The 71,156-nt window shown below is 53.9% G+C and overlaps 1 protein-coding gene across 1 annotated transcript; it reads left to right on the forward strand.

The window, feature by feature from the left end:
- Window positions 1–16,495: 16,495 nt before the first annotated feature.
- LOC139229113 (kelch-like ECH-associated protein 1A) lies at window positions 16,496–43,634 on the forward strand. Its single transcript, XM_070860774.1, has 6 exons — window positions 16,496–16,578; window positions 31,921–33,138; window positions 35,957–36,633; window positions 36,861–37,066; window positions 39,429–39,605; window positions 43,022–43,634. Exons 2-6 carry the CDS (start codon window positions 32,572–32,574, stop codon window positions 43,186–43,188), a joined length of 1,794 nt encoding a protein of 597 aa, XP_070716875.1. The 5' UTR covers window positions 16,496–16,578; window positions 31,921–32,571; the 3' UTR covers window positions 43,189–43,634.
- The last annotated feature ends 27,522 nt before the right edge of the window (window positions 43,635–71,156 follow it).

Raw genomic sequence — 71,156 nt, forward strand, 5'->3', positions numbered from 1 at the left:
CCGGGTAGGCTTCCGACGCTACACGAAGTTGGCAAGGACTCAAAACATTATCATAAGGGTGCAGTGCTGCTAAGTGCTGGTTGCTGATCCAGGAGGGGACCTGTCCCTGTCTCAGATCCTCGAGGTTACTCCGTCCCTCTCCCAGCAACCAGGCCCCATAGAGCACGCACACCTCATTTTGGGCGGCTTGATCGGAGGCGTTTCTATCCTCCCGAATCAAGGTGTTTACAGCCCTGGCCTGCGCCTCCAATTAAGAGATAATCTCCTTTAAGTGAACTGTCATTTCCACCTCTTCGTGGAGCGCGGATCCCACGACGGTATTCTCGTCCCCCAGGACTTTGCGTAGCTGATTCTTTAACCCATTTATCTGGAGGGCCAGCTGCATGTTATCCAAACTGTTTATGGCGGACGCCCCGGTGTTAAACCCCGTGCAAATGTCATTTAAAGTGCCACGCCTCTGCCTGCCCAGTTCGGCCCTATCCCACTGTTTATACAAGTCTGTCACTTTGACATCCCCGAAGTCCAGTTCATAGAACTTCCGGAACATCTCCCGCAGCAGAGCCTGGTCTAACAGCTCGGTTTCCCGGGGACACCACGTGGGTAGGCGGACTTCTGTCAGATTTAGCACCACTGATGTCACCGTGCAGTGTACCCCCTGATAAAATAGTTTCTCGGTAGGGACCAACACTAAACCATTCCCCGGCCCCCTGGTTGTTGTCGGGCACTCGTGTGGGACGGTGGGCTTGGCCGAGGGTGGGAGTTTTCTTTCCCGAACTACAAGTTCGGTGGCGTTTACTGGTACCCGGGGATTGGGGGTCACACACGCCTCCCCGCTGCGATCCCATACCACCCCATCCCCGACATCCTGCCCCCGCCTATAGAAAGCAATGGAGACCCCCTCTGAACACACGCGAGTGGATCCCCACATACACAAATAAATTCCTTGGTCGTACGCCCACCATTTCTCCCAGCACACCGTGACCCTGCCAGATGACCCCATGATAGTTCGGTAGGTATTATTATCCAGACATTCCCAGTCCGAGTGTCGGTCTCCCATGTCCCTCTTGAGCTTTCTGAGCCACCACCACCGTCCCAGAGGTATGTCCCCTTGGCAAGTTAGGCATACCTTCCTGCCTTCTGTCACTCTCACTCTGGAAGTGGCCACAGTGATCTCCGGGCAGGGGATGGAGGCCTCTCCGTAGGTAAAGTCCTTATGGTTGGAGTACTTGGTGGAGTTCGATCCCAACCACCCAGGCCATCCCCCCTCGTGGGAGTAGGTGACCCGGCCATCCACCACCGGAGTCCCTTCTCCTGTGGTCATTGTCGGCGCTCTGCCCCCGGAGCATCCGAAAACCAGGGAGTCCTCGGTGTCCCCTCGGTGCCCGGTGCAGATCCTTAGCGATACCAGCATCACTAACATCCAGTAGGGAGGTGTTGACATCTGAAAGGCAAGAAGAACATGGCCTTGCCTTGAGAGACCTCTCCAGGCTCGGCCCACTTAACATGTTCCGAACATAAAATGCTGTACCCAACCGTCACTGCCTTACCTAAACACATATACTCACAACACAAAGTAACAAAACAGGAAGGGAAAATATACACAGCGCCACCCGTCCCCGGGTGGCCAGGCTACATCCTGTCACTGTACAGGCGTCGTCGACCACTCGGCTGACCGTACCCTGGGGACCAGGATGCCCTCCGCTGAGGGGCTCGTATAGTCCCCCTTAATGAGTCTTGTGCTGCCCTCCAAGGCCGTCCGGAGCCCCGGATAATCGGTGGGAGACGCTTGCTAGCACAACAGAGCACCCTCCCTGTTGTCTTTCACCTTCTCGGTCTGGGGCGAGAGGCTAAGTAAACAGGGGACCACGGTGCCCTGGGCTGTGGCACACTGTTACTCCTCCTTACTGTCGGTGCAGAGTCCCACGTTATGGGCTGCAATGCCATCTCCTCCACCTCTTGGGCTAGCCCCAGCTGATCCACCATGGGAGGTTCAGCTTCCCCTTGGACCTTGCTAGTGGTAGAGCCATTCTCCCCACTTCTGTTAGTGGGCTGGGACCCTCTACCCAGTGGTGGGATAGCCTTACTGGAGCAGTGAACCAGCCCCGGCTGTAGAGCTTCGGGGCCCGCTGCCTCCTCCGGAGCCTCCAAATCCACCGGGGCCTGTTCTTCCCCCAGTGCCCGATTCCCTTCCCTTGCTCGTCCCCTCTGTTTTTTTACCTCTTTTGGGTCAAACAATTGACACTGATTAATGTGATACCACTTCACCCGGCGAGGCAGTCGAACCACATAGACCATAGGGCTAGCCTTGTCGACTATGCTGTATGGTCCCATAGACAGTGGTTCAAATACCCCGACCCGGGCGAAGCTTCTCACCATCACCTGGTCGCCCACCTCCCAATCATGGTGACTGCGGGGTTCCAGCAGAAGCCGATTGGCACGGTGCTGTTTACCCATGTTGTTGGCCGCCTGCCAGTGAATCTGTTGAAGCTGTTCAAACAGATCCCTGACAAACCGGTCCCGGTTCACCTCTCGGAGCTGCCCTTCGGTGAGAACCGGCGCCAACACATGCACTGGGGTCCTCATGATCCGGCCCGTCATCAGCTCATGGGGCGAGTACCCTGTGCTCTTTGACTGACTGGCCCGGATTCCCATGAGGACCAACGGTAAGACCTCCACCCACTTGTTCGGTGAGTCTCCCGTCTCCTTGCGCAGCCTTTCCTTTAGGATCCGGTTCAGGCGTTCTACGGGGCCTGAGGACTGAGGGTTGTAGGCCACATGCCATTTGGCTCTTATCCCCAGCACCTTTAGGGTGGCCTGCATCACCTGGCCGGTGAAGTGGCTTCCCCGGTCGGACTCCACGATTTGAGGTAGACCCCACCGAGAGAACACCTCCCTCACCAGGATTTTTGCAGTCCCCACCGCGGTAGCTGTTCGGCAAGGGAAGGCTTCCACCCACTTGGAAAACATATCCACCAGGATGAGACAGTATTTATAACCTCCCTGGGCGGCCGGTAGGGGTCCGATGTAGTTGATCAGGATCGACTGCCATGGTCCCTCTACCCACCTGACATGTCCCATAGACACCTTCCTTTTCTGGGGGTCTGGGTTGTTCCAGACAGCCCGCACAGAAGTCGCGGACGTCTTCCCGGAGGTCTGGCCACCACCCTGCCTTTTCTACCCGTTGCCAGGTAGATTCCGGCCCAGGGTGTCCCGCACCTGGACCCTCATGGGCCAGCTGAAGGAATTCCCTCCGGTGTTGTGGCGGCACTACCCATTTGTCCCCTTTAAACAACATGCCTTCCCGCACAGCAATATCTACAGCACTGTATGGGCCCTCAGCCTTTTCCCCCTTTCTGATAGCAGCCAAGGCAGCCTTCAGGATCGGATCCTGCATCTGGACTACTTTAAGGTCCGGGGCCACAGCTGCCCCTACGCTCCCTTGTGTCCCTGGCTTACTTCTTGCTGCTGCTCTCCTGCCTGCCTCGTATGGGTCCCATGGGCGACCTGTGCGAGCACCTTCCCTTGCCAGCAGGTCTGCCTGCTGGTTACCTTCCCCCCGTGGCTCAGTTTTGGAGTGGGCCTTTACCTTATAGATATATACATTCCCGGTTTCTCCCACTGCAGCCACGATCGTTTCTAGCAGGGGTTTGGTCACAAGGGGCTTCCCAGCCACAGAGGTGTACCCCCGGCGTGACCAAATCGCCAGATACTCTGTACACGAATTGCAAGTGAACATGCTGTCCGAGCAAATCGTGTATGGGGTAGGGAATTCCTCGGGGTGTGTGACCACATACATCACCGCCGAGAGTTCCGCCTGCTGGGCGCTCAGGGTGAATGGGAGTTTAAGAGCCAAGGCAATCCCTGCCTTGGGATCCCAAACTCCGCAGCCCGTGAGTCTTGTACCCGCGGACACTGAACTGGAGCCATCAACGTAGATCTCGCGGCCTGTGGGGTGTATCCCTGCCCGAAATCCAAAGTTAATGTCCCATATCCCCTCCACAGAGCATCTATGCGGCTGCCCTGGATAGATTAAATTTGCTGCGAGCCTGGGCTCGCAGAGGCCCTTGACCTTTAAAGTCATTTGGGAGAGGAGGAGGGTCCAGCGAGTGATTCTAGCACTGCTCACTGTCCCGTCCTTAATCCTCCCGTCCAACAGCATCTGCGTCGGGGTATGATGGGTGAGGAGTGTAATGGGGGATATTCCGATAAAGATCTGAGCTCTCTTTACTGCCCAGTGGGTGGCAAGCAAGTGCCTCTCACAATTGGAGTATCCCTTTTCTACCTCCGTGAGGACCCTGGAGGAGTACACCACTGGTCTCAGCTGACCGTTTTGCTCCTGGAGCAACACTGCACTTAAGCTGTCACCACTGGCTGCCACCTCCAGGAAGAATTCCTCCCCCCCATCAATTGCCCCTAGGGCTGGTGCTACCTGCAAGTCTCTCTTAAGACGGACAAATGCTGCCTCACAGCCCTTGTCCCATTCCCACTCGACCCCCTTATGTAGGAGTCTGAGCAGAGGGGCGGCAGTGGCTGCATAGTCCTCGATGAAGTCCCTACAGTAGCCAGTGATTCCCAGGAAAGACCTCACCCCCGACACATCCCTAGGGACAGGGAGTTCCTGCACTGCCTTTCTTCTAGCCTCATCAATGGCCCTTTCTCCTGCCCTTATCGTCAGGCCCAGGAATTGTATCTCTCCTAGACCTATCTGGGCTTTCTTGGGGTTAACTTTAAAACCCCCTTCCTTCAGTAAGACCAGCAGTTCGGCCAGCAGTGGACCGTGTTCCTCACTGCTGTCTGTGAACAACAACAGGTCGTCCACATACTGGACCAGCTGGTGTGGTTGGCTGAAGCCTTTTAAGCAGTTCGCCATGCATCGGTGAAAGATGCTGGGACTATTATGAAAGCCCTGTGGGAGGCAGCTCCATGTATACTGCTGTTCCCGGAAGGTAAAGGCAAACTTGTACTGGTCTTCCCTCCGTACAGGGATAGACCAGAACCCGTTGGATATGTCCAACACTGAACGTGGTTATGGATGCAGGGATTTCCCCGATCAGATCCACAACCGCCGCTACTGTGGGGGCACAAGCTAGGATGTTTTTATTGAGCACCCTATAATCCACCGTAGCCCTCCAAGAATTGTCCGGTTTCCTAACCGGCCAAAGCGGGGAGTTGACATGGGTGGCTATGGGTCTCAAAACACCATGCTCGACAAGCGAGCTTAAAGCGGTCTCCAAGTCTGCTTCTGCCTCTCGGGGAAAGCCATACTGCTTTTGCGGGCGGGACATGGGATCCCCATCTATTCTAACCTCCACTCCTGTGACTCTCCCACAATCGTGTTTATGGGTGGCAAATGCTGCAAGATTTGCTTGCACATAGGCCCGGTACCCAGCCGGGGTGTTACCGGCCAGAACCTCCAGGTCGTAAACCACTTTTGGCTTCATTGTACACAGAGTCCCTTTTCCCTGTTTCTTATCAATAACCATGACTTCTCTCTCTGCTCCCGTGCCCACTGTGCCCCATAAACAGTGATTCCTCAAGTCTACTAGGATCTGGCGAGCGATGATGAAATCAGCCCCCAAGATCCCTTTTCCCACCTGCTCCCAGTTCATCAGGACGCACTTCCATCGTGTTTGGAGTGCTCCTAAACGAACTGCGAGCGGGACTGAGAAAAACCCAGCCTTCTCATTACCTGTGAACCCAACTAGTTGATACGGCACCCCGTTTGATAGAGGTGAGGCTGCGGGGTCCTCCGAATGGACTATCGTGCTGGAAGCACCAGTGTCCAAAAGGTAGGTACCCAATACACCCTCAACCTCCATCTTGACCCAGGGTCGCCCCCAGGGGTCGTATTCTAGTGGACACAAGTATGCAGGCTGGGTCTGGGCTAGTCACGGCCTCTGTACTGGCAAGGTTGCTGGTGCTTCCCTGCCTGTTGCCGTGGCTACCTTCCCAGTCCCCTCCAGCACTGTCCTCACTGCAGCTACTATCTGGTCAAGGGATGGTGAGGAGCTCGCTCCACTTCCCCCACTCTGGGCAGCTCCTGAAGGACTTCTCCCCCCATATCTCTTTACTGGGCTCCTGCAATCCCTTTTAAAATGCCCCACTTTCCCGCACCCGTAGCACACTCCCTCCTCATCAGACAAGCAGCCACCCTCCTGGTGCCATTCCCTTTTGGGAATCGGGTTGGGTTTTACTTCATTTACCCGACCTTTGGAGGTTTTCCCCTCCTCCCCTCCTCCATTCCGTTGGACCAGTGCCAGTTGCCTGACCACTGCTTCCTCGGTGAGGTTGGGGTCCCGGGAATCGAACCACAATTCTGCCCTGGCCTTGAGCCGGGGCAAGCAGTTTGCCACCAACATCCTCAGCCAGCGGCCAGTCTGTACCGCGGAAATATTCGCCCGGTCGAGGAGCTCCCCACAGGCTGCGTGGTATACCACCCACAGCCTGTCCGCAAACGCCTGCGGGGTTTCCCCTGCGAGCTGCCTTGTCCTTTCGATCCGTTCGAAAGGACTGCCGTCATCGAAGCCCATAGCCTCAAGGACGGCCCTCTGGACCTCAGTAAATGTACGCTGTCCCCTCCGGCATTCTGCCGGTAGGGCCTGGTACAATTTGGTGTCCAGAGAGAAGAGCAGCAGCTTGGCTGTCTCTTCCTCGTCGCACCCATTAATTTCCCCGGCCTGCATCACCTCCATGAAGTGGATAGACGGGTCCCCACTGCGAGTGAGTTTGGCCAAATGGGCCACCATGGCCCTGAGTGATTGAACTCCATGGGGAATAATAAAGTCGCTCTCCAGCGCTCCCTGACCTTGGCCACCTCCCTGTGGAGGACCGTACTTGCGCTGCCTGACCGGGCACATCCGCCCTGGTTCAGGATCTTTCTGCGCTGGTCCCTCTACCTCCGGCTGTCCCACCATACCCGGTGCAGCAGACAGTGCCTGGTCGCCTGATCCAGCCCTTAACTGACCCTCGGCTGGAGCCTCACATCCCTGCTGCCGAGCGGGACACATTGGTCCTGCCCCCAGCCCTGGGAATGCTACTACCTGCGTGCCCCGCCCCTCCTGGTACCCCACCGGACAAACCACCGGTGCCTCAGGAGGTGGTCGGGCGTCTCTTGCCTTTGGGTTCTCCTCTACCTCCCAATACTCTCCTTTGTCCCCTGTGGACTCTCCGGGTCCTATCAGGGCGACCATCCCCTTTGCCTGGGATAGAGCGTGGGTGAGAGTTTTAATCCTCTCCTGGCAGGGACCGTGATCTGCAAACTCACTGCGACTGGCCACTTTATAGGCTGCCTGTACATCTTTTAATTTATTCTCTAGTTCCCAAATTTTCTGGGTGTGCCGAGAGTTCTGTTCCCGGAGGGACTCCTCACTAACCTTGGCCTCAGTGACCTGACACTGAAGATAGTCCCGGCTATTTCGGAAGGTCTCCTCCAACTGCCGGTTCCTTTGCTGCTCCTCAGCTAATTCGGCCAGCAGGTTGTCCCCAACCACAGCCCGGATAGCAGAGAGCTCCTCTGATTTCTGAAGACTCTGTTCCAAGTCCTTCACCCGCTGGTCGAGCTTTCGGACTTGGCGGGTGAGGCAGATAAGCCAGATGGCCTTTTCCACCCTGTGGTTGTGGTCCTTCCCTGCTGTCCACTGGGCAGCAGCATCCACTGGGCGCTCTGCCCGAGTGAGAGCTTGTACCCAAGGTTTGGTGAGGTTCACCTTGCCAAAAATGTATGAGGAAATTCTCTCCTCCATTTTAGTTTCCTCTCTTATCACCTCATCTGTTATATTAACATCTCCTGTTTGCTTATGTCCTGCCGTGGTCACCATGTTCTGTAAGGGGTTCTCGGGGAGTGTTGTTGTGCCTTGGGTGTCTCTCTCTGGGCTTCTGCCCTCACAGCTTATGCCTGGCCTGTGAGGTACCCTGAGTGCTGCAAGAGCACCCCTGGAGAGACTGTGTCCACAGCTTATGAAGGGGGTTTTGAGACTCGTGTGTCCCCACAGCTTATGCCTAGCCTGTGAAGCACCTGTGAGTGTCAAACACTCCTAACCCCTTCTTCCCTAGCCTGTGACACACAGTTGAGCGTTTTCGAGGCGCTCCTAGCTTCCCTTACACTGTTCTGACATAAGACTCACGATCAGGAGATGTAATACAATATAACTGAGACAAGGTGATTCCAAGAGGAACTTCAGCTTCCAATTTATTTGACAAGGTGTATCTCAACAAACAGCAATACACCAACAAAAGCAATCCCCCTAAATCCCACTAAACGGACACAACGAATATCTTTACACAAGTTTAGCAGTACAATGCCCAACCTCCCACCTTTCCTGGCCTAACTGAGTTGGGAGTTCCGGGGACCAGAGGTTATACTCACTACTGTGCCTTCTGTAGTCTGGTGGTTTGTTTCTTCTATCTTCAGTGTCTTCGGGCACTGGTTTTCCTTCAGTGTCGAGAGGCTTGCTGGTTGTTGGATCACAAGAGCAGGGAACCAACCACACTACATCAGAAACCCCTTTTTATAGCCAGATTATCCAGTCCGCCTCTCCTGCTGAAATCGATTCTTCCCATTGGTGGGCTTTGTGATTTTGAAAAATGCAGCTGTTTTAGATTATTGCGGGTTTTTTCCACTGATGTTAACCTACTCAAGGTTTGAGTGGGTGGGTTGATTGCGTTGGCCTCCTGTAGCCATTGTGTAGGCCCTTGGTTTGTTTTGGGTTCCCTAGTTTTCAAAAGGTCTGCATAATTTCCTTCCATAGTGTAAACATGGGGAAGACAATAGCCCGATAATGGCTATGGGTCAGTCCCACAGTTTTCGAGCAAGTGCTCTCCCATTGGCTTGAAAGCCCCATGCTTCGGGCTGACTCTGTCCCACCATTGGCCCTCCGGTGTCCTCCCCCGTCCAATCACTGCTCTGCCAAGGTCAAACCGTATCGGTTTCAATTCACAGCACAGACTGATCCCACAGTCCTTTTCCTTCTGGGTAAAATGAGGGGGTTTTCGTCCTCCCCTACACATCCCAAAGTAATTCAAGCTCATGGCCTACAGAGCAGTAGTGATACCCGCCCTCCTATGTGGCTCATAGACGTGGACTATATACAGCAGACACCTCAAAACACTGGAGAAGTACCACCAGCACTGCCTCCACAAGATCCTGCAAATCCCCTGGGAGGACAGACGCACCACCATCAGTGTTCTCGCTCAGGCCAACATCCCCAGCATCGATGCACACCCTCGATCGGCTCCGCTGGGCAGGGCCACATCATCCACATGCTCGACACAAGACTCCCAAAGCAAGCGCTCTACTCGGAGCTCCGACACGACAAGCGAGCCCCAGGTGGGCAGAGGAAACCCTTCATAGGACACCCTCAAAGCCTCCTTGAAAAAGTGTAAAATCCCCACCGGCATCTGGGAATCCCTGGCCCAAGACCTCTCAAAGTGGAGGAAAAGAACATAAGAAATAGGAGCAGGAGTAGGCCATATGGCCCCTCGAGCCTGCTCCGCCATTTAATACGATCATGGCTGATCCGATAATGGACTCAGCTCCACTTCCCCGCCTGATCCCCATAACCCCTTATCATTTAAGACACTATTTCTGTTTCTGTCTATTTCTGTCTTAACTTTATTCAATGTCCCAGCATCCACAGCTCTTCAAGGCAGCGAATTCCACAGATTAACAACCCTCAGAGAAGAAATTTCTCCTCATCTCTGTTTTAAATGGGTGGCCCCTTATTCTAAGATCATGCCCTCTAGTTCTAGTCTCCCCCATCAGTGGAAACATCCTCTCTGCATCCACCTTGTCAAGCCCCCTCATAATCTTATACATTTTGACAAGATCACCTCTCATTCTTCTGAATTCCAATGAGTAGAGGCCCAACCTACTCAACCGTTCCTCATAGGTCAACCCCCTCATCCCCGGAATCAACCGAGTGAACCTTCTCTGAACTTCCTCCAAAGCAAATATTATCGTTTCTTAAATATGGAAACCAAAACTACACACAGCATTCCAGGTGTGGCCTCATCAATACCTTATAGCTGTAGCAAGACTTCCCTGCTTTTATACTCCATCCCCTTTGCAATAAAGGCCAAGATACCATTGGCCTTCCTGATCACTTGCTGTACCTGCATTCTATCTGTTCTATCTAAAGCATGCACTCCCATGTTCCACCACCAGGGAGCTCATCACCTGACATCCCAAGGGATCCCAGCATCCCTTGGGAGCACTGTATATAAGCCAGCCCCTAAGGCCTGTTCCTCACTCTGGAGTATCTTATTAAAGACTGAGGTCACTGTTACTTTAACCTCCCTGTGTGCAGTCTCATCTGTGTTAGGACCACAATAACTGGCGACGAGTATACGAATCCAACGCAAAGATGCAGCAAACTGCGGGCATCCTGGAGAAGTTCTCGGAGGGTGAGGACTGGGAAGCCTATGTCGAACGGCTAGACCAGTACTATGTAGCCAATAAGCTGGACGGAGAAGGAAGCACTGCAAAAAGGAGAGCGGTCCTCCTCACAGTCTGCGGGGCACCGACCTACAGCCTCATGAAGAATCTTCTGGCTCTGGTGAAACCCACAGATAAATCGTATGAGGAACTGTGTACACTGGTTCGGGAGCATCTTAACCCGAGGGAGAGCGTGCTGATGGCGAGGTATCGGTTCTACACGTGCCAGCGATCCGAAGGTCAGGAAGTGGCGAGCTACGTCGCTGAGCTAAGGAGACTTGCAGGACAATGTGAGTTTGATGGCTACCTGGAGCAAATGCTCAGTGACTTTTTTGTACTGGGCATTGACCACAAGACCATCCTATGAAAACTTTTGACTGTAGAGACACCGACCCTCAGTAAAGCCATTGCAATAGCACAGGCGTTTATGTCCACCAGTGATAACACCAAACAAATCTCAGCACACAAGTGCTAGCAATGTTCATAAATTAACTGGAACTGTGTTTGTGAGCAGAAATGTACAGGGCAGAACCCACGAGTCTGCAACTGCCAGCAGGCCTCAGGTGACCCAGATGACTCAGAGTCCCCAACAAAGGATGAATGCAAGGCAATTCACACCTTGTTGGCGTTGTGGAGGCTTCCATTCAGCCTATTCATGCCGCTTCAAAGGGTGTGTTTGCAATAGCTGTGGAACAATGGGGCACTTACAACGAGCTGCAAGCTCTGCAAACCTGCTAACCACCACGTGGCAGAAGAAGATCGGTCCATGGTGGATCAAAGCAATTTCAAGCCTCAGAGAGAGGAGGCAGATGCTGAAGTACACGGGGTGCACACATTTTCGATGAAATGTCCACCTATAATGCTAAACATAAAATTGAATGGCTTACCCGTAACCATGGAACTGGACACTGGTGCTAGCCAATCCATCATGAGTAAAAAGATGTTTGAGAGACTGTGGTGCAACAAGGCATTCAAACCAGCCCTGAGCCCCATCCACACGAAACTGAGAACATACACCAAAGAGCTTATCACTGTCCTGGGCAGCACCATGGTCAAGGTTACCTACGAGGGCACGGTGCACGAACTGCCACTCTGGATTGCCCCACACTGCTTGGAAGGAGCTGGCTGGGCAAAATCCGCTGGAACTGGGATGACATCCGAGCGCTATCACATGTCGATGAGGCCTCATGTACCCAGGTTCTGAAAAAATTTCCTTCCCTTTTTGAGCCAGGCATTGGAAACTTTTCCGGGGCGAAGGTGCGGATCCACTCAGTCCCAGAGGCACAACCCATTCACCACAGGGCGTGAGCAGTACTTCACATGATGAGGGAGAGAGTGGGAATTAACCTGGACAGGCTACAACGCGAGAGCATCATCTCCCCTGTGGAATTCAACGAGTGGGCCAGCCCGATTGTTCCAGTACTCAAAAGTGATGGCACGGTCAGGATTTGCAGCGATTATAAAGTAACTATTAATTGTTTCTCGCTACAGGACCAATACCCGCTACCTAAGGCAGACGACCTATTTGCGACGCTGGCAGGAGTCAAGACGTTCACCAAGCTCGACCTGACATCGGCCTACATGACGCAGGAGCTGGGGGAGTCTTCAAAGGGCCTCACCTGCATCAACACGCAGAAGGGACTGTTCATCTACAACAGATGCCCGTTTGGAATTCGGTCGGCTGCAGCGATCTTCCAGAGAAACATGGAGAGCCTACTCAAGTCGGTACCACACACGGTGGTCTTTCAGGACGACATATTGGTCACGGGTTGGGACACCGCCGAGCACCTACAAAACCTGGAGGAGGTCCTCCAGCGACTGGATCGTGTAGGGCTGCGGCTGAAGAGGTCAAAATGCGTCTTCGGGGCAACAGAAGTGGAGTTTTTGGGGAGAAAGATCGCGGCGGACGGCATTCAGCCCACAGGCGCCAAGACAGAGACTATCAGAATGTCACGGAGCTGTGGTCGTTCCTGGGACTCCTTAACTATTTTGGTAACTTCCTACCAGGGTTACGCACCCTTTTAGAGCCCCTACATGTGTTATTGCGCAAAACTGAGAACTGGGTATGGGGAAAAAAACAAGTAATTGCTTTTGAGAAAGCCAGAAACATTTTATGCTCCAACAAGCTGCTTGTATTGTATAACCCGTGTAAAAAACTTGTGCTAGCATGTGATGCGTCATCGTACGGAGTCGGGTGTGTATTACAACAAGCTAACGTTGTGGGGAAGTTGCAACCTGTCGCCTATGTCTCCAGGAGCTTGTCTAAGGCCGAGAGGGCCTACAGCATGATTGAGAAAGAGGTATTAGCGTGTGTGTTCAGGGTAAAGAAAATGTATCAGCACCTGTTTGGCCTCCAATTTGAGCTGGAAACCGACCACAAGCCCCTCACATCCCTGTTCGCTGAAAACAAGGGGATAAATACCAATGCCTCAGCCCGCATACAAAGGTGGGCACTCGCGCTATCAGCGTATAACTATACCATCCGCCACAGGCCAGGCACCGAGAACTGTGCGGATGCTTTCAGACGGCTACCATTGCCCACCACGGGGGTGGAAATGGCGCAGCCTGCAAACTTGTTGATGGTCATGGAAGCGTTTGAAAATGATAAATCACCTGTCACGGCCCGCCAGATTAGGACTTGGACCAGCCAAGATCCTTTGCTGTCCCTAGTAAAAAAACTGTGTACTGCATGGGAGCTGGGCCAGCATCCCCGTTGAAATGCAAGAGCTAATCAAGCCGCTCCAGCGGCGAAAGGACGAGCTGTCCATTCAGGCAGACTGCCTGTTGTGTGGTAACCGCGTAGTGCTACCCAAAAAGAGCAGGGAGACGTTCATCTCGGATCTCCACAACACACACCCGGATATAGTAATGATGAAAGCGATAACCAGATCCCACGTGTGGTGGCCCGGTATCGACTCTGACTTAGAGTCCTGTGTACGGCAATGCAGCGTGTGTGCTCAGTTGAGCAACGTGCCCAGAGAGGCACCACTAAGTTTGTGGTCCTGGCCCTCCAGACCATGGTCGAGGATCCATGTCGACTATGTGGGCCCGTTTCTCGGTAAAATGTTCCTGGTGGTGGTGGATGCTTTTTCAAAATGGATTGAATGTCAAATAATGTCAGGAAGCACCACCACCGCCACCATTGAAAGCCTGAGGGCCATGTTTGCCACCCACGGCCTGCCTGACATACTGGTCAGTGACAACGGGCCATGTTTCACCAGTGCCGAATTTGAAGAATTCATGACCCGCAATGGGATCAAACATGTCACCTCGGCCCCGTTTAAACCAGCCTCCAATGGGCAGGCAGAGCGGGCAGTACAAACCATCAAACAGAGCCTTAAACGAGTCACAAAAGGCTCACTCCAAACCCGCCTGTCCCGAGTACTGCTCAGCTACCGCACGAGACCCCACTCGCTCACAGGGGTGCCCCCGGCTGAGCTACTCATGAAAAGGACACTTAAAACCAGACTCTCGCTGGTTCACCCCAACCTGCATGATCAGGTAGAGAGCAGGCGGCAGCAACAAAATGTAAACGATGGTCGCGCCACTGTGTCACGGAAAATTGATCTGAATAACCCTGTGTGTGTTAAACAATGGACATGGTCCCAAGTGGATCGCGGGCACGGTGATAGCTAAAGAAGGGAGTAGGGTGTTTTTATTCAAACTAGACAATGGACAAATTTGTAGAAAGCACCTGGACCAAACGAGGCTGCGGTTCACAGACTGCCCTGAACAACCCACAGCAGACACCACCTTTTTCGAGCCCACAACACACACCCAAAGGATCAACGACACCACGCTGGACCAGGAAATCGAACTCATCACGCCCAACAGCCCAGCAAGGCCAGGCTCACCCAGCAGCCCTGCAGGGCCAACAACACGCCAGCCCAGCGAGGGCACAGCCAACACACCAGAACAGACATTTGTACCGAGGCGGTGCACCAGGGAAAGAAAGGCTCCCGACTGCCTCACCTTGTAAATAGTTTTCACTTTGACTTTGTGGGGGGAGTGATGTTGTGTATCTGTAAAGCATGCACTCCCATGTTCCGCCACCAGGGAGCTCCTCCCCTGAAGTTCCAAGGGATCTCAGCATCCCTTGGGAGCACTGTATATAAGCCAGCCCCTAAGTCCAGTTCCTCACTCTGGAGTATCCTATTAAAGACTGAGGTCACTGTTACTTTAACCTCCATGTGTGCAGTCTCATCTATGTTCGGAACACAATACTATCCTTTTGTATTTCATGCACAAGTACCCCCAGGTCCCGCTGTACTGCGGCACTTTGCAATCTTTCTCTATTTAAATAATAACTTGCTCTTTGATTTTTTGCTGCCAAAGTGCATGACCTCACACTTTCCAACATTATACTCCACCTGCCAAATTTTTGCCCACTCACTTAGCCTGTCGATGTTCTTTTGCAGGTTTTTTGTGTCCTGCTCACACATTGCTTTTCATCCCATCTTTGTATCGTCAGTAACCGTGGCTACATTACACTCAGTCCCTTCTTCCAAGTCGTTGGTATAGATTGTAAATAGTTGGGGTCCCAGCACTGATCCCTGCTGCACCCCACTAGTTACTGATTGCCAACCAGAGAATGAACCATTTATCCCAACTCTCTGATTTCTGTTAGTTAGCCAATCCTCTATCCATGCTAATATATTACCCCCAACCCCGTGAATTTTTATCTTGTGCAGTAAACTTTTATGTGGCACCTTGTCAAATGCTTTCTGGAAATCTAAATACACCACATCCACTGGTTCCCCTTTATCCACCCTGTTCGTTACATCCTCAAAGAACTCCAGCAAATTTGTCAAATGTGACTTCCCCTTCATAAATCCATGCTGACTCTGTCGGGAAGGCGCTGAACACCTCGAGTCTCTTTGCCGAGAGCAAGCTGAAGCCAAGCGTTGTCAGCAGGAGAGTGCAGCAACCCAGATCCCCCACCACCTGCTCCACCTGCGACAGAGACTGTCGGTCCCGCATGGGACTCTTCAGTCACCTGAGAACTCATTTTTAGTGTGGAAGCAAGTCATCCTCGACTCCGGGGGATTCCTAAGAAAGGAAAAAAGAACATCCCAAAGTGCTTTACAGCCAATAAAACACTTTTGGAGTGTAGCTGTGGGAAACGCGGCAGCCAATTTGCGCACAGCAAGCTCCCACAAACAGCAATGTGATAATGGCCAGATAATCTGTTTTCGTGATGTTGTTTGAGGGATAAATATTGGCCAAGATAACTCCCCTGCTCTTCATCGAAATAGTGCCATAGAATCTTTTATGCCCATTTGAGAGGGCAGATGGAGCCTTGGTTTAACTTCTCATCCAAAAGACGGCACCTCCGACAGTGCTGCGCTCCCTCAGTACTGCCCCTCCGACAGTGCAGCGCTCCCTCAGTCATGCCCCTCCGACAGTGCGGCGTTCCCTCAGTACTGCCCCTCCGACAGTGCGGCGTTCCCTCAGTACTGCCCCTCCGACAGTGCGGCGTTCCCTCAGTACTGCCCCTCCGACAGTGCGGCGCTCCCTCAGTACTGCCCCTCCGACAGTGCAGCGCTCCCTCAGTCATGCCCCTCCGACAGTGCGGCGCTCCCTCACTACTGCCCATCCGCCAGTGCGGCACTCCCTCAGTACTGCCCCTCCGACAGTGCGGCGCTCCCTCAGTACTGCCCCTCCGACAGTGCAGCACTCCCTCACTACTGCAGCCTAGATTATGCGCTCAAGTCTCTGGAGTGGGACTGAGCCCAGGACATTCAGCCTCAGAGTGACAGCCACTGAGCCAGGCCTGACACCGGGAAGCTGCGCTGTGGACTGACTACCGCCCAGTGTTTGAAGATGCCGAGCTGAGCTTGGCTGTGCCAGTAAGACCGGTTCCTGCTCGGTTCCTGCTCGGTTCCCGCATCCTCTCGGAATGTCAGAAACCGAGACAGAGGCAACAAAGTGCACAGTCATGCTGATAGCTCTGAAAGTGCCGGAACATTGAGGTCGGACTCCCAGACTTGTCCTGCCAGCTCAGGGACGCCCGATTGGACGGGACACCAGCGGCCACGCCCCCCACCTGTCGCGCACAGGCAGAGCTTGGGCAGATCGGCTGTGTGTGGCAGCACAGTCACAGTCAGCGCGGCTGGAAGGAGCAGCAGCGGCGGGCGGGGAGCTCGGTGAGTGAGTGATCGATCAATCCGTTCCCCCAGCCTCCTTGTCCCCGCACATGTGTGGTTTGAGAGAGTGAAGACTCTCCGCGTTGGCTGAGTTCTCTCTTTCTGTAGCCAGTCCACAGGCTCCAAATAGATTCTTGAGCCGTGTGTGGGGGGCTGGGGGCATTTCCTCTCCGGCCAGGGCCAAGTCAGTGAGTCCCAGCTTCGGGGCCTGCTGTGTGGCTAGCCGGAGATTGCCAACCGGGGAGCTGGTGCAGGACTGAAGTTTGGTTGTAAAATTCAGCCCGGGTTCCCTGTTCCTGGATCTGACTGCTGTGACGGTGCCTGTGTGTTGTCTGTGTGGGTGGATGTTGGGCGGGGAGCAGGATCCCGACTCGCTGTGACGCCCGCCACGGTCGAATAGCCGCCGACACACTGGACTCACCCGGGGAGAACATGCTCTCCGGGAGAGGGAGTGGAAGGTGCCGTTGGGACTTAATCCAGAGAGTCAGCGAGACACGAGAGGAATTGTGGCATTTCCCTCCTAGGTTTGCAGGTATGAAAGAAAGGACTTGAATTTCTATGACGCCTTTCATGTTCTCAGGACGTCGCAAAGCGCTTTACAGCCAATGAAGTATTTTTTGGAGTGTAGTCACTGTTGTACTGTGGGAAACGCGGCAGCCAATATGCGCACAGCAAGCTCCCAACAAACAGCAATGTGATAATGACCAGATAATCTGTTATGGTGATATTAGTTGAGGGATAAATATTGGCCAGGACACCGGGGAGAACTCCCCTGCTTTTCCTTTGAAATAGTGCCCTGGGATCTTTTACATCCACCTGGGGCTTCATTTTAACATCTCATCCAAAGGACGGCACCTCTGACAGGGCAGCGTGCTCTCAGCACTGGGAGGGTCGGCCTGGATTAGGGACTGGAGTACAAATGAAAGTAAACTAGCACGAAATATAAAAACAGAGAGTAAGAGTTTCTACAGGTACATAAAAAGGAAAAGAGTGGCTAAAGTAAATGTTGGTCCCCTAGAGGATGAGACTGGGGAATTAATAATGAACAGGGAAATGGCAAATATGTTGAACAAATATTTTGTATTGGTCTTCACGATAGATAATCAAGGTGCTATAGAGACGGAGGATACAATCACTATCACTAAAGAAGTAGTATTCGGTAAAATAATAAGACTAAAGGCGGACAAGTCCCCTGGACCTGACGGCTTATATCCTAGGGTCTTAAAATAAGTGGCTGCAGAGATAGTGGATGCATTGGTTGTAATCTACCAAAATTCCCTGGATTCTGGGGTGGTCCCAGCGGATTGGGAAAACCGCAAATGTAACACCCATATTTAAAAAAGGAGGCAGACAAAAAGCAGGAAACTATAGACCATTAGCCTAACATCTGTCATTGGGAAAATGCTGGAATCCATTATTAAGGAAGCAGTAGTGGGACATTTGGAAAAGCATAATTCAATCAAGCAGAGTCCGCATGGTTTTATGAAAGAGAAATCATGTTTGACAAATTTGCTAGAGTTCTTTGAGGATGTAACGATTAGGGTGGATAAGGAAGGGGGAACCAGTGGATGTGGTGTATTTGGATTTCCAGAAGGCATTTCATAAGGTGTCACATAAAAGGTTACTGCACAAGATAAAAGTTCATGTGGTTGGGGGTAATATATTAGCATGGATAGAGGATTGGCTGCACTATGGGAGGGGCTGTACTGAGGGAGCGTTATACTGTTGGAGGGGCTGTCTTTCGGGATGATATGTTAAACCGAGGCCCCGTCTGCTCCCACAGGTGGACGTAAAAGATTCCATGGCATTATTTCAAAGAAGAGCAGGGGAGTTCACCTCGGTGTCCTGGCCAATATTTATCTTTCAACCATCATCACTAAAACAGATGATCTCGTCATTATCACATTGCTGTTTGTGGGATCTTGTTGTGTACAAATTGGCTGCCGTGTTTCCTACATTACAGCAATGACTACACTTTGATGAGTATTTCATTGGCTATGAAGCACTTTGGGACTAGTAAATGTTGGTGTTCAGAGGGATTTGGGGGTCCTTGTACACAAATCACCAAAAGTTAGCATGCAGGTACAGCAAGCAATTAGGAAAATAAATGATATGTTGGCCTTTATTGCAAGGGTTTGGAGTACAAGAGTAAGGAAGTCTTGCTACAATTGTACAGGGCCCTGGTGAGACTATACCTGGAGCACAGTTTTGGTCTCCGTACCTAAGGAAGGATATACTTGCCTTAGAGGTTCACTAGACTGATTCCTGGGATGTGAGGGATGTCCTATGAGGAGAGATTGAGTAGATTGGGCCTATATTCTCTGGAGTTTAGAAGAATGAGAAATGATCTAATTGAAAAGTATAAGATTCTGAGAGGGCTTGACAGGGTAGATGCAGGGAGGATGTTTCCCCTGGGCTGGAGAGTCGAGAACCAAGGGTCACAGTCTCAGGATAAGGAGTCGGCCATTTAGAACTGAGATGAGGAGACATTTCTTCACTCAGACGGTTGTGAATCTTTGAAAATCTCTACCCCAGAGATCTGTCGTTGACTATATTCAAGACAGAGATCGATAGATTTTTGGGCACTGAGGGAATCAAGGGATATGAGGATCGGGCAGGAAAGTGGAGTTAATGTAGAAGTTCAGCCGTGATAGTGAATGGCGGAGCAGGCTCGAGGGGCTGTACGGACTCCACCTGCTCCTATTTCTTATGGGATGTCCTGAGGATGTACACTGGAGTGTCAGCCTAGATTCTGACTCCAATGACCCCTGCCCTCAAAGAACTCTTGTGTTGGTCAAGCAGATTTTCCCAGGTTGACTCGTGTTTCTTCAACTGCTGAGTAATTGATAGCAAGTCCTGCTTGGACAAAGGAATTGTTTATTGCCGTTGGATTTGCACACCGGATTCCCCCAACACTCCCACGCATTTGAAAAAGCGCTTATCTTGCAGACTGACTTCTCAAAGGCATGACTGTATATCAGAGTTTTTATGGGGGTGGGTGCAAGAATCGGATGCTTCCGATGAGCTCGGATGTGTCCAGTTGTGGACTAGTTGCAACAGATGTGGTGGGAAGATGCCACTCAGTTAGACAGGCCGCGGAGATGCACGGTAACTACCCGGGGAAGCATTCGGACAGTGTTTTTCTAAAGATCCAAAATGAAAACCAATCCAAGAAACTTAACTGATGGCGTTGTTTCTACAACTCTCTCGTTAACTGGGACCAAACTTTTACCGGCTGACTGTTAACTATTTGTTGCTTTAAGAAAGAAAGAAATTGCATTTCTATAGCACCTTTCATGTCCTCCGGATGCCCCAAAGTGTGTAATGTAGAAAACATGGCAGCCAATTTGTGCATAGTAAGCTCCCACAAAACAGAAATGAGATAAAAATCAGGTAATCTTTTTTAGTGATGTTGATTCAGGGATAAATATTGGCCCATGACACCAGGGAAAACTCCCCTGCTGCTCTTAGACATAGTGGCATGGAATCTTTTACGTCCACCCGAAAGGGTAGGCAAGGTTTCGGTCTAACGTTTCATCTGAAAGACGGTCCCTCCGACAGTGCAGCACTCCCTCAGCACTGCCCCTCCGACAGTGCAGCACTCCCTCAGCACTGCCCCTCCGACAGTGCAGCACTCCCTCAGCACTGCCCCTCCGACAGTGCAGCACTCCCTCAGCACTGCCCCTCCGACAGTGCAGCACTCCCTCAGCACTGCCCCTCCGACAGTGCAGCACTCCCTCAGCACTGCCCCTCCGACAGTGCAGCACTCCCTCAGCACTGCCCCTCCGACAGTGCAGCACTCCCTCAGCACTGCCCCTCCGACAGTGCAGCACTCCCTCAGCACTGCCCCTCCGACAGTGCAGCACTCCCTCAGCACTGCCCCTCCGACAGTGCAGCACTCCCTCAGCACTGCCCCTCCGACAGTGCGGCACTCCCTCAGTACTGCCCGTCCAACAGTGTGGCGCTCCCTCAGTACTGACAGTCCGGCACTCCCTCAGTCCTGCCCCTCCAACAGTGCAGCGCTCCCTTAGTGTCAGTGGGAGTGTCAGCTTAGGTATGCACTCAAGGGTTTATTTCTCGAGGTATAGAATTGAAAAATAGGGAAGTTATGCTGAATGTGTATCAAACCTTGATTAGACCACACTTGCTTACAGTTCTGGTTACCATGTTATAAAAAGGATATAGAGACACTGGAAAGGGTTCAGAGAAGCTTTGCAAGGATGATACCAGAAATGTGAGGGTTTTCATATCAGGAAAGGATGAACAGGCTGGGTCTCTTTTCTCTTTTTTTTTAGAAAAAAAACAAGGCTGAGAGGTGACCTAATAGAGGTTTTAAAATGATGAAAGGTTTTGATCGAGTGGCTACAGAGAGAGTGTTTCCACTTGTGGGGAAGAGCATAACTAGAGGCCATCAATATAAGATAGTCACCAGGAAATCCAATGGGGAATTCAGGAGAAACTTCTTTATCCAAAGAGCGGTGAGAATGTGGAACTCGCTGCCACAGGGAGAGGTTGAAGCGAATAGTATCGATGCATTTAGGGGGAGGCTAGACAAGCATATAAGGGAGAAGGGAATAGAGGGTTATGCTGATAGATTTGGATGAGGAAAGATGAGAGGAGGCTTGAGTGGAGTATAAACGCCGGCATGGACTGGTTGGGCCCTGTTTCTGTGCCGTATATCCGATGTAATGTAAAGTATCTGGAGTGGGTAACCCGTGCCCCAGTGAGAGTCAGTGTGTGTGGGACCCGTGCCCCAGTGAGAGTCAGTGTGTGTGGGACCTGTACCCCAGTGAGGGTCAGTGTGTGTGTGGGACCTGTACCCCAGTGAGAGTCAGTGTCTGTGGGACCCGTACCCCAGTGAAAGTCGGTGTGTGTGGGACCTGTACCCCAGTGAGAGTCAGTGTGTGTGGAACCCGTACCCCAGTGAGGGTCAGTGTGTGTGGGACCCGTACCCCAGTGAGAGTCAGTGTCTGTGGGACCCATACCCCAGTGAGAGTCAGTGTGTGTGGGACCCGTGCCCCAGTGAGAATCAGTGTGTGTGGGACCCGTGCCCCAGTGAGAGTCAGTGTGTGTGGAACCCGTACTCCATGGAATAATGTTAGTTGCAACCCTGTTCTACTGGACTGAACAGCCCCACTGAGTCTGTCAGGTTTTGCCCAGACTCAGAGGCATTGTTGAAAGGGTTAATTCCTGTCCGAGATCCATTGTCGCTGACAGGCAATGACTAATCAAAAAAAAACACTTACTCGCTTTTATTAGACTGATCATGTGACCTTCGTGGTGTGAAACAATAAACTGGGGAGGGAGACGCCTGTGGTGGAAAAACAAAACGAGACTCCTTTCTAAAAATAGGAATTATTCATCGTGCGATACCCTGAGTTGAGATGTGTATGCACGCATACAAACTTTGTTACTTCAATGTTTCGGCCCTCGTTGTGTAAATATAAAACGGGCTCCCTGTCGGTTAATTCCAGCCACCAGACAGAAAACAAAGAAAGACTTGCATTTCTATAGCGCCTTTCACGACCACCAGATGTCCCCATGCGCTTTACAGCCAATGAAGTACTTTTTGAAAAGTAGTCCGTATTGTAATGTAGGAAACGTGGCAGCCACACAGCGATGTGATAATCACCAGATCATTTGTTTTTAGTGATGTTGATTGAGGGATAAATATTGGCCCCAGGACACCGGGGAGAACTCCACTGCTCCTCTTAGAAATAATGCCATGGGATCTTTTACGTCCACTTGAGAGCGAGCAGACGGAGCCTCGGTTTAATGTCTCATCTGAAAGACGGCACCTCCGGCAATGCAGCACTGCTTCAGTACTTCAATGGGAGTATCAGCCTGGATTATGGGCTCAAGTCTCTGGAGTGGGGCTTGAACCCACAACCCTCCGACTCCGAGGCGAGAGTGTGCTACCCGCTGAGCCATGAGTCTGTTAAAGTCATTGATAACCAGACAGGGTGTTGCTACACAGGGAGTGCACTAAAAACTCTCTCAACTCTCTCTCAACTGCACTTATGAAATCCCGACTGCCCAGTCTTTGGCTCTCCATTCACTATGACAATTCTGCGCTACTGATCATAGAATCATAGAAGTTTACAGCACAGAAGGAGGCCATTTTGGCCCATCGTGTCCGCGCCGGCCAACAAGAGGCCTAATCCCACTTTCCAGCTCTAGGTTCGTAACCCTGCAGGTTACAGCACTTCAAGTACACATCCAAATACTTTTTAAATGTGGTGAGGGTTTCTGCCTCTACCACCCTTTCAGGCAGTGAGTTCCAGACCCCCACCACCCTCTGCGTGAAGAAATTTCCCCTCAAATCCCCTCTAAACCTTCTACCAATTACTTTAAATTTATGCCCCCTGGTTGTTGACCCCTCTGCTAATGGAAATAGGCCCTTTCTATCCACTCTATCTCGGCCCTCATAATTTTATACACCTCAATGAGGTCTCCCCTCGGCCTCCTCTGTTCCAAGGAAAACAAACCCAGCCTATCCGATCTGTCCTCGTAGCTAAGATTCTCCACTCCCGGCAACATCCTCGTAAATCTTCCCTGTACCCTCTCCAGTGCAATCACGTCCTTCCTGTAATGGGGTGACCAGAACGGCACACAGTACTCCAGCTGTGGCCTAACCAGTGTTTTATACAGTTCAAGCATAACCCACCTGCTCTTATATTCTCTGCCTCGACTAATAAAGGCAAGCATTCTGTATGCCTTCTATTATGTTTTCAGTACGACATCTCAAAAACACAGGCTGTAAGATGGCTGATAACTTCAGGAAGCCAGTCATGTGACTTGTTCCTTTATTGTTGTAAACAGCAGTGGCTGCAATGCCACAGTAGTCCACTTGGTGAATATTACACTTCTCCCTCCTTAATGAGCAAGTAATTATAACAAACAATCATCATACATAACTTGCATGGTTATACATAATAAAAGATATGGACTTATTTTGCCATATTTACAAATCAAGCTTAACCACTTGTTTTCTGTTTCGAAACAGAACCTTCCAAACATGGTATTAAACTTAGACTCATTCGAGGCTGATCCTGAGGAAAGTTTTCTTCCATGGGATGCCCTTGATTTACCTTTGAACTCTCTACAACTTCAGACTGTTTGTCTGCCTGACTCGGACTCAGACTTAAATTCTGACTTTCTCTTGGACTTGTTTCCAGTACATTGGATGTAGGATTTGCTACTGGTACTGTACTTGTAATAAGACTATTTGATGAGTCAGAAATAATTGAATCATTCCCACCTTCAACTCCTTCCACGTCTATAGGTAAAATATGATCAATGTGAACAAACCTAACCTGTCCATGACCAAACATCTTGACCAAATATGTGCGAGGACCACATATCTTCACAACTCTTCCTGGTAACCACTTTAACCATTTATGGTGATGGTTCTTTACTCTCACCTTCTGATTTAATTTCACACTTCTCTCTTTTACTCTACCTCTATCATGATTCTCTTTCTGTCTTAATTGTTTCTCTTTTACGGACTGTGCCAAGTTTGGCTTTAACAATGAGAATCTGGCTCGTGGCTGTCGTTTGAGAAACAACTCTGCTTGTGTTCTACCAGTAGTTGTATGAGGAGTATTACGATACGTAATTAGAAAATTAGCAATTTGTGATCCAATGACAATGTCGTTTCTTTGGATTTGGATCCAACATCTGTTTGAGGGCACATTTTATAATTTGTACTGTACGCTCTGTTGCACCATTTGAAGCAGGGTGGTATGGTGGAACTTTGGTATGTTTCACACCATTTTTGCTGGTAAACTGCAAATTCTTCTGAACAAAATTGTGGTCCATTATCAAACAATTTCTTCTGGGAGGCCAATGAAGAAAATAATCTTCACAAAATGTCTAATGTTTTACTTATTTTCCGCAGGAAACACTTCGACCCACTTCGAATGGCTATCAATCACAATGAACAATTGTTATCCTTCTAACTCAGCAAAATCGATATGTAGCCTTTGCCACACCCTGGGAGGCCATTTCCATGGCTGTAATGGTACTGGTGGTGGTTACTTGCTTACCGATTGACATGTCGTACACTGACTCACGATGTACTCTATATCTTTATCTAGACCTGACCACCATAAGTAACTGCAAAACTCTTGGTCAAGCATATTCCCAGGTGCTGGTCATGAAGATCTCCCAATAATTTGGACCTGAATTTATTTGGTATAACCATTCCTGCATCCCACATGATACAATCTTTATCGACTGATAATTCATTCCTACGAATGAAGAATGGATGAATATCTTTGTCTGTTACCTGGTTTGGCCATCCATTTGCAATATAATCATACACCTTTGACATCACTGGGTCACGTTTGGTTGCTCTATCAATCTCTTCAGCTGTGACTGGCAGTTCATCAACGTATGAAAAATAAAAACCTTCTTCCCTATCGGGTGTAACTTGTGATGGGGAAGGTAATCTAGACATAGCATCAGCATTACTGTGATCAGCTGATCATCTGTATTCAATATCATATGTATATGCTGACAAAATCAAAGCCCATCTCTGCATTCGGGCTGCAGTTAATGTTGGAACTGGGGACTTTGGATGGAGGATTGCTGTTAGGGGCTTATGGTCCGTAATGATGGTAAACTTACGACCATACAAGTTTTTGTGGAACTTCTTGACCCCAAAAATTAATGCTAAAGCTTCCCTTTTGATTTGTGCATAATTACTCTCACTGGCACTGAGTGCATGAAGCTAAAGCAATTGGTCTCTCCTCCCCACTATGTAGTACATGAGATCACTGCCCCAACTCCATATGGAGAGGCATCGCATGCTAGCTTGATCTCCTTAGATATGTCATAGTGACCTAACATGGTACTCTCTACCAACTGGCTTTTACACTCCTTGAATGCTGTGTCGCATTCTTTTGACCACTTCCAATGGACCTGTTTTTTCAATAGTTCATTCAGTGGATGTAGCACTGTAACCAAATTTGGTAGGAACTTCCCATAATAGTTCAAAAGACCCCAAAATGATCCAAGTTCAGTGACATTCTTGGGAGTGGGTGCATTTCTGATTGCATCCAACGTTCCCTTGGTTGGATGTAAATCACCTTTGTCTACTCTGTACCCTAAGTACTCCACTGAGTTTTGAAATAACTCACACTTGCGAGCAGACACTCGTACTCTGTGCTTCTCTAGCTGTTTGAGGACTTCATTCAATATGTTATTATGAATTTGCCTATTTGGTGCTGAAATTAGTATGTCATCTAAATAACATACTACCCCTTCAATACCTTGCAAAATCTGGTTCATCACCCCTTGGAATATAGCCGGGGCGGAAGACACTCCAAATAGTAGCCTATTAAATTGATACAGGCCTAGATGAGTATTTATAGCCAAGCATGACTTGGGCTCCTCATCTAGTTCAAGTTGTAAGTAGGCATTCGTAAGATCCAACTTTGAGAAGATCTTACCACATGTCAGTGTTGTGAACAAATCTTCTACATTTGGCAATGTATTGGGGACATTACCCTCTAGAACCTGGTTTACGGTTACTTTATAATCATCACACAACCTTACCTTACCATCAGACTTGGGTACATCAACAATGGGTGTAGCCCAATTGCGTAGATCTATCTTGGAGATAATGTTCTCAGTTTCTAGTCTTTTGAGTTCTAGTCTTTTGAGTCCTTGCTCAACTTTCTCCTTGAGTGCACATCGTATGGGATGTGGCATGCAGTAAACCGGTCTAGCGTCCTTCTGTACCCTGACACACGCCTTGAAGCCTTGGATCGGAATGCCTGTTTCGCAGAACACCTTCGGATACTTCTTGATGACATCATCCTTTGATGCAAATATTGTTTCAACATGAAAAATCTCACTCCAATCCAGCTGCAGTGATCCCAACCAATTTCTACCTAGTAAGGCAGGCTTGTCTCCTGCCACTACTAAGAGGCTCTGAAATTGATCCTTGTACTTCCCCGGTACGGTGATACGACCGATCACAGGAATGTTCTCACAGCTCTACCTTGGATTTCTACAACGGGAAATCACGCAATTTGTCGAGGTACAGCTATTCCGGGACTACGCTCGCAGATGCACCTATGTCGATTTCCATGGGTATCTTGGCTCCTGCAACATCTATGTGGATTATGATACTTTTCGAATCGCTGTTAGTTACCCTCGTGCTCCTGATGTTGTGTAGCTCTAAAACCTCCTCATCCTGTTGTTTTTCTTCCATGCTATGTAGTCTCTGGGAATTTCTACTTATCGCTTTGAAAGTTGGTTTACTCTTCAGTCGGCATGCCTTCGCAAGATGCTCAGTTTGCCTGCAGAAGGAACACTCTGCCGTCACATATCGACAACTTTGAACAATGTGTTGTCCCAGGCACCGATAGCAGGACTTCAATGCTCTGTTACCTTGGTCAGTTGCTGAGACCTTGGGGTCAACTGCCTTTTACTTTTAACCTGCAGTCGATGCACCTCGGTTGTCTGACGACTGAAAATAGTATGAAATTCTCGTGAATATTGTTCATTGACATAGCTGTCTGACATGCTAAATCAAAAGTCAAGTTAGGAGTTGTCAATAACTTTCTTATCGCATTATTTTTCATCCCACAAACAAAGCGGTCACACAGTGCTCGGTCCTGAAAGTTTCCGACATTACAGGAATAGATAGCTTTTTTTAATGCTACAATGTACTCACTGATACTTATGTCGGTTAACTGATCTCGTATTCCGAAATGATAACTTCCAGCAATTTCCAAGGGCTCAGGACTGTAGTGCTGATTCTGTTTATGTGATGTGTCCTTTGGCTTGACAAGCACAAGCAAATTTTTCAGGGTGTCATACACCTCGGGCCCTGCTTCAGTTAAGAAAATAGCCCGTTTTCTTTCCAACACCACTCGATTACGGTTTTCATAATCGGGGACTTCGATGATAATATTTGCAGTGAAAAACATTTCTAGCCACTCCACATATGCTCCAAAATTTCCATGGTCACGTTGAAACTCCCTCAAGCGCCTTATTATTCCCATAGGCGTGGCCATCTGGACTCTGGCAGTTCTGCCAAGTGTGCTTGTAATTTACCTTGGATTTTTAGCTGTTAATCAAAACAGAGAAGGTCTCAAAGTCTCACTGTCAGTTGGCTGAATCATCCACCAACAAACATTTCAGCTAGGTTATCCGATTATCCTATCCTTCGTCGCCAATGATATTTTTTCGGTACGACTTCACAAACACACAGGCTTTAAGATGGCTGATAACGTCAGGAAGCCTATCAAGTGACCTGCTCCCTTTTTATTGTTGTAAACAGCAATGACTGCAATGCCACAGTAGTCCACTGGGTGGAGCTATATATATTACATGGATAACAGGACTGAATGTCCCAACACTGACTGTGTGCATAACAGGACTGAGTGTCCCAGACTGTGTGTATACCAGGACTAAGTGTCCCAGCACCGACTGTGTGTATACCAGGACTGAGTGTCCCAGACTGTGTGTATACCAGGACTGAGTGTCCCAGACTGTGTGTATAGCAGGACTGAGTGTCCCAGCACTGTGTGTATAACAGGACTGAGTGAATACGTGGCTTGAGCAGTGGTGCAGCAGGGAGGGATTCAAATTCCTGGGGCATTGGAACCGGTTCTGGGGGAGGTGGGACCAGTACAAACTGGACGGTCTGCACCTGGGCAGGACCGGAACCAATGTCCTAGGGGGAGTGTTTGCTAGTGCTGTTGGGGAGGATTTAAACTAATATGGCAGGGGAATGGGAACCAATGCAGGGAGACAGAGGGAAACAAAAAGGAGGCAAAAGCAAAAGACAGAAAGGAGATGAGGAAAAGTGGAGGGCAGAGAAACCCAAGGCAAAGAACAAAAAGGGCCACTGTACAGCAAAATTCTAAAAGGACAAAGGGTGTTAAAAAAACAAGCCTGAAGGCTTTGTGTCTTAATGCAAGGTGGATGAATTAACTGCACAAATAGATGTTAACAAATATGATGTGATTGGGATTACGGAGACGTGGCTCCAGGATGATCAGGGCTGGGAACTCAACATCCAGGGGTATTCAACATTCAGGAAAGATAGAATAAAAGGAAAAGGAGGTGGGGTAGCATTGCTGGTTAAGGAGCAAATTAAGGAAATAGTTCGGAAGGACATTAGCTTGGATGATGTGGAATCTATATGGGTAGAGCTGCAGAATTCCAAAGGGCAAAAAACATTAGTGGGAGTTGTGTACAGACCTCCAAACAGTAGTAGTGATGTTGGGGAGGGCATCAAACATGAAATTAGGGGTGCGTGCAATAAAGGTGCAGCAGTTATAATGGGTGACTTTAATATGCACATAGATTGGGTTAACCAAACTGGAAGCAATACGGTGGAGGAGGATTTCCTGGAGTGCATAAGGGATGGTTTTTTAGACCAATATGTCGAGGAACCAACTAGGGGGGAGGCCATCTTAGACTGGGTGTTGTGTAATGAGAGAGGATTAATTAGCAATCTCGTTGTGCGAGGCCCCTTGAGGAAGAGTGACCATAATATGGTGGCATTCTGCATTAGGATGGAGAATGAAACAGTTAATTCAGAGACCATGGTCCAGAACTTAAAGAAGGGTAACTTTGAAGGTATGAGGCGTGAATTGGCTAGGATAGATTGGCAAATGATACTGAAGGGGTTGACTATGGATGGGCAATGGCAGACATTTAGAGACCGCATGGATGAACTACAACAATTGTACATTCCTGTCTGGCGTAAAAATAAAAAAGGGAAGGTGGCTCAACCGTGGCTATCAAGGGAAATCAGGGATAGTATTAAAGCCAAGGAAGTGGCATACAAATTGGCCAGAAATAGCAGCGAACCCGGGGACTGGGAGAAATTTAGAACTCAGCAGAGGAGGACAAAGGGTTTGATTAGGGCAGGGAAAATGGAGTACGAGAAGAAGCTTGCAGGGAACATTAAGACGGATTGCAAAAGTTTCTATAGATATGTAAAGAGAAAAAGGTTAGTAAAGACAAACGTAGGTCCCCTGCAGTCAGAATCGGGAAGTCATAACGGGGAACAAAGAAATGGCGGACCAATTGAACAAGTACTTTGGTTTGGTATTCACTGAGGAGGACACAAACAACCTTCCGGATATAAAAGGGGTCGGAGGGTCTAGTAAGGAGGAGGAACTGAGGGAAATCCTTATTAGTCGGGAAATTGTGTTGGGGAAATTGATGGGATTGAAGGCCGATAAATCCCCAGGGCCTGATGGACTGCATCCCAGAGTACTTGAGGTGGCCTTGGAAATAGTGGATGCATTGACAGTCATTTTCCAACATTCCATTGACTCTGGATCAGTTCCTATGGAGTGGAGGGTAGCCAATGTAACCCCACTTTTTAAAAAAGGAGGGAGAGAGAAAACAGGGAATTATAGACCGGTCAGCCTGACATCGGTAGTGGGTAAAATGATGGAATCAATTATTAAGGATGTCATAGCAGTGCATTTGGAAAGAGGTGATATGATAGGTCCATGTCAGCATGGATTTGTGAAAGGGAAATCATGCTTGACAAATCTTCTGGAATTTTTTGAGGATATTTCCAGTAGAGTGGACAAGGGAGAACCAGTTGATGTGGTATATTTGGACTTTCAGAAGGCTTTCGACAAGGTCCCACACAAGAGATTAATGTGCAAAGTTAAAGCACATGGGATTGGGGGTAGTGTGCTGACATGGATTGAGAACTGGTTGTCAGACAGGAAGCAAAGAGTAGGAGTAAATGGGTACTTTTCAGAATGGCAGGCAGTGACTAGTGGGGTACCGCAAGGTTCTGTGCTGGGGCCCCAGCTGTTTACATTGTACATTAATGATTTAGACGAGGGGATTAAATGTAGTATCTCCAAATTTGCGGATGACACTAAGTTAGGTGGCAGTGTGAGCTGCGAGGAGGATGCTATGAGGCTGCAGAGCGACTTGGATAGGTTAGGTGAGTGGGCAAATGCAAGGCAGATGAAGTATAATGTGGATAAATGTGAGGTTATCCACTTTGGTGGTAAAAACAGAGAGACAGACTATTATCTGAATGGTGACAGATTAGGAAAAGGGGAGGTGCAAAGAGACCTGGGTGTCATGGTACATCAGTCATTGAAGGTTGGCATGCAGGTACAGCAGGCGGTTAAGAAAGCAAATGGCATGTTGGCCTTCATAGCGAGGGGATTTGAGTACAGGGGCAGGGAGGTGTTGCTACAGTTGTACAGGGCCTTGGTGAGGCCACACCTGGAGTACTGTGTACAGTTTTGGTCTCCTAACCTGAGGAAGGACATTCTTGCTATTGAGGGAGTGCAGCGAAGGTTCACCAGACTGATTCCCGGGATGGTGGGACTGACCTATCAAGAAAGACTGGATCAACTGGGCTTGTATTCACTGGAGTTCAGAAGAATGAGAGGGGACCTCATAGAAACGTTTAAAATTCTGATGGGGTTAGACAGGTTAGATGCAGGAAGAATGTTCCCAATGTTGGGGAAGTCCAGAACCAGGGGACACAGTCTAAGGATAAGGGGGAAGCCATTTAGGACTGAGATGAGGAGGAATTTCTTCACCCAGAGAGTGGTGAACCTGTGGAATTCTCTACCACAGAAAGTTGTTGAGGCCAATTCACTAAATATATTCAAAAAGGAGTTAGATGAAGTCCTTACTGCTAAGGGAATCAAGGGGTATGGTGAGAAAGCAGGAATGGGGTACTGCAGTTGCATGTTCAGCCATGAACTCATTGAATGGCGGTGCAGGCTAGAAGGGCCGAATGGCCTACTCCTGCACCTATTTTCTATGTTTCTATGTCTATGTTTCTATGACCCAGCACAGTGTGTATAACAGGACTGAGTGTCCCAGCACTGTGTGTATAACAGGACTGAGTGTCCCAGCACTGTGTGTATAACAGGACTGAGTGTCCCAGCACTGTGTGTGTAACAGGACTGCGGGTCCCAGCACTGTGTGTATAACAGGACTGAGTGTCCCAGCACTGTGTGTATAACAGGACTGAGTGTCCCAGCACTGTGTGTATAACAGGACTGAGTGTCCCAGCACAGTGTGTATAACAGGACTGAGTGTCCCAGCACTGTGTGTATAACAGGACTGAGTGTCCCAGCACTGTGTGTATAACAGGACTGAGTGTCCCAGCACTGACTGTGTGTATAACAGGACTGAGTGTCCCAGCACTGTGTGTATAACAGGACTGAGTGTCCCAGCACTGACTGTGTGTATAACAGGACTGAGTGTCCCAGCACTGACTGTGTGTATAACAGGACTGAGTGTCCCAGCACTGACTGTGTTATTAATGCTGTGTTGCCAGTGATGGCTTGATAATTATATAACTGTCTCTCTCCACAGTGATTCCCTGTCTTGGATTGCGTGTTCCTGGTGCTCGGGTTGGTCAGATCTTCTGCCTGCTGCCCATCACCATCCTATTCGCAGCCGAGGGTGAACAGGAAGCGTGTGGGAGGGCAGCCTGCCCACAATCTCTCTTCACTGCCATTTACCGCAACGCACGCCAAACGCCGCCGTCAGTTTAACGATCCACAACACTGCACAGACTCTGCGGTGGTCCGGTCAGCGGGGGGACGAGAGCACTAGACTGTGATGTAACTCTGGTCTCCGATCGGGTTTGGAGCCAGTCGCTGGGGTTTGGTGCCTCGTCGCTGGATTGCCTGTCACTGAGCGGCACTTGTAATCCTGCGGGATTGTCCACTGTATCCTGAAGCGATTGCACTTTCCCCCCCCCTCGGTCGCGGGGCACAGACACCGCGGTACCCGTGAGGAACACTCTCGCTCCCAGAAACAGCGAGAGGGAAGAGTAGCGGCTAAGCGGCCAACGTTGCAAGGTTAGGCCCGAGAGAGGGAGGAGGATGGAGCCGACACGGGCGTGTTTATCAACCGGGCGGTGATCCCAGGCTGTGACCAGTCACTCGGCGGCAGAAACCCTCCACAAGCAGCCGCTCCCGAAAGAGGCGGGGGAGCAGGAAGACCCCCGGGACCAGAGGAATGTCCTGCTCCGGGAGACGAGAGGCCAACGGGCCGGTTAACTTTGCGGCGGTAATCGCTCCGGCCTTGAAGGGCCAGGGTTACCTGGATTACACCATCGAGAGCCAGCCGCCCCAGGCCCTGGGCGTCATGCAGGAACTACGCCGGGAGAGGCAACTGTGTGACGTGACCCTGCGAGTGGCCCACGGCGGCAAGGAGCAGGTGTTTGTGGCTCACCGGGTGGTGCTGTCGGCCTGCAGCCCCGTCTTCAGGGCCATGTTCACCAGCAACCTGCGGGAGCGCCAGGCGGCCGAGATACGGCTCGAGGGCATCCACCCCAGGGCCATGGAGCGGCTGATCGAGTTCGCCTACACCGCCCGGGTGTCGGTGTGCGAGCAGGGTGTGCTCCAGCTGCTGCAGGCCAGCACCATGTACCAGGTGGAGGGCGTGGTCGGCGCCTGCTCCCACTTCCTGGTCAAGAACCTGGACTCGGCCAACGCCATCGGCATCTGCCACTTCGCCGAGCAGTATGGTTGTCCTGAGCTCCGCCAGAGAGCCAAGGAATTCATCAACATACACTTCACCGAGGTAATCTGGGTATGGGGGTTCTGTTTCTGGACCAGTAATCCTGGGGCCTGGACTAATGATCTGGGGACATAGGAACATAAGAAAAGGAGCAGGAGTAGGCCATATGGCCCCTCAAGCCTGCTCCGCCATTTCATACGATCATGGACTCGGGTCCACTTCCCCGCCCGCTCCCCATAACCCCTTATCCCCTTATCGTTTAAGAAACTGTCTATTTCTGTCTTAAATTTATTCATTGTCCCAGCTTCCACAGCTCTCTGAGGCAGCGAATTCCACAGATTTACAACCCTCTGAGAGAAGAAATTCCTCCTCATCTGTTTTAAATGGGTGGCCCCTTATTCTAAGATCGTGCCCCCGAGTTCTAGTCTCCCCCATCAGTGGAAACATCCTCTCTGCATCCACCTTGTCAAGTCCCCTCATAATCTTATACGTTTCGATAAGATCACCTCTCATTCTTCTGAATTCCAATGAGTAGAGGCCCAACCTACTCAATCGTTCCTCCCCCTCATCTCTGGAATCAACATGAGTTCAAATCCCACCAGGGCCGCTGGAGGAATTTAAATTCAGTTAGTTACATTTTTAAAAATCTGGAATAAAAAGCTAGTATCAGTAGCAGTGACCATGAAACTACCGGATTAGTGTAAAACCAACTGGTTCACTAATGTCCCTTTAGGGAAGGAAATCTGTCGCCCTTACCCGGTCTGGCCGATATGTGACTCCAGACCCACAGCAATGTGGTTGACTCTTAACTGTCCTCTGAAACAGCTTACCTCATGGTCTCTAATAGGCCCTACCCTTTCTTTAATTATCCTCTTGCTCTTAATATATTTATAGAACATCTTTGCGATTTCCTTAATTGTAATTGCCAAGAATTTTTCATGCTCTCTTTTAGCATTCCTAATATCCTTTTTAATTTTACCTGTGAGCTAATCTATATGCCCCCAAAGATTCTACAGTATTTAGCCGTTGCTATATGACATAAGCTTCCCTTATTTTTCTTTATTTGGTTAAGCAACGCCTCGATTTCAAACTTTTCATCCTTGTTTTCAAATCCCTCCGTGGCCTCGCCCCTCCCTATCTCTGTAATCTCCTCCAGCCCACAACCCCCCCGAGATCTCTGCGCTCCTCCAATTCTCTACGGCCGTCAGCTGCCTGGGCCCAAAGCTCTGGAACTCCCTCCCTAAACCTCTCCACCTCTCTCTCCTCCTTTTAAAGTTCCTTAAAACCTACCTGTTTGTCTAAGCTTTTGGTCATCTGCCCTAGTATCTCCTTATGTGGCTCGGTATCAAATTGCGTCTGATAATTGCTCCTCTGAAGCGCCTTGGGACATTTTACTACATTAAAGGCGCTATATAAATGCAAGTTAATTCTCAGTTTCATGTCCGGTGCAAAGTTTGAAATTATGTCCTATATACCCAAATCCAGGTCATTAATATAGATCAGAAAGAGCAGTGGTCTCGATACCGACCCTGGGATACACCACTGTATACCTCCCTCAGTCTGAGAAACAACCGTTCACCATTACTCTCTGCTTCCTGTCCCTCAACCAATTATGTATCCAAACTGCCACTGTTCCTTTAATCCCACGGGCTTTAATTTTGCTAACAAGTCTATTATGTGGCACTTTAACAAACGCCCTTTGAAAGTCCATATTCACAACAACAACTCTGTCTCTCGCTGGTCTGTGCACTCTCTACATTTGCACTTGTCTCATTTTCACTGTGCCTTCTGTTCCCTCGCTCCCTGCCCCACCCCTCCTCGCCTGCCCGTGCTCCCCCCTCCTTCGCCTGACTGTGCGCCCCCTCCCCCCGTGCGCCCCCTCCCTTGCCTGACCGTGCGGCTCCTCCCCCCCCGTGCGCCCCCCTCCCTCGCCTGACCGTGCGCCCCCTCCCCCCGTGCTCCCCCCTCCCTCGTCTGACCGTGCGGCCCCTCCCCCCCCCCGTGCACCCCTCCCCCCCCGTGCTCCCCCCTCCCTCGCCTGACCGTGCGGCCCCTCCCCCCCGTGTGCCCCCTCCCCCCCCGTGCTCCCGCCTCCCTCCCCCCCCCCGTGCGACCCCTCCCCCCCCGTGCTCCCACCTCCCTCGCCTGACTGTGCGCCCCCTCCTCCCCGTGCGCCCCCCCTCCCTCGCCTGACCGTGCGGCCCCTCCCCCCCCCCCCCGTGCCCCCTTCCCCCCGTGCTCCCCCCTCCCTCGCCTACCCGCGTGCCCCCTCCCCCCCCCGTGCGCCCCCCCCCCCTCGCCTGCCTGTGCGGCCCCTCCCCCCGTGTGACTCCTCCCCCCCCCGTGCGCCCCCCTCCCTCGCCTGACCGTGCGGCCCCTCCCCCCCCCGTGCAACCCCTCCCCCCGTGCTCCCCCCTCCCCCGCCTGACCGTGTGCCCCCTCCCCCCCCGTGCTCCCCCCTCCCTCGCCTGCCCGTGCGGCCCCTCCCCCCCGCGTGCCCCCTCCCCTCCCCGTGCGCCCCCCTCCCTCGCCTGACCGTGCGCCCCCTCCACCCCGTGCGCCCCCCTCCCCCGCCTGACCGTGCGCCCCCTCCCCCCCCGTGCGCCCCCCTCCCTCGCCTGCCCGTGCGTCCCCTCCCCCCGCGTGCCCCCTCCCCCCTCCCTCGTCTGACCGTGCGCCCCCTCCCCCGCCTGACCGTGCGCCCCCCTCCCCCGCCTGACCGTGCGCCCCCCTCCCCCGCCTGACCGTGCGCCCCCTCCCCCGCCTGACCGTGCGCCCCCTCCCCCCTGTGCGCCCCCCTCCCCCGCCTGCCCATGCCCCCCTCCCCCCACACCAGCCGCTGTTCCAGGCTCACTCCTCAGCTCTGCTTTGTCTCCATCAGGTGACGAAGGAGGAGGAATTCTTTAACCTGACTCACTGCCAGCTCTTGGATCTGATCAGCCAGGACGGGCTGAATGTGCTGTGCGAGACCGACGTGTACAAGGCCTGCATGGAGTGGGTGCTGTGGGACCTGGAGGGCCGAGCCCAGTACTTCCACGCGCTGCTCAACGCTCTCCACATCTACGCACTGCCGCTGCACTTCCTCAAGCACCAGCTGCAGAAGTGCCCGATCCTCAACAAGGCCAACACCTGCCGGGACTTCCTCTCCAAGATCTTCCAGGAGATGTACCTCCGCAAGCCGCTGCCCCCGGTCAAGCAGCGGGGGAACCAGCTGGTCTACGTGGCGGGCGGGTACCTCAGCCATTCGGTGCCGTACATGGAGGCCTTCAGCCCCCGGACCGGGCTCTGGCTGCAGCTGGCAGACATGCCGGTGCCCCGCAGTGGGACGGGCTGCTGCGTGGTACTGGGGCTGTTCTACGTGGCGGGCGGCCGGAATAACTCGCGCGACGAGAACGTGGACACGGGCGCCCTGGACTGCTACAACCCGATGACCAACCGGTGGACTCAACGGGCACCGATGAACGTGCCCAGGAACCGGGTGGGAGTCGGGGTCATCGACGGAATCATTTACGCCGTCGGGGGTTCCTGGGGGGCCTTGCATCACCAAACGGCCGAGAGGTGAGTGACCGTGGAGGGGGCTGGGGCGGGGGTGGGGGGGGTGGGGTGGGGTCAGCGGGGGTTTAATCCCCTCACAACCGCCTGGCGGGAATAGGCTGACGTACGAGGGGCAGTGTTAACAGAGCGGATGGGCGAGCGAGTAATTTACGGACGGGGTTAGCGGCAAAGGTTCGAGGCGAGGTGACCCTTTCCGCCGTGTTTTCAGTCCCTCGCCGTTTCATCCGTAGATACGACCCGGAAACGAACCAGTGGAAGATGGTGGCTCCGATGGGGGAGTGTCGGATTGGTGCGGGGGTGACGGTGTGGAACGGACTGTTGTACGCTGTCGGCGGGTTCGATGGGACCAACCGTTTGAACAGCGTGGAGTGTTACCGGCCCGAGCAGGATGCGTGGCATTTCATCGCCCCGATGGGCACCATTCGTAGCGGGGCAGGTGAGTGCAGCGGCAGAGAATCCGGGGCAATTACAGGGCATCCCCTGTAGTGATTCCCCCCTCCCCCCAGTTACCTCCCACCTCCCCCTCCCCCCCTCACCCCACCGTTACCTCCCCTTCTCCCCCCCCCCCGTTACCTCCCCTTCTCCCCCCCCCCGTTACCTCCCCTTCTCCCCCCCCCCCGGTACCTCCCCTTCTCCCCCCCCCCGTTACCTCCCCTTCTCCCCCCCCACCGGTTACCTCCCCTCCCCGCCCCTCACCCCCCCGTTACCTCCCCTTCTCCCCCCCCCTTCCCCCTTCCCCACCTCCCCCCGTTACCTCCCCTTCTCCCCCCCCCCCCCGTTACCTCCCCTTCCCCCACCTCCCCCCCCGTTACCTCCCCTTCCCCACCTCCCCCCCCGTTACCTCCCCTTCTCTCCCCCCCCCCCGTTACCTCCCCTTCCCCACCTCCCCCCGTTACCTTCCCTTCCCCCCCTCCCCTCCCCCCCCCCCGTTACCTCCCCCTCCTCCCCCCCGTTACCTCACCCCCCCCGTTACCTCCCCTTCCCACCTCCCCCCGTTACCTCCCCTTCCCCACCTCCCCCCCATTACCTCCCCTTCCCCCCCCCCCCGTTACCTCTCCTTCCCCACCTCCCCCCCGTTACCTCCCCCCGTTACCTCCCCTTCTCTCCCCCCCCCCCCGTTACCTCCCCTTCCCCACCTCCCCCCCGTTACCTTCCCTTCCCCCCTCCCCTTCCCCCCTCCCCCTCCTCCCCCCGTTACCTCCCCCCCCCCCCAGTTACCTCCCCTACCCCCCATTCCCCCTTACCTCCCCCGCCCTTACTCCAGTTACCTTCCTCCCCCCAGGTAACCTCCCCCCCTCAGTTACCTACCTCCCTCCCCCACTCCTCCCAGTTATCTCCCCCACCCCCCCCCCCCACCCTTTTCATGAAGGCGATGACATTTTGGACCAGTACAAAAGTCAATGAAATGTTGGCCTTTATGTTGAGGGGCTGGAAGTGATGTTACAGAGCCCTGTGCAGTAACTGCGTCCAGGCGTGGGGCCCCGCCCCTCTGGGAGGATATATCGAACTGGGAGGGGGAGCAGCGCAGGTTCACCAGGATGATACCCGGGCCACGAGGACAGGTTGCAGACTAGGCTAGCTCAGGACAAGGGGCCATGATTAAAATTAGAGCCAGGCCATTGAGAGGTGATTTCGACAAGCACTTCTTCACACACAGGGTCGTGGGAATCTGGAATTCTCCCCCCCGCCCCTCTCCAAGGCTGTGGATGCTGGGGGTTAATTGAGATTTACAAGATTGAGATCAGTAGATTTTTATTGGGTATCGGGGGGTGTGGAGCAAAGGCGGCAAATGGAGTTAAGATACGATCAGCCGCGATCCAATAGAATATGGCGGAGCAGGCTCGAGGGGCTGAGAGCCCTCCTCTTGCTCCTATGTACATTTAATCTTAAATCGACGTCCTCTTGTTCTGGAATCACTGAAAACAGTCAGTTTAGGTCTACTTCGTCCTGTTTCTTCATAATTTTAAACTGCTCTGCTAAAGCAACAGTTTGCATTTATCTAGCGCCTTTACTGTAGTAAAACATCCCATGCGCTCATAGGAGCGTTTCCAAGCAACATTTATAGTGCGGGTTATGCCAGGGTAGGGGTGCGGGTTATAGCGGGGTAGGGGTGCGGGTTATAGCGGGGTAGGGGTGCGGGTTATAGCGGGGTAGGGGTGCGGGTTATAGCGGGGTAGGGGTGCGGGTTATACCGGGGTAGGGGTGCGGGTTATACCGGGGTAGGGGTGCGGGTTATACCGGGGTAGGGGTGCGGGTTATAGCGGGGTAGGGGTGCGTGTTATACCGGGGTAGGGGTGCGTGTTATACCGGGGTAGGGGTGCGTGTTATACCGGGGTAGGGGTGCGTGTTATACCGGGGTAGGGGTGCGGGTTATACCGGGGTAGGGGTGCGGGTTATACCGGGGTAGGGGTGCGGGTTATAGCGGGGTAGGGGTGCGGGTTATGCCGGGGTAGGGGTGCAGGTAATTCCGGGGTAGGGGTGCGGGTAATTCCGGGGTAGGGGTGCGTGTTATACCGGGGTAGGGGTGCGTGTTATACCGGGGTAGGGGTGCGGGTTATTCCGGGGTAGGGGTGCGGGTAATTCCGGGGTAGGGGTGCGGGTAATACCGGGGTAGGGGTGCGGGTTATAGCGGGGTAGGGGTGCGGGTTATAGCGGGGTAGGGTGCGGGTTATGGCGGGGTAGGGGTGCGGGTTATAGCGGGGTAGGGGTGCGGGTTATACCGGGGTAGGGGTGCAGGTTATACCGGGGTAGGGGTGCGGGTTATATACCGTCGCTGATCTGTGTTGGTCTCTCCTCAGGCGTTGCTGCGTTGGACCATTATATCTACGTTGCCGGGGGTTACGATGGAAGGCAGCAGCTTTCCTCGGTTGAGCGGTACAGCATCGAGGCCGATAAATGGGAGTGTGTGGCCAGTATGAAGCACAGTCGCAGTGCGATGGGAGTGACTGCGTATCAGGGCAAACTCTACGCACTGGGTAAGGACTGTGGGAGGTGATGGGATCGCCCCCCCCCGGACGGTAAATGCACCGCCCCCGATTGCCGAGGGAGGCAATGGCACTGGGCTGTGTTGCTGATCGTACCGGTGCAGGAGTGGGGACACTGTTGGCCTCAGTGCCCAATCCCTGAGTTTGGGAGGGGAACAAAACAGCCAAATATCGCCCGTGCCCCCCTGTTCCTGAATAGCTCACACCCCCCATTCCTGCGTAGCCCGCCCGCCCCCGTCCCCGTCCCTGCGTAGCCCGCCCCCCCCCGCCCCTGCGTAGCTCCGCCCCCCCGTCCCTGCGTAGCTCCGCCCCGTCCCTGCGTAGCTCCGCCCCCCCCGTCCCTGCGTAGCTCCGCCCCCGTCCCTGCGTAGCTGCGCCCCCCGTCCCTGCGTAGCCTGCACCCCCGTCCCTGCGTAGCTCCGCGCCCCCCCCGTCCCTGCGTAGCTCCGCGCCCCCCCCGTCCCTGCGTAGCTCCGCCCCCCCCCGTCCCTGCGTAGCTCCGCCCCCCCCCCGTCCCTGCGTAGCTCCGCCCCCCCGTCCCTGCATAGCCTGCACCCCTACCCATTATCAGTGACCTTGGCGGGTAAGTGCCTGAGTCCGAATGTTGGGTGAGGGCGGGGTCAGACTTTGCTGCGATGCACCCTGTGTTCTGTAGACTCACGTTGGGGAGGTGCGGGAGGTGGGGCCGGCCCACAGCTAGAGGAACGGTGAGTGAATGAAACGCAATCCAAATTGTCCTCCTGCCCAGCCCCACGTGTATGCTGTGATAGCACCATGCTGTGGATAATCCTCGGCGGGGCTTGCAACAGGCACTTTACTTGGCTCCAGAGACAGTGAATGGCAGCGGGAACCCTGGCTCATCACTATGGCTTCATAAACTTAGTAAAATGTCCCGAGGCGCTTCACAGGAGCGATTATCAAACAAAATTTGACACCGAGCCACATCCGGAGATATTAGCGCAAAAGCAAAACACTGCGGATGTTGAAAATCTGAAATAAAACCAGGAAATGCTGGAAGCACCCAGCGGTCAGGCGGTGTCTGGAGAGAGAGAGACTGAGTTAATGCTTCAGCTCGATGACCTTTCACCAGAGCTGAGGATATCAGGACAGGTGACCAAAAGCTGGGTCAAAGAGGTAGGTTTTAAGGAGCATCTTAGAGGATAGATAGGCGGAGCGGTTTGGGGAGGGAGTTCCAGAGCTTGGGGCCCAGGCAGCTGAAGGCACGGCCACCGATGGTGGAGTGATGGAAATCTGGGATGGGCACGAGGCCAGGATTGGAGGAGATCTCTGGGGGTTGTAAAAATCTAATAGTAGAGCTTCTACTGTTTGTTGCAGAGGTGCAATCTGAAGTGCAGTTTAATGAGAAGTCATAGTCAATGTATTTACTGAGCCGTACGAAAGCATGGGCCTTACACTAAACATCCGTAAGACAAAGGTCCTCCACCAGCCTGTCCTCGTCACACAGCACTGCCCCCCAGTCATCAAGATCCACGGCACGGCCCTGGACAACGTGGACCATTTCCCATACCCCGGGAGCCTCTTATCAACAAGAGCGGACATTGACCACGAGATTCAACACGGCCTCCAGTGCGCCAGTGCAGCCTTCGGCCGCCTGAGAAAAAGAGTGTTCGAAGACCAGGCCCTCAAATCTGCCACCAAGCTCATGGTCTACAGGGCTGTAGTGATACCCGCCCTCCTGAATGGCTCAGAGACATGTACCATGTACAGTAGACGCATCAAGTCGCTGGAGAAATACCACCAATGATGTCTCCGCAAGATCCTGCAAATCCCCTGGGAGGACAGACGCACCAACATCAGTGTCCTCGACCAGGTTAACATCCCCAGCATTGAAGCACTGACCACACTTGATCAGCTCCGCTGGGTGGGCCACATAGTTCGCATGCCAGACACGAGACTCCCAAAGCAAGTGCTCTACTCGGAACTCCTTCATGCAAATGAGCCAAAGGTAGGCAGAGTAAATATTACAAGGACACCTTCAAAGCCTCCCTGATAAAGTGCAACATCCCCACTGACACCTGGGAGTCTATGGCCAAAGATCGCCCTAAGTGGAGGAAGAGCATCCGGGAGGGCGCTGAGCACCTCGAGTCTCATCGCCGAGAGCATGCAGAAATCAAACGCAAGCAGTGGAAAGAGCGGCGCTCCCTCAGCACTGCCCCTCCGACAGTGCGGCGCTCCCTCAGCACTGCCCCTCCGACAGTGCGGCGCTCCCTCAGCACTGCCCCTCCGACAGTGCGGCGCTCCCTCAGCACTGCCCCTCCGACAGTGCGGCGCTCCCTCAGCACTGCCCCTCCGACAGTGCGGCGCTCCCTCAGCACTGCCCCTCCGACAGTGCGGCGCTCCCTCAGCACTGCCCCTCCGACAGTGCGGCGCTCCCTCAGTACTGCACTGCGAGTGTCAGCCTAAGTTTTTGTGCTCAAGTCTCTGGAGTGGGACTAAAATCCACAACCTTCAGACTCTGGCGAGAATGTTATCCACTGAGCCACAACTGACATAAGTAAATAAAGCCAGATAAAAAACAATAATGATAAATTTTAGTGCAGTGTAGATATGAGAAGAGACTTGAGATACGGGGAGCGTTTTCACCATTGCAGCGAAGGCTGAGAGGAGAGAATAAAGGTTTTAAAAACCCATCACATTTTAAAATCCTCCTTTTGGTGACCAGCAGATATTGGTTTAAAAGAGAGAGAGAGAGAGAGAAGGAAGGTTGTGAGCAACTTCATTACCACAGAGAATTGATGGAGCAAGGAATGTTTTGCCACATGAAGTGGTTGAGGCAGAACCAGTACGTCTATTGAGGGTAAAGTGGATTCACATGAGGCAGGGGAGAGAACGGGGCAGTGGGATCAGTGTGGGATTAACACAGGGCTATGGGGAGAAAGTGGGGCAATGGGATTGATACAGGACTGTGAGAAGGGAGCGGGGCAGTGAGATCAGTTTGGGATTGACACAGGGCTTTGGCGAGAGAGAGGGGCAGTGAGATCAGTTTGGGATTGACACAGGGCTTTGGCGAGAGAGCGGGGCAGTGGGATTAGTTTGGGGATTGATACAGGGCTATGGGGAGAGAACTGGGCAATGGGATTAGTTTGGGGATTGATACAGGGCTATGGGGAGAGAACGGGGCAATGGGATTAGTTTGGGGATTGATACAGGGCTATGGGGAGAGAACGGGGCAATGGGATTAGTTTGGGATGCTCCAGCAAAGAGCTGCACAGACACGAAGGGCCGAATGGCCTCTCTCTCTGCCGGTAACATTCCCTCCCCAGTCTGCGGGACTCCAGACTCCGGATCGGTTTGGATGGTGTTTTGGCAGCTTGCCACTGGCATTGTCTCAAATTTAGCTTCTAAACAATTAACATTTAAAATAATTTCTCCCCCCGAACGTGCAGGAGGCTTCAATCAGAAGGGATTTCTGGATAGTGTGGAACATTACGAGCCCGAGAAGAACGAGTGGACGGAGGTGAGCACGATGCCCACCGAACGCAGCGGTGTGGGAGTTGGTGTCACCATGGAGCCGTGTCCCAGGAACCTGACCCCTGCCGACCGGGACACTTGACCACCGAGCTCTCCCGCGGGAAATTGTCTCCCTCCCCCTCTCCCCACCGCTCCGACCCGGGAAAAATCGATCTCCCTTCTGGGATTTCAGACCCTCCGCCTCCCAATCGTTCAATGGTCGGTGCTGCTCGCTCCAGCACGGAATGTGCCGGAAATTCTGCAGAGGACCGAGGGAGAGAAAAGTGGAGATTCGAAGGGGATGTGATCCTGATCTCTGATGCCCTGCGCTGCGAACTTAAGCAGGACATTCAAACCTGACTCTGGTTTAAAGCCGGAAATCTGGATGTGGAACTGACTCGATGCGAAGCAGCAGATACGGAGCGGGTGTGGGGTGTCAATGACTGTTTCCTGCCGACAATCTCGAGTGTAATTACTGTCAATAATTGTACATAGTTACAGATATTAAATTATGTTCGTTTTTGTATATTCAGAAGAAACGGTATCAAAATAAACCACGTCACACAAAACTAGTCTCTTATTCCTCGCCTGTCCATCTTTCCCCTAACTTTCATGATGGCACTGACTCTCACTGGGGTACGGGTCCCACACACACTGACTCTCACTGGGTAAGTGTTATGTATTTACCATCGGATTGGAAAGCAGCTAATGTAACGCCTCTGTTTAAAAAAGGGGGCAGACAAAAGGCAGGTAACTATAGGCCGGTTAGTTTAACAGCTGTAGTGGGGAAAATGCTTGAAGCTATCATTAAGGAAGAAATAGCGGGACATCTAGATAGGAATAGTGCAATCAAGCAGACGCAGCATGGATTCATGAAAGGGAAATCATGTTTAACTAATTTACTGGAATTCTTTGAGGATATAACAAGCATGGTGGATAGAGGTGTACCGATGGATGTGGTGTATTTAGATTTCCAAAAGGCATTCGATAAGGTACCACACAAAAGGTTACTGCAGAAGATAAAGGTACATGGAGTCAGAGGAAATGTATTAGCATGGATAGAGAATTGGCTGGCGAACAGAAAGCAGAGAGTCGGGATAAATGGGTCCTTTTCGGGTTGGAAATCTGTGGTTAGTGGTGTGCCACAGGGATCGGTGCTGGGACCACAACTGTTTACAATATACATAGATGACCTGGAAGAGGGGACAGAGTGTAGTGTAACAACATTTGCAGATGACACAAAGATTAGTGGGAAAGCGGGTTGTGTAGAGGACACAGAGAGGCTGCAAAGAGATTTAGATAGGTTAAGCGAATGGGCTAAGGTTTGGCAGATGGAATACAATGTCGGAAAATGTGAGGTCATCCACCTTGGGAAAAAAAACAGCAAAAGGGAATATTATTTGAATGAGGAGAAATTACAACATGCTGCGGTGCAGAGGGACCTGGGGATCCTTGTGCATGAATCCCAAAAAGTTAGTTTGCAGGTGCAGCAGGTAATCAGGAAGGCGAATGGAATGTTGGCCTTCATTGCGAGAGCGATGGAGTACAAAAGCAGGGAGGTCCTGCTGCAACTGTACAGGGTATTGGTGAGGCCGCACCTGGAGTACTGCGTGCAGTTTTGGTCACCTTACTTAAGGAAGGATATACTAGCTTTGGAGGGGTACAGAGACGATTCACTAGGCTGATTCCGGAGATGAGAAAGTTACCTTATGATGATAGATTGAGTAGACTGGGTCTTTACTCATTGGAGTTCAGAAGGATGAGGGGTGATCTTATAGAAACATTTAAACTAATGAAAGGGATAGACAGGATAGAGGCAGAGAGGTTGTTTCCACTGGTTGGGGAGACTAGAACTAGGGGGCACAGCCTCAAAATACAGGGGAGCCAATTTAAAACCGAGTTGAGAAGGAATTTCTTCTCCCAGAGGGTTGTGAATCTGTGGAATTCTCTGTCCAGGGAAGTAGTTGAGGCTAGCTCATTGAATGTATTCAAATCACAGATAGATAGATTTTTAACCAATAAGGGAATTAAAGGTTATGGGGAGCGGGTGGGTAAGTGGAGCTGAGTCCACGGCCAGATCAGCCATGATCTTGTTGAGTGACGGAGCAGGCTCGAGGGGCTAGATGGCCTACTCCTGTTCCTAATTCTTATATTTAACCCTTTATAACCTGCATGACGTCTGACCACCAGGGGGCCTACCTGTTGGAGTCCCAAGGGATCTCAGCAGCACTTGGGAGCAAAGTATATAAGCAGGCCACCCACGAGGTATTTGTACTCTGGAATCTTATTAAAGGAGCTAAGGTCACACTTGCTCATTGTACGCAGTACTCAGCCTCACCCTTTATTATGAGTGTAACAATTGGCGACGAGGTAATGAACAACCGTGTGAAAATGCAAAGAACAGTCGGCATCCTGGAGAAGTTCTCAGAAGGGGATGATTGGGAGGCCTTCGTGGAGAGACTCGACCAATACTTTGTGGCCAATGAGCTGGAAGGGGACGAGAATGCCACCAAACGAAGGGCGATCCTCCTAACTGTCTGTGGGGCAACAACCTACGGCCTCATGAAAAATCACCCGGCTCCGGCAAAACCAACAGAGAAATCCTATGAAGAATTGTGTACGCTGGTCCGGGAGCACCTAAATCCTAAGGAAAGCGTTTTGATGGCGAGATATCGGTTCTACATGTGTCAACGATCGGAGGGCTGGGAAGTGGCGAGCTATGTCGCCGAACTAAGGCGCCTCGCAGGACATTGTGAGTTTGAGGGATTCCTCGAACAAATGCTCAGACTTTTTTGTACGGCCCCACGTGGTATGGCAGAAGCTGGCTAGGAAAAATCCGCTGGAACTGGGATGACATCCGAGCGCTTTCATCTGTCAACGATGCCTCATGTACCCAGGTTCTGAGCAAGTTCCCATCGTTGTTCGAACAAGGCATTGGAAGCTTGTCGGGGGCGAAAGTGCAGATCTATTTGGTTCCTGGTACGCGACCCATCCACCACAAGGCACAGGCGGTACCATACATGATGCGTGAAAAAGTGAAAATTAAGCTGGACAGGCTGCAACGTGAAGGCATCATCACGCTGGTGGAATTCAACGACTGGGCCAATCCGATTGTCTCGATACGGTTAGAATTTGTGGGGACTATAAAGTAACGATTAACCGTTTTTCACTGCAGGACCAGTACCCGCTACCCAAGGCAGACGACCTATTTGCGACCCTGGCTGGAGGGAAGACATTCATCAAGCTGGACCTGACCTTGGCCTACATGACGCAGGAGCTGGAGGAGTCTTTGAAAGGCCTCACCTGCATCAACACGTACAAAGGTTTGTTTATCTACAACCGGTGCCCGTTCGGGATTCAGTCGGCCGCGGCGATCTTCCAACGGAACATGGAGAGCCTGCTAAAGTCGGTTCCTTGTACAGTAGTCTTCCAGGACGACATATTGGTTACAGCTCGGGACACCGTGGAGCACTTGAAGAATCTGGAGGAGGTTCTTAGTCGGTTGGATCGCGTGGGGCTCAGGTTGAAATGCTCGAAGTGCGTTTTCCTGGCACAGGACGTCGCATTCTTGGGAAGGAGGATTGCAGCAGACGGTATCAGACCCACCGACGCCAAGACGGAGGATATCAAGAACACGCCGCGACCACAGAATGTGACGGAGCTGCGGTCGTTCCTGGGACTCCTTAACTATTTTGATAATTTCCTACCTGGGTTAAGCACCTGCTAGAACCCCGACATGTGCTACTGTGCAAGGGAGACGACTGGGTATGGGGGAATTCACAAGAGGCTGCCTTTAAGAAAGCCAGAAATATGTTATGTTCTAACAAACTGCTTGTCCTGTCTAACCCGTGTAAACGATTAGTGCTAGCTTGCGATGCGTCGTCATACGGGTCGGGTGTGCGTTACAACAAGCTAACGAATCGGGGATTTTGCAACCGGTCGCTTATGCGTCCAGGAGTTTGTCCAAGGCCGAAAGGGCCTACAGCATGGTTGAAAAAGAGGCTCTGGTGTGCGTTTACGGGGTAAAAAAATGCACCAGTACTTATTTGGCCTCAAGTTTGAGCTTGAAACTGACCACAAGCCGTTCATATCTCTGTTCTCTGAGAGCAAAGGGATTAACACCAATGCCTCTGCCCGTATCCAAAGATGGGCGCTCACACTGTCGGCATACAACTATGTAATCTGCCACAGACCGGGCACAGAGAACTGCGCAGATGCTCTGTCGGCTGCCATTGCCCACCACCGGGGTGGAAATGGCACAGCCAGCGGACTTGCTCCTGGTAATGGAGGCATTCGAGAACGAAAAGTTCCCTAGTACGGCCCGCCAGATCAGCCAGGATCCTTTACTATCCTTGGTTAAAAAAAACTGTGTCCTCTATGGGAGCTGGTCTGGTGTCCCAGTGGAGATGCAGGAGGCGATTAAGCCGTTCCACAGACACAAAGACGAGTTGTCCCTGCAGGCGGACTGCCTGTTGTGGGGCAATCGCTTGGTCTTGCCCAAGAAAGGCAGAGATACGTTCATTTGTGAACTGCACAGTATCCACCCAGGCATCGTAATGATGAAAGCCAGAGTCAGATCCTGCGTGTGGTGGCCCAGCATCGACTCAGATTTAGTGTCATGCGTGCGCCAGTGCAACACTAGCTCTCAGCTGAGCAATGCACCCAGAGAGGCACCACTAAGTTTGTGGTTGTGGCCATCCAAACCGTGGTCGAGGATCCATGTAAATTATACGCGCCCATTCCTAGGCAAAATGTTTTTGGTTGTCGTGGACGCTTACTCGAAATGGTTTGAATGTGCGATAATGTCTGTTAGCACGTTTACGGCCACCATCGAAAGCCTACGAGCCATGTTTGCCATGCTCGGCTTGCCTGATGTCCTAGTCAGCGACAATAGGCCGTGCTTCACCAGTGCTGAATTCAAGGAAGTCATGACCCGCAACGGGATCAAACATGTCACATCTGCCCTGTTATATCTTGAATAAGAAGTCAGGCTAGATGCTGCAAGTTCAAAGTAAATGTGACCGTAGCCCTTGATTACAGATCTCAGAGTGCTTCTCCAGCCTGTGAAGCCTCCTTATATACAGGTGCTCCCAAGGGATTGTGGGATCCCTTGGGACTCCAGGGGATAAACCCTCTGGTGGGTAGACATGGTAATTGCAGGTTTACATAAACACCACTCCCTCCCCCCCCCCCCCCCTCCAAAGTCAATAGTGTATAGTGTAACTATTTACAATGTGAGTCGATCTGGGGCCTTCCTTTCCCTGGTTGATCGTCCCGGTGCAGATGCTGGTGTTGGTGAGTCGTTTGTTGGGCCTTCGCTGGGCTGCTGCACAGCTGGCCTTGCTGGATTGCTGGGGGTGGTGAGCCTTGCTGGGCTGCTGCGGGTGATGGGTTCTGCTTCGTGGTCAACCGCTGGGTTGGTTGCCACTTGTGTGTGTGTTGGAGGGTCGAAAAAGGTAGAGTCTATTGTGGGTTGTTCTAGATAGTCCATAAATCTGAGTTTGGTTTGGTCCAAGTGTTTTCTGCAGGTGAGTCCATTTGCGAGTTTGACCATAAACACCCTACTCCCCTCTTTGGCCAAAACAGTGCTAGCAATCCACTTGGGACCTTGTCCATAGTTCAACACAAACACAGGATCATTTACTTCAATTTCGCGTGACACAATTGCACGATCATGATATGTATTCTGTTGAAGCCACCTGCTCTCTACCTGTTTGTGTAGATCAGAGTGGACTAACGAGAACCTTGTCTTAAGTACCCTTTTCATGAGCAGTTCAGCGGGAGGGACCCCGGTGAGTGAGTGGGGTCTTGTGCGGTAACTAAGCAGGACTCGGGATAAGAAAGTCTGCAGTGAGCCTTCAGTTACCCTTTTCAAGCTCTGCTTGATTGCTTGTTTGAACTGCTCGTTCTGCCTGACCGTTGGACGCTGGCTTAAACAGGGCAGATGTGACATGTTTGACCCCATTGTGGATCATGAATTCCTTGAATTCGGCACTGGTAAAGCACGGCCCATTGTCACTTACAAGGACATCAGGCAGGCCGTGTGTGGCAAACATGGTCAGTAGGTTTTCAATGGTGGCAGCGGACGTGCTTGCCGACATTATCACACAGTCAATCCCCTTGGAGTACGCATCTACAACCACTAAAAACATTTTTCCCAACAATGGGCCTGCATAATCGACATGAACCCTAGACCACGGTTTGGAGGGCCAAGGCCATAAACTTAGTGGCACCTCCCTGGGTGCATTGCTTAACTGGAAACATGTATTACATTTGTGCACACAGGACTCTAAGTCTGCATCGATACCGGGCCACCACACGTGGGATCTGGCTATTGCTTTCATCATTACAATGCCTGGGTGGGTACTGTGGAGATAGATCACTAATGAAAGTGTCCCTGCCCTTTTTTTGGCACAACTATCCGATTACCCATAGGAGGCAGTCTGTCTGTATAGACATTTCATCTTTGCGCCGCTGATACGGCTTTATTTCTTCCTGCATCTCTCACGGGACACGAGACCAACTCCCGTGGAGCACACAGTTTTTTACTCAGGACAGTAAGGGGTCCTGGCTCGTCCAGGTTCTAATCTGTCGGGCGGTAACAGGTGATTGCTCACTCTCGAATGCCTCCATTACCATAACTAAATCTGCGGGCTGTGCCATCTCCACCCCGGTGGTGGGTAATGGTAGTCTGCTGAGAGCATCGGCACAGTTTTCTGTGCCTGGCCTGTGGCGGATGGTGCAGTTGTATGCGGACAACGTGAGCGCCCATCTCTGGATGTGGGCCGATGCATTAGTATTTATCCCTTATTTTCAGAAAAGAGAGATATAAGCGGTTTATGGTCGGTTTCCAATTCAAATTTGAACCCGAACAAATATTGATGCATTTTCTTTCCCCCATAAACACACGCTAATGCTTCATTTTTCGATCATACTGTAGGCCCTCTCGGCCTTAGACAGACTTCTGGATGCATAAGCAACCGGTTGCAATTTCCCAAATTCAATAACTTGTTGCAATACACACCCGACCCCGTACGACGATGCATCACATGCTAGTACCAAACGTTTACATGGATCGTACAACACAAGCAATTTGTTTGAACATAACAGCTTCCTAGCTTTCACAAAGGCATTTTCGTGCCTTTTACCCCATACCCATTCATCTCCTTTACGCAGTAAAGAGTGCAGGGGTTCTAACAGTGTGCTGAGACCTGGTAAGAAGTTACCAAAGTAGTTCAGGAGTCCTAGAAACAACGTTCTGTGGTCTCGGTGTGTTTTTGAGTCGGTGGGCCTGATGCCGTCCGCCGCGATTCTTCTCCCCAGGAACTCCACTTCAGGCACCAGGAAAACGCACTTCGAGCGTTTTAGCCTAAGCCCCACGCGATTAAGTCGACTAAGAACCTCCTCCAAGTTCTGCAGGTGCTCGACAGTGTCCTGACCTGTAACCAAGCTGTCGAGAGGTGAGCGCCGGAGGGACTGGAGTGCATCGTTACCCCCGGCAACCACATTTTAATTTGATTTTATTTATTTTACAGTTTGATTTGTTTTAATTGCCGGTTTTAGTGTCCCCCTCCCCTTTTATAGGGGGCACTTGTAAATTATGTTTTTAGAGCCCAAAAAAACAACAACAAAAATCTACAAAAATATTTAAAAAAACAACAACAAAAACAAAAAAAGGGCCTTGCGAAATGTTTGGAGTGTCCCCCAGATCGGGGGTCACTTGACCTAATGTTTATTTGTCTCCTTTAAAAGAGTTGTAACCAAGCTGTCATCCTGGAAGACCACGGTGCGCGGGACCGACTTCAGCAAGCTTTCCATGTTCCTCTGGAATATCGCCACGACCGATTGAATCCCAAACGGGCATCTGTTGTAAACGAAAAGACCTTTGTGCGTGTTGATGCAGGTGAGGCCTTTCGAAGATTCCTCCAGCCCCTGCGTCATGTTGGCCGAGGTCAAGTCCAACTTCGTGAACGTTTTCCCTCCCGTCTGTGTCACAAATAGGTCGTCTGCCTTTGGTAGCGGGTATTGATCCTGCAGTGAGAAACGATTGAAAGTTATTTTGTAATCACCACAGATTCTGACCATGCCATTTCCCTTGAGGACCGGAACAATCGGACTGGCCCACTCGTTGAATTCAATCGGCGAAATGATGCCCTCTCGTTGCAGTCTGTCCAGCTCAATCTCCGCCCTCTCTCTCATCATGTAAGGTACCACTCTCGCCTTGTGATGGATGGGTCGCGCCCCCGGAATCAAATGGATCTGCACTTTTGCTCCTTGGAACTTCCCGATGCCTGGTTCGAACAGCGAGGGAAACTTGTGGTAAATGTGTGCACCCCATATACTTCTGCCTCCTTGGTCTGAGGCTCTGGTTTGTCATGATCCACCGTGGATCTGTCCTCCTCTGCAACATGGTGGTTTGCAGGATTAGCAGGTTTTGCAGCTCACCTGCACATACGTTGGAGGTGTCCCATTGTTTCACAGCCCTTGCAAACGTATCCTTTGAAGTGGCATGAATGAAATCGATGATCACCCCCGCAGTGCCAACAAGGTGTTAATTGCCTTGTATTCACCACCCTCGATGGCAGACTCTGAGTCATCTACGGACGTGCAGCTGCAGGCGTGTAAGTCCTGCCCTGTACATTTCGATTTGAAAACAATGTTACTTTGTTCACAGTACTTGCAGCAGCACTAGTGTGCTGGGAAATTTGTTTGGTATTGTCACTGGTGGACATAAACGCCTTGGCTATCGCTGTGGCTTTACTCAAGATTGGGGTCTCTACAGTCAAAAGTTTGCGAAGTATTACTTCAAGGCCAATGCCAAGTACAAAGAAATCCCTGAGCATATGCTCCAAGTGTCCTTCAAATTCGTAATGTCCTGCAAGGCGACTTAGCTTGGCAACGTAGCTCGCCACTTGCTGGCCTTCAGACTTCTTGTATGTGTAGAACCGATGCCTCGCCATCAGAATGCTTTGCTTTGGGTTCAAATGCTTTCGGACCAGTGTGCACAAATTGTCGTACGGCCTGTCTGTGGGTTTCGCTGGAGTGAGCAGGTTTTTCATGAGGCCATACGTTGGTGCCCCACAAACGGTGAGGAGGATCGCCCTTCGTTTGGCAGCGTTCCCTTCTCCTTCCAGCTCGTTGGCCACGAAGTATTGGTCGAGTCGCTCCACGAAGGTTTCCCAATCATCTCCCTCCGAAAATTTCTCCAGGATGCCCACAGTTCTCTGCATCGTTGCATTGGGATTCGTCATCTGTATCTCGTCGCCAGTTGTTATATCTTGAATAAGGAGTCAGACTAGATACTGTAAGCTCAAAGTAAGTATGACCCTAGTCCTTTATTACAAATCTCAGAGTGCCTCTCCAGCCTGTGAAGCCTCCTTATATACAGGTGGGATCCCTTGGGACTCCAGGGGATAAGCCCTCTGGTGATTAGACATGGTAATTACAGCTTTATATACATAACATGCCCTGTTCAAGCCCGCATCCAATGGCCAGGCAGAATGGGCAGTTCAGACCATCAAGCAAAGCTGGAAACATGTATCGGAAGGCTCCCTGCAGACCCGGTTGTCCCGAGGACTGCTCAGCTACTGCACCAGACCCCACTCACTCACAGGGATTCCCCCAGCTGAGCTGTTCATGAAAAGGGCGCTTAAAACAAGGCTCTCTCTTGTCCACCCTGATCTCCATGATCACGTGGAGGACAAGCGGCATCAACAAAGTGTGTACCATGGCCGCACAAATTTGTCACACAATATTGAGATCAATGATCCTGTGTTTGTGCTCAATTATGGACATGATCCCAAATAGCTCGCTGGCACGGTCACAGCCAAAGAGGGGAGTAGGGTGTTTCAGATCAAACTGACCAATGGACAAACGCACAGAAAATATTTGGACCAAATCAAATTGCGGTTCACCAACAGCTACGAACAACCCGAAGAGGATACCACCAACTTTGACTCTCCAACACACACACACAAGTAGCAACTGACATCATGGTTGATCACGAAACCGAACTCACCATCCCCAGCAGCCAGGCAAGGCCGGCTGCCCAACAGCCCAGTGAAGAACTAACCAACCCAACCACACTCGCATTTGTACCAAGACAATTGACAAGGGAGCGAAAAGCCCCAGATCGTCTCACCTTGTAAATAAGTGTACGGTTGACTTCACGGGGGTGTGATGTTATGTATTTAACCCTCTGTAACCTGCATGACAGCTGACCACCAGAGGGCTTACCTGTTGGAGTCCCAAGGGATCCCAGCATCCCTTGGGAGAACAGTATATAAGCAGGCCACCCACGAGGTCCCTGCACTCTGGAGTCTTATTAAAGGAGCTAAGGTCACATTTGCTCATTGTACACAGTATTCAGCCTCACACTTTATTATGAGTGTAACAGTAAGGGTCTCACACATACTGACTCTCACTGGGGTACGGGTCCCACACACACTGACTCTCACTGGGGTACGGGTCCCACACACACTGACTCTCACTGGGGTACGGGTCCCACACACACTGACTCTCACTGGGGTACGGGTCCCACACACACTGACTCTCACTGGGGTACGGGTCCCACACACACTGACTCTCACTGGGGTACGGGTCCCACACACACTGACTCTCACTGGGGTACGGGTCCCACACACACTGACTCTCATTGGGGTACGGGTCCCACACACACTGACTCTCACTGGGGTACAGGTCTCACACACACTGACTCTCACTGGGGTACGGGTCCCACACACACTGACTCTCACTGGGGTACGGGTCCCACACACACTGACTCTCACTGGGGTACGGGTCCCACACACACTGACTCTCACTGGGGTACGGGTCCCACACACACTGACTCTCACTGGGGTACAGGTCCCACACTGAATCTCACTGGGGTACGGGTCCCACACACACCGACTCTCACTGGGGTATGGGTCCCACACACACTGACTCTCACTGGGGTACGGGTCCCACACACACCGACTCTCACTGGGGTATGGGTCCCACACACACTGACTCTCACTGGGGTATGGATCCCACACACACTGACTCTCACTGGGGTACGGGTCCCACACACACCGACTCTCACGTGCCTTGTAAAAGGAAAGGAAGGGAAATTTGTGAATAATAAATAAACATTCTGGGGGCAAATGCAGATGGTGTGTTTGCCCTGGGAGGGGGAATGGCGGTGCCCCTTTAAGATGTGCTACCTCGGTCAGAGCGCTGTGTTAAGCTGCCCAGCCTGGTTCCGTTGCCACATTGAACAATAAGGGTGCCTGGTGACTGCCAGGATACTGAGGCTGACAATAGCAATGTCAGGGTCAGTTTCAAGGATCCCCACACAATGTGAGGGGCAATGGAGGTGCTCCCAGAGACCGCAGTGTCAGGACTAACGCTGCGATTCGTGGCTCTCTCACCGTGCATGGCTTTGTGGAGTGCCTCCCTCCCTCTCTGGGTTTGTGTGGATCCGTGTATTGCAATGCGTCCCAAGTGATTGTAATGTTTTAAAATCCTTTCCTTAAAGCGAGGAATTTCAATATCGAGTCCCAGATCGAGGGGGGTTATTTAAGTCTACAGTTCTAGAATATGAATGGGGTTCTGAAACTTAACAGATGGTGCTGCAGTATTTAAACAAGCTGTTCCATAAACACTGGGGGTTTATTCAGTTCCTGACAATGCAGGAATACTCCCCCCAGATCTTGGTGTGCAGTGTCTCCAAAACCTCTGCTGCCCCGTGTCCTAACTCGCACCGAGTCCAGCTCACCCATCACCCCCTGTGCCCCGTGTCCTAACTCGTACTGAGTCCCGGTCACCCATCACCCCCTGTGCCCCGTGTCCTAACCCGCACCGAGTCCCGCTCACCCATCACCCCCTGTGCTCGCTGCCCCGTGTGTTAACTCGCACCGAGTCCCGCTCACCCATCACCCCTTGTGCTCGCTGACCCGTGTCCTAACTCGCACCGAGTCCCGCTCATCTATCACCCCCTGTGCTCACTGCCCCGTGTCTTAACTCGCACCGAGTCCCGCTCACCCATCACCCCCTGTGCTCACTGCCCCGTGTCCTAACTCGCACCGAGTCCCGCTCACCCATCACCCCCTGTGCTCGCTGCCCCGTGTCCTAACTCACACCCAGTCCCACTCACCCATCACCCTCTGTGCTCACTGCCCCGTGTCCTAACTCGCACCGAGTCCCACTCACCCATCACCCCCTGTGCTCGCTGTCCCCATGTCCTAATACGCACCCAGTCCCACTCACCCATCACCCCCTGTGCTCGCTGTCCCCATGTCCTAATACGCACCCAGTCCCGCTCACCCTTCACCCCCTGTGCTCACTGACCTACATCGGATCCCGAAATGCCTCAAATTAAAAATTCTCATCCTTGTTTTCAAATTCCTCCAGTCCCTCGCCCCTCCCTATCTCTGTAACCTCCTCCAGTCCCACAACCTTCCGCGATCTCTGCGTCCTCTAATTCTGCCTTCTTGTGCATCCCCCGGTTTCCATCACTCCACCATTGGCGGCCATGGAATTCCCTCCCTAAACCTCTCTACCTCACTACTTCCCCTCCTTTAAGATGTTCCTTAAAACCTACCTCTTTGATCAAGCTTTTGGCCATCTGCCCCAATATTTCTTTATGTGACTCGGCGCCCAATCTTGTCTGATAATAATCCTATGAAGCACCTTGGGATGTTTTACTGCATTAAATCCAAACACATCAAAGCTGCAGCTTAAACACTCTGTCTGCTGTGGGATCTCTTATCCTCTCTCACTGTGGGGCCAATGTTCGCAGGTGGAGGGGTCGGAGGGCGGAGCGGGGGGGGGTCTGTTCGGAGGGCAGAGGGGGGTGGTCGGCAGCTGGTGAGCTGAGCTTGAGGAACTCCATGGGGTTCTGGGAAAGCGCCCATTAACATTTACAGGCTATAATTACAGCCAATTTGCACATGTAAAAACATCCCTGTAATAATATAACTCAGATGAACGCACCAGAGCAGAGCCAGAGAGGCTTAGCACGTGTATGTGTGGTGTGTGTGTGTGGGTTGTGTGTGTGCAGTGTGTGTGTGTTGTGTATGGGGTGTGTGTGTGTGTATGTGGGGTGTGTGGGTGTGGGTTGTGTGTGTGCAGAGTATGTGCAGTGTGTGTGCTGTGTATGGGGTGTGTGTGTGTGTGTGTATGTGGGGTGTGTGGGTGTGGGTTGTGTGTGTGCAGAGTGTGTGCAGTGTGTGTGTGTTGTGTATGGGGTGTGTGTGTGTGTATGTGGGGTGTGTGGGTGTGGGTTGTGTGTGTGCAGGATGTGTGCAGTGTGTGTGTGGGGGGTGTGTGTGGGGTGTGTGCGGTGTGTGTGCAGTATCCGACACATTTCAGCACAAAACTACTTACCACTCAGGAGAACATCAATGTCAGTTTGGCTCGGTGGGTAGCATTTTGAGTTAGAAGGTCATGGGTTCAAATCCCTCTCCAGAGATCCGAGCACAAAATCCAGGCTGACACTCCCAGTGCAGTACTGAGGGAGCGCCGCACTGTCGGAGGGGCAGTACTGAGGGAGCGCTGCACTGTCGGAGGGGCAGTGCTGAGGGAGCGCCGCATTGTTGGAGGGGCAGTGCTGAGGGAGCGCCGCACTGTCAGAGGGGCAGTGCTGAGGGAGTGCCGCACTGTCGGAGGGGCAGTGCTGAGGGAGCGCCGCACTGTCGGAGGGGCAGTGCTGAGGGAGCGCCGCACTGTCGGAGGGGCAGTATGAAGGAGCACTGCATTGTTGGAGGGGTGGTATGAAGGAGTGCCGCACTGTCTGAGGTGCCATCTTTCGGATAAGACGTAAAACCGAGGCCCCGTCTGTTCTCTCAGGTGGAAGTAAAAGATCCCGTGGCACTATTTCGAAGAAGAGCAGGGGAGTTATCCCCGGTGTCTTGAGGTCGATATTTATCCCTCAATCAACATCACTAAAACTGATTATCTGGTCATTATCACATTGCTGTTTGTGGGAGTTTGCTGTGCGCAAATTGGCTGCCGCGTTTCCCACATTACAACAGTGAGCACACTCCAAAAAGTACTTCATTGGCTGTAAAGCGCTTTGGGATTCCTGAACCACAGAGTCGGGTTGTGGACCTTCAGCTTCTGCTGTTAAACAATGAGCGAATAATAATCACCCCACCCCCCTACTCCCCACTCCCGCACATCCTGCACACTCCCACTCATCCCACAAAACCACGCACACATTGTCTTACACAAGACCATAAGAAATAGGAGCAGGAGTCGGCCATTCGGCCCCTCGAGCCTGCTCCGCCATTCAATAAGATCATGGCTGATCCAATCATGGACTCAGCTCCACTTCCCCGCCCGCTCCCCGTAACCCTTCACTCCCTTGTCGCTCCTTTCCGCTCCGCTCCTGAAGCTGCTGACTTGTCCTGGGGTACAATCCCCACTTCCACCTCCCCTCCCCATACCTCATCCAAGCTGTCTGGACAGTGATTGTCGTCGGGCTATTTGGCCACGGGGAGCATCAGGCCAAGCCCAATCCTCATTGAATGTCTGCTCGCACTCCCTTGCCGCTTTCCCAGCAGGCGGTACTGGTCATTTCCCCCTCGTTCACCCACGGACACTCTGGCCAATTGTTGCCCCGGGGTCAGCTGTGGACGGAAGCTTGCCAGTTCCATTTCCGCACTGTGACTGTTCAGCCACCTGGGGGAGCTCTGTGATTAATTATTGAAGGTCTTGTTACACTCTGTTTAAACGGGACTGGGCCTTGGGTCATTCAACAATGGACGGGCTCCCCTAGACGCGGGAATCGTGCGACTTATTTCAAAGCTTTTCAACTCAATACTTTAAGCTTCCTTTGTGACTCGTGCCCTTGAAATGTGGCCGCGGTCCCTTCCCACCATTTCATTTAATGTTCACAAATTGTTGAAGGTGGCAGGGCAGGTTAGGTTGAGAAAGGGGTTAAAAAAGCTTACGGGGTCCTGGGCTCCATATACAGAGGCACACAGTACAAAAGCAAGGAAGTTATGATGAACCTGTATAAAACACTGGTTCGGCCTCAACTGGAGTATTGTGTCCAATTCTGGGCCCCGCACTTTAGGAAGGATGTGAAGGCCTTAGAGAGGGCGCAGAATAGATTGACCAGAATGGTTCCAGGGATGAGGGACTTCAGTGATGGGGATAGACTGGAGAAGCTGGGGTTGTTCTCCTTGGAGCAGAGAAGGTCGAGAGGAGATTTGATTGAGGTGTTCAGAATCATGAGGGGTCTGGACAGAGTAGAGAGAGAGAAACTGTTCCCATTGGGGGAAGGGTCGAGAACCAGAGGACACAGATTTAAGGCGATTGGCAGAAGAACCAAAGGCGACACGAGGATTAGGATCTGGAATGCACGGCCTGAGAGGGTGCTGGAGGCAGACTCAATCGTGGCTTTCAAAAGGGAGTTGGATAAGTAGCCGAAGGAAAATAATGTGTCAGGCTATGGGGAAAGGGCGGGGGAGGGGGACTGGCTGAAGTGCTCATCCAGAGAGCCGGCATGGGTTCGATGGGCCGAATGGCCTCCTGTGCTGTAACCCTTCTGTGATTCTATCTGTAGACTCCTGAAGCGGATATGGAGACTATCCTGATCCTAGAACAGTCTCTGGAATTAATCTGTGCGCAGGAGACCCTTCCCACCGCTCCCTTTAACACTTGTCACCTTCCGAGCAAAGCTCTCTCCACAAGGGGCTCAGTGGGTAGCACCTTCGCTACTGAGTCATGAGAACATAACAAATAGGCACCTCGAGCCTGCACCGCCATTCAATAAGTTCATAGCTTATCTGATCATGGACTCAGTCCCATTCCAGAGACGAGCACAAAAATCCAGGCTGACCCTCCCAGTGCAGTACTGAGGGAGTGCCGCACTGTCGGAGGGGCAGTACTGAGGGAGCGCCGCACTGTCGGAGGGGCAGTACTGAGGGAGCGCCGCACTGTCGGAGGGGCAGTACTGAGGGAGCACCGCACTGTCGGAGGGGCAGTACTGAGGGAGCACCGCACTGTCGGAGGGGCAGTACTGAGGGAGTACCGCACTGTCGGAGGGGCAGTACTGAGGGAGTGCCGCACTGTCGGAGGAGCAGTACTGAGGGAGCGCCATTCTGACGGAGGGGCAGTACTGAGGGAGCGCCGTACTGTCGGAGGGGCAGTACTGAGGGAGTGCTGCAGTGTTGGAGAGGCAGTACTGAGGGAGCGCTGTACTGTCGGAGGGGCAGTACTGAGGGAGCGCTGTACTGTCGGAGGGGCAGTACTGAGGGAGCACTGTACTGTCGGAGGGGCAGTCCTGAGGGAGTGCCGTACTGACAGAGGGGCAGTACTGAGGGAGCGCTGCACATTCGGAGGGGCAGTACTGAGGGAGCGCTGTACTGTCGGAGGGGCAGAACTGAGGGACCGCCGCACTGTCAGAGGGTCAGAGCTGAGGGAGCGCCGCACTGTCGGAGGGGATGTACTGAGGGAGCGCTGCACATTCGGAGGGGCAGTACTGAGGGAGTGCTGCACTGTCGGAGGGGCAGTACTGAGGGAGCGCTGCACTGTTGGAGGGGCAGTGCTGAGGGAGCGACGCACTGTCGGAGGGGCAGTACTGAGGGAACGCTGTACTGTCGGAGGGGCAGTACTGAGGGAGCGCTGTACTGTCGGAGGGGCAGTACTGAGGGCGCGCAGTACTGTCGGAGGGGCAGTACTGACGGAGCACTGCACATTCGGAGGGGCAGTATTGAGGGAGCGACGCACTGTCGGAGGGGCAGTGCTGAAGGAGCACCGCACAGTAGGAGGGGCAGAACTGAGGGAGCGCTGTACTGTCGGAGGGGCAGTGCTGAGGGAGCGACGCACTGTCGGAGGGGCAGTACTGAGGGAGTGCCGCACTGTCGGAGGGGCAGTACTGAGGGAACGCCGCACTGTCGGAGGGGCAGTACTGAGGGAGCGCCGCACTGTCGGAGGGGCAGTACTGAGGGAGCGCTGCACTGTCGGAGGAGCAGTACTAAGGGAGCGCTGCACTGTCGGAGGGGCAGTACTGAGGGAGCGCCGCACATTCGGAGGGGGCAGTACTGAGGGAGCACTGTACTGTCGGAGGGGCAGTACTGAGGGAGCACAGCACATTCGGAGGGGGCAGTACTGAGGGAGCACTGTACTGTCGGAGGGGCAGTACTGAGGGAGCGCTGCACTGTCGGAGGGGCAGTACTGAGGGAGCGCCGCACTGTCGGAGGGGCAGTACTGAGGGAGCGCCGCACTGTCGGAGGGGCAGTGCTGAGGGAGCGCCGCACTGTCGGAGGGGCAGTACTGAGGGAGCGCCGCACTGTCGGAGGGGCAGTACTGAGGGCGCGCAGTACTGTCGGAGGGGCAGTACTGAGGGAGCGCTGCACTGTCGGAGGGGCAGTACTGAGGGAGCGCCGCACATTCGGAGGGGGCAGTACTGAGGGAGCACTGTACTGCAGGAGGGGCAGTACTGAGGACGCGCAGTACTGCAGGAGGGCAGTACTGAGAGAGCGCCGCACTGTCGGAGGGGCAGTGCTGAGGGAGTGCCGCACTTTCAAAGGGGCAGTACTGAGGGAGTGCTGCACTTTCGGAGGGGCAGTACTGAGGGAGCGTCGCACAGTCGGAGGGGCAGTACTGAGGGAGCGACGCACTGTCGGAGGGGCAGTACTGAGGGAGCGCTGCACTGTCGGAGGGGCAGTACTGAGGGCACGCAGTACTGTCGGAGGGGGAGTACTGAGGGAGCGACGCAATGTCGGAGGGGCAGTACTGAGGGAGCGCTGCACTGTCGGAGGGGCAGTACTAACAGAGCGACGCACTGTCGAAAGGGCAGTACTGAGGGAGTGCTGCAGTGTTGGAGAGGCAGTACTGAGGGAGCGCTGTACTGTCGGAGGGGCAGTAGTGAGGGCGCGCATTATTGTCGGAGGGGCAGTACTGAGGGAGCACCGCACTGTCGGAGGGACAGTACTGAGGGAGCGCCGCACGGTCAGAGGGGCATTACTGAGGGAGCGCCGCACTGTCGGAGGGGCAGTACTGAGGGAGCGCCGTGCTGTCGGAGGGGCAGTACTGAGGGAGCGCCGGACTGTCGGAGGGGCGGTACTGAGGGAGCGCCGTACTGTGGGAGGGGCAGTACTGAGGGAGCGCCGCACTGTCGGAGGGGCAGTACTGAGGGAGCGACGCACTGTCGGAGGAGCAGTACTGAGGGAGTGCTGCACTGTCGGAGGAGGCAGAAATGAGAGAGCGCTGCACTGTCGGAGGGGCAGTACTGAGGGAGCGCCGTACTGTCGGAGGGGCAGTACTGAGGGAACGCCACACTGTCAGAGGGGCAGTATTGAGGGAGTGCTGCACTGTCGGAGTGGCAGTACTGAGGGAGCGCCGCACTATCGGAGGGGCTGTACTGAGGGAGTGCTGCACTATCGGAGGGGCAGTACTGAGGGAGCGACGCGCTGGCGGAGGGGGCAGTGCTGAGGGAGCGCCGCACTGTCGGAGGGGCAGTACTGAGGGAGCGCCGTACTGTCGGAGGGGCAGTACTGAGGGAACGCCACACTGTCAGAGGGGCAGTATTGAGGGAGTGCTGCACTGTTGGAGGGGCAGTACTGAGGGAGCGCCGTGCTGTCGGAGGGGCAATACTGAGGGAGCGCCGTACTGTCGGAGAGGCAGTACTGAGGGAGTGCTGCACTGTCGGAGGAGCAGTATTGAGGGAGTGCTGCACTGTCGGAGGGGCAGTACTGAGGGAGTGCTGCAGTGTCGGAGGGGAAGTACTGAGTGTGCACTGTACTGTCGGAGGGGCAGTACTGAGGGAGCGTCGTACTGTCATAGGGGCAGTACTGAGGGAGCGCCGCACTGTCGGAGGGGCAATACTGAGGGAGCGCCGTACTGTCGGAGGGGCAGTACTGAGGGAGTGCTGCACTGTCGGAGGAGCAGTACTGAGGGAGTGCTGCACTGTCGGAGGAGCAGTACTGAGGGAGTGCTGCACTGTCGGAGGGGCAGTACTGAGGGAGTGCTGCAGTGTTGGAGGGGCAGTACTGAGTGTGCACTGTACTGTCGGAGGGGCAGTACTGAGGGAGCGTCGTACTGTCAGAGGGGCAGTACTGAGGGAGCGCCGCACTGTCGGAGGGGCAGTACTGAGGTAGCGCTGCAGTGTCGGAGGGGCAGTACTGAGGGAGCACCGCGCTGTCTGAGGGGCAGTACTGAGGGAGCGCTGCACTGTCGGAGGGGCAGTACTGAGGGAGTGCTGCAGTGTCGGAGGGGCAGTACTGAGTGTGCACTGTACTGTCGGAGGGGCAGTACTGAGGGAGCGTCGTACTGTCAGAGGGGCAGTACTGAGGGAGCGCCGCACTGTCGGAGGGGCAGTACTGAGGTAGCGCTGCAGTGTCGGAGGGGCAGTACTGAGGGAGCGCCGCGCTGTCTGAGGGGCAGTACTGAGGGAGCGCTGCACTGTCAGAGGGGCAGTACTGAGGGAGCGCCGTACTGTCGGAGGGGCAGTACTGAGGGAGCGACGCACTGTCGGAGGGGCAATACTGAGGGAGCGCCGCACTGTCGGAGGGGCAGTACTGAGTGAGCGCCGCACTGTCGGAGGGGCTGTACTGAGGGAGCGACGCTCTGTCGGAGGAGCAGTACTGAGGGAGCGCCGCACTGTCAGAGGGGCAGTACTGAGGGAGTGCCACACTATCGGAGGGGCAGTAGTGAGGGCGCGCCGTACTGTCGGAGTGGCAGTACTGAGGGAGCGCCGCACTATCGGAGGGGCTGTACTGAGGGAGTGCTGCACTATTGGAGGGGCAGTACTGAGGGAGCGACGCGCTGGCGGAGGGGACAGTGCTGAGGGAGCGCCGCACTGTCGGAGGGGCAGTACTGAAGGAGCGCCGCACTGTCGGAGGGGCAGTACTGAGGGAGCGCCGTAATGTCGGAGGGGCAGTACTGAGGGAACGCCGCACTGTCAGAGGGGCAGTATTGAGGGAGTGCTGCACTGTTGGAGGGACAGTACTGAGGGAGCGCCGTACTGTCGGAGGGGCAATACTGAGGGAGCGCCGTACTGTCGGAGGGGCAGTACTGAGGGAGTGCTGCACTGTCGGAGGAGCAGTACTGAGGGAGTGCTGCACTGTCGGAGGAGCAGTACTGAGGGAGTGCTGCACTGTCAGAGGGGCAGTACTGAGGGAGTGCTGCAGTGTTCGGAGGGGCAGTACTGAGTGTGCACTGTACTGTCGGAGGGGCAGTACTGAGGGAGCGTCGTACTGTCAGAGGGGCAGTACTGAGGGAGCGATGCACTGTCGGAGGGGCAGTACTGAGGTAGTGCTGCAGTGTCGGAGGGGCAGTACTGAGGGAGCGCCGCACTGTCGGAGGGGCAGTACTGAGGGAGCGACGCACTGTCGGAGCGGCAGTACTGAGGGAGCACTGCACTGTTGGAGGGGCAGTACTGAGGGAGCGAAGCACTGTCGGAGGGGCAGTACTGAGGGAGTGACGCACTGTCGGAAGGGCAGTACTAAGGGAGCGCTGTACTGTCGGAGTGAGCAGTACTGAGGGAGTGCTGCACTGTCAGAGGGGCAGTACTGAGGGAGCGCTGAACTGTCGGAAGGTCAGTACTGAGGGAGCGCTGCACTGTCGGAGGGGCTGCACTGAGGGAACGCCGCACTGTTGGAGAGGCAGTACTAAGGGAGCGCCGCACTGTCGGAGGGGCATTACTGAGGGAGCGCCGCACTGTCGGAGGGGGCAGTACTGAGGGAGGGACGCACTGTCGGAGGGGCAGTACTGAGGGAGCACTGTACTGTAGGAGGGGCAGTACTGAGGGAGCACTGTACTGTAGGAGGGGCAGTACTGAGGGCGCGCAGTACTGTCGGAGGGGCAGTACTGAGAGAGCGCCGCACTGTCGGAGGGCAGTACTGAGGGAGCGCCGCACTGTCGGAGCGCAGTACTGAGGGAGCGACGCACTGTCGGAGGGGCAGTACTGAGGGAACGCCGCACCTTTAAAGGGGCAGTACTGAGGGATCGCTGCACTATTGGAGGGGCAGTGCTGAGGGAGCGCCGCACTGTCGGAGGGGCATTAATGAGGGAGCGCCGCACTGTCGGAGGGGGCAGTACTGAGGGAGTGACACACTGTCGGAGGAGCAGTACTGAGGGAGCACCGCACATTCGGAGGGGGCAGTACTGAGGGAGCGCTGTACTGTAGGAGGGGCAGTACTGAGGGTGCGCAGTACTGTCGGAGGGGCAGTACTGAGTGAGCGCCGTACTGTCGGAGGGGCAGTACTGAGGGAGCGACGCTCTGTCGGAAGAGCAGTACTGAGGTAGCGCCGCACTGTCAGAGGTGCAGTACTGAGGGAGTGCCGCACTATCGGAGGGGCAGTAGTGAGGGCGCGCCGTACTGTCGGAGGGGCAGTACTGAGGGAGCGCTGCAATGTCGGAGTGGCAGTACTGAGGGAGTGCCGCACTATCGGAGGGGCAGTACTGAGTGAGCGCCGTACTGTCGGAGGGGCAGTACTGAGGGAGCGCCGCACAGTCGGAGGGGCAGTACTGAGGGAGTGCCGCACTGTCGGAGGGGCAGTACTGATGGAGCGGCGCACTGTCGGAGGGGCAGAACTGAGGGAGCGCCGCACTGTCGGAGGGGCAGTACTGAGGGAATGCCGCACAGTCAGAGGGGCAGTATTGAGGGAGTGCTGCACTGTTGGAGGGGCAGTACTGAGGGAGCGCCGTACTGTCGGAGCGGCAATACTGTGGGTGCGCCGTCCTGTCGGAGGGACAGTACTGAGGGAGTGCTGCACTGTCGGAGGAGCTCCACTGAGGGAGTGCTGCACTGTCGGAGGGGCAGTACTGAGGGAGTGCTGCAGTGTCGGAGGGGCAGTACTGAGGGAGCGTCGTACTGTCAGAGGGGCAGTACTGAGGGAGGGCCACACTGTCGCAGGGGCATTATTGAGGGAGTGCTGCATATTCGGAGGGGCAGTAATGAGGGAGTGCTGCACTGTCGGTGTGGCAGTACTGAGGGAGCGTCGTACTGTCAGAGGGGCAGTACTGAGGGAGCGCTGTACTGTCGGAGTGAGCAGTACTGAGGGAGTGCTGCACTGTCAGAGGGGCTGCACTGAGGGAACGCCGCACTTTCAAAGGGGCAGTACTGAGGGAGCGCTGCACTGTCGGAGGGGCACTACTGAGGGAGCGCCGCACTATCGGAGGGGCAGTACTGAGGGAGCGCCGCACTGTTGGAGAGGCAGTACTGAGGGAGGGCCGCACTGTCGGAGGGGCAGTGCTGACGGAGCGCCGCACTGTCGGAGGGGCATTACTGAGGGAGCGCCGCACTGTCGGACTGGGGCAGTACTGAGGGAGCTACGCACTGTCGGAGGGGCAGTACTGAGGGAGCACTGTTCTGTCGGAGGGGCAGTACTGAGGGAGCGCTGTACTGTAGGAGGGGCAGTACTGAGGGAGCGCCGCACTGTTGGAGAGGCAGTACTGAGGGAACGCCGCACTGTCGGAGGGGCAGTACTGAGGGAGCGCCGCACTGTCGGAGGGGCAGTACTGAGGGAGTGCCGCACTGTCGGAGGGGCAGCACTGAGGGAGCGACGCACAGCCGGAGGGGCAGTACTGAGGGAGCGCCGCACTGTCGGAGGGGCAGTACTGAGGGAGCGCTGCACTATCGGAGGGGCAGTACTGAGGGAGCGCCGCACTGTCGGAGGGGCAGTGCTGAGGGAGCGCCGCACTGTCGGAGGGGCAGTGCTGAGGGAGCGCCGCACTGTCGGAGGGGCAGTACTGAGGGAGCGCCGCACTGTCGGAGGGGCAGTACTGAGGGCGCGCAGTACTGTCGGAGGGGCAGTACTGAGGGAGCGCTGCACTGTCGGAGGGGCAGTACTGAGGGAGCGCCGCACATTCGGAGGGGGCAGTACTGAGGGAGCACTGTACTGCAGGAGGGGCAGTACTGAGAGAGCGCCGCACTGTCGGAGGAGGCAGAAATGAGAGAGCGCTGCACTGTCAGAGGGGCAGTACTGAGGGAGTGCTGCACTGTTGGAGGGGCAGTACTGAGGGAGCGACGCACTGTCGGTGGGGCAGTGCTGAGGGAGTGCCGCACTTTCAAAGGGGCAGTACTGAGGGAGTGCTGCACTTTCGGAGGGGCAGTACTGAGGGAGCGTCGCACAGTCGGAGGGGCAGTACTGAGGGAGCGACGCACTGTCGGAGGGGCAGTACTGAGGGAGCGCTGCACTGTCGGAGGGGGAGTACTGAGGGAGCGACGCAATGTCGGAGGGGCAGTACTGAGGGAGCGACGCACTGTCGAAAGGGCAATACTGAGGGAGCGACGCACTGTCGGAGGGGCAGTACTGAGGGAGCGCCGCACTGTCGGAGGGGCAGTACTGAGGGAGCCCCGCACTGTCGGAGGGGCAGTACTGAGGGAGTGCTGCAGTGTTGGAGAGGCAGTACTGAGGGAGCGCTGTACTGTCGGAGGGGCAGTAGTGAGGGCGCGCATTATTGTCGGAGGGGCAGTACTGAGGGAGCACCGCACTGTCGGAGGGACAGTACTGAGGGAGCGCCGCACGGTCGGAGGGGCATTACTGAGGGAGCGCCGCACTGTCGGAGGGGCAGTACTGAGGGAGCGCCGTGCTGTCGTAGGGGCAGTACTGAGGGAGCGCCGGACTGTCGGAGGGGCGGTACTGAGGGAGCGCCGTACTGTGGGAGGGGCAGTACTGAGGGAGCGCCGCACTGTCGGAGGGGCAGTACTGAGGGAGCGACGCACTGTCGGAGGAGCAGTACTGAGGGAGTGCTGCACTGTCGGAGGAGGCAGAAATGAGAGAGCGCTGCACTGTCGGAGGGGCAGTACTGAGGGAGCGCCGTACTGTCGGAGGGGCAGTACTGAGGGAACGCCACACTGTCAGAGGGGCAGTATTGAGGGAGTGCTGCACTGTCGGAGTGGCAGTACTGAGGGAGCGCCGCACTATCGGAGGGGCTGTACTGAGGGAGTGCTGCACTATCGGAGGGGCAGTACTGAGGGAGCGACGCGCTGGCGGAGGGGGCAGTGCTGAGGGAGCGCCGCACTGTCGGAGGGGCAGTACTGAGGGAGCGCCGTACTGTCGGAGGGGCAGTACTGAGGGAACGCCACACTGTCAGAGGGGCAGTATTGAGGGAGTGCTGCACTGTTGGAGGGGCAGTACTGAGGGAGCGCCGTGCTGTCGGAGGGGCAATACTGAGGGAGCGCCGTACTGTCGGAGAGGCAGTACTGAGGGAGTGCTGCACTGTCGGAGGAGCAGTATTGAGGGAGTGCTGCACTGTCGGAGGGGCAGTACTGAGGGAGTGCTGCAGTGTCGGAGGGGAAGTACTGAGTGTGCACTGTACTGTCGGAGGGGCAGTACTGAGGGAGCGTCGTACTGTCATAGGGGCAGTACTGAGGGTGCGCCGCACTGTCGGAGGGGCAATACTGAGGGAGCGCCGTACTGTCGGAGGGGCAGTACTGAGGGAGTGCTGCACTGTCGGAGGAGCAGTACTGAGGGAGTGCTGCACTGTCGGAGGAGCAGTACTGAGGGAGTGCTGCACTGTCAGAGGGGCAGTACTGAGGGAGTGCTGCAGTGTCGGAGGGGCAGTACTGAGTGTGCACTGTACTGTCGGAGGGGCAGTACTGAGGGAGCGTCGTACTGTCAGAGGGGCAGTACTGAGGGAGCGCCGCACTGTCGGAGGGGCAGTACTGAGGTAGCGCTGCAGTGTCGGAGGGGCAGTACTGAGGGAGCGCCGCGCTGTCTGAGGGGCAGTACTGAGGGAGCGCTGCACTGTCGGAGGGGCAGTACTGAGGGAGTGCTGCAGTGTCGGAGGGGCAGTACTGAGTGTGCACTGTACTGTCGGAGGGGCAGTACTGAGGGAGCGTCGTACTGTCAGAGGGGCAGTACTGAGGGAGCGCCGCACTGTCGGAGGGGCAGTACTGAGGTAGCGCTGCAGTGTCGGAGGGGCAGTACTGAGGGAGCGCGCGCTGTCTGAGGGGCAGTACTGAGGGAGCGCTGCACTGTCAGAGGGGCAGTACTGAGGGAGCGCCGTACTGTCGGAGGGGCAGTACTGAGGGAGCGACGCACTGTCGGAGGGGCAATACTGAGGGAGCGCCGCACTGTCGGAGGGGCAGTACTGAGTGAGCGCCGCACTGTCGGAGGGGCAGTACTGAGGGAGCGACGCTCTGTCGGAGGAGCAGTACTGAGGGAGCGCCGCACTGTCAGAGGGGCAGTACTGAGGGAGTGCCACACTATCGGAGGGGCAGTAGTGAGGGCGCGCCGTACTGTCGGAGTGGCAGTACTGAGGGAGCGCCGCACTATCGGAGGGGCTGTACTGAGGGAGTGCTGCACTATCGGAGGGGCAGTACTGAGGGAGCGACGCGCTGGCGGAGGGGACAGTGCTGAGGGAGCGCCGCACTGTCGGAGGGGCAGTACTGAAGGAGCGCCGCACTGTCGGAGGGGCAGTACTGAGGGAGCGCCGTAATGTCGGAGGGGCAGTACTGAGGGAACGCCGCACTGTCAGAGGGGCAGTATTGAGGGAGTGCTGCACTGTTGGAGGGACAGTACTGAGGGAGCGCCGTACTGTCGGAGGGGCAATACTGAGGGAGCGTCGTACTGTCGGAGGGGCAGTACTGAGGGAGTGCTGCACTGTCGGAGGAGCAGTACTGAGGGAGTGCTGCACTGTCGGAGGAGCAGTACTGAGGGAGTGCTGCACTGTCAGAGGGGCAGTACTGAGGGAGTGCTGCAGTGTTCGGAGGGGCAGTACTGAGTGTGCACTGTACTGTCGGAGGGGCAGTACTGAGGGAGCGTCGTACTGTCAGAGGGGCAGTACTGAGGGAGCGATGCACTGTCGGAGGGGCAGTACTGAGGTAGTGCTGCAGTGTCGGAGGGGCAGTACTGAGGGAGCGCCGCACTGTCGGAGGGGCAGTACTGAGGGAGCGACGCACTGTCGGAGCGGCAGTACTGAGGGAGCACTGCACTGTTGGAGGGGCAGTACTGAGGGAGCGAAGCACTGTCGGAGGGGCAGTACTGAGGGAGTGACGCACTGTCGGAAGGGCAGTACTAAGGGAGCGCTGTACTGTCGGAGTGAGCAGTACTGAGGGAGTGCTGCACTGTCAGAGGGGCAGTACTGAGGGAGCGCTGAACTGTCGGAAGGTCAGTACTGAGGGAGCGCTGCACTGTCGGAGGGGCTGCACTGAGGGAACGCCGCACTGTTGGAGAGGCAGTACTAAGGGAGCGCCGCACTGTCGGAGGGGCATTACTGAGGGAGCGCCGCACTGTCGGAGGGGGCAGTACTGAGGGAGTGACGCACTGTCGGAGGGGCAGTACTGAGGGAGCACTGTACTCTAGGAGGGGCAGTACTGAGGGAGCACTGTACTGTAGGAGGGGCAGTACTGAGGGCGCGCAGTACTGTCGGAGGGGCAGTACTGAGAGAGCGCCGCACTGTCGGAGGGCAGTACTGAGGGAGCGCCGCACTGTCGGAGCGCAGTACTGAGGGAGCGACGCACTGTCGGAGGGGCAGTACTGAGGGAACGCCGCACCTTTAAAGGGGCAGTACTGAGGGATCGCTGCACTATTGGAGGGGCAGTGCTGAGGGAGCGCCGCACTGTCGGAGGGGCATTAATGAGGGAGCGCCGCACTGTCGGAGGGGGCAGTACTGAGGGAGTGACACACTGTCGGAGGGGCAGTACTGAGGGAGCACCGCACATTCGGAGGGGGCAGTACTGAGGGAACGCTGTACTGTAGGAGGGGCAGTACTGAGGGTGCGCAGTACTGTCGGAGGGGCAGTACTGAGTGAGCGCCGTACTGTCGGAGGGGCAGTACTGAGGGAGCGACGCTCTGTCGGAAGAGCAGTACTGAGGTAGCGCCGCACTGTCAGAGGTGCAGTACTGAGGGAGTGCCGCACTATCGGAGGGGCAGTAGTGAGGGCGCGCCGTACTGTCGGAGGGGCAGTACTGAGGGAGCGCTGCAATGTCGGAGTGGCAGTACTGAGGGAGTGCCACACTATCGGAGGGGCAGTACTGAGTGAGCGCCGTACTGTCGGAGGGGCAGTACTGAGGGAGCGCCGCACAGTCGGAGGGGCAGTACTGAGGGAGTGCCGCACTGTCGGAGGGGCAGTACTGATGGAGCGGCGCACTGTCGGAGGGGCAGAACTGAGGGAGCGCCGCACTGTCGGAGGGGCAGTACTGAGGGAATGCCGCACAGTCAGAGGGGCAGTATTGAGGGAGTGCTGCACTGTTGGAGGGACAGTACTGAGGGAGCGCCGTACTGTCGGAGCGGCAATACTTTGGGTGCGCCGTCCTGTCGGAGGGACAGTACTGAGGGAGTGCTGCACTGTCGGAGGAGCTCCACTGAGGGAGTGCTGCACTGTCGGAGGGGCAGTACTGAGGGAGTGCTGCAGTGTCGGAGGGGCAGTACTGAGGGAGCGTCGTACTGTCAGAGGAGCAGTACTGAGGGAGGGCCACACTGTCGCAGGGGCATTATTGAGGGAGTGCTGCATATTCGGAGGGGCAGTAATGAGGGAGTGCTGCACTGTCGGTGTGGCAGTACTGAGGGAGCGTCCTACTGTCAGAGGGGCAGTACTGAGGGAGCGCTGTACTGTCGGAGTGAGCAGTACTGAGGGAGTGCTGCACTGTCAGAGGGGCTGCACTGAGGGAACGCCGCACTTTCAAAGGGGCAGTACTGAGGGAGCGCTGCACTGTCGGAGGGGCACTACTGAGGGAGCGCCGCACTGTCGGAGGGGCAGTACTGAGGGAGGGCCGCACTATCGGAGGGGCAGTACTGAGGGAGCGCCGCACTGTTGGAGAGGCAGTACTGAGGGAGCGCCGCACTGTCGGAGGGGCAGTACTGAGGGAGGGCCGCACTGTCGGAGGGGCAGTGCTGACGGAGCGCCGCACTGTCGGAGGGGCATTACTGAGGGAGTGCCGCACTGTCGGAGGGGCAGCACTGAGGGAGTGCCGCACTGTCGGAGGGGCAGCACTGAGGGAGCGACGCACAGCCGGAGGGGCAGTACTGAGGGAGCGCCGCACTGTCAGAGGGGCAGTACTGAGGGAGTGCTGCACTGTCGGAGGGGCAGTACTGAGGGAGCGCTGCACTGTCGGAGGGGGCAGTACTGAGGGAGCTACGCACTGTCGGAGGGGCAGTACTGAGGGAGCACTGTTCTGTCGGAGGGGCAGTA

Source organism: Pristiophorus japonicus, chromosome 18 (assembly GCF_044704955.1).
Source record: "Pristiophorus japonicus isolate sPriJap1 chromosome 18, sPriJap1.hap1, whole genome shotgun sequence".
Classification (NCBI taxonomy): domain Eukaryota; kingdom Metazoa; phylum Chordata; class Chondrichthyes; family Pristiophoridae; genus Pristiophorus; species Pristiophorus japonicus.

Excerpts from the sequence above, each read along its gene's own strand:
- LOC139229113 (XM_070860774.1), top strand. The coding sequence starts at position 32,572 with ATGTCCTGCTCCGGGAGACGAGAGGCCAACGGGCCGGTTAACTTTGCG. Across the intron at positions 33,139-35,956 it reads TCAACATACACTTCACCGAG|GTGACGAAGGAGGAGGAATT; the intron begins GTAATCTGGGTA and ends TGTCTCCATCAG. Across the intron at positions 37,067-39,428 it reads CACCATTCGTAGCGGGGCAG|GCGTTGCTGCGTTGGACCAT; the intron begins GTGAGTGCAGCG and ends GTCTCTCCTCAG.